General features: G+C 47.0%; 1 protein-coding gene and 1 long non-coding RNA gene across 2 annotated transcripts; both read right to left on the bottom strand.

Annotated features, from left to right (window-relative positions):
* Nucleotides 1-15197: 15197 nt before the first annotated feature.
* LOC119376794 (uncharacterized) lies at nt 15198-50967 on the bottom strand. Its single transcript, XR_007414621.1, has 3 exons — nt 50862-50967; nt 44234-44313; nt 15198-15207 (listed from the first exon to the last, which is right to left on the bottom strand). It is a non-coding gene; the product is annotated as an uncharacterized LOC119376794 (long non-coding RNA).
* Nucleotides 50968-66080: 15113 nt separating this feature from the next.
* Nucleotides 66081-66908, bottom strand: LOC125756168 (uncharacterized). The gene is made up of 2 exons (XM_037646502.2): nt 66639-66908; nt 66081-66464 (listed from the first exon to the last, which is right to left on the bottom strand). Exons 1-2 carry the CDS (start codon nt 66819-66821, stop codon nt 66081-66083), a joined length of 567 nt encoding a protein of 188 aa, XP_037502430.2. The 5' UTR covers nt 66822-66908.
* Between the last annotated feature and the right edge of the window lie 5181 nt (nt 66909-72089).

The raw sequence follows: 72089 nt of genomic DNA, 5'->3' as shown, positions 1-72089 counted from the left end.
ATATATATATATATATATATATATATATATATATATATATATATATATATATAGGGAGAGTGAGGGAAAGAGAGTGAGAGAGGAGTCCAACTTCCAAATTAAAGAATTTAATTAACTTTATAGTCTCTTAGGTGCCCGCGATATCATAATGAAGATATGTAAGTGGAAGACCCTAGATTTATTTTTCAGTTTACACAAAGACATCGATCCACCTCGTAACTCTTGGCTCGAAGCGAAAAAGGTCGCGTAGGTGACCTTTTTCGTTGACTGCGTCGCGTAAAATCGATTCACGCAATGCGTGGGGTTAGGCTTTACTTTGTTAAAACATGCGCCACACAGGAGATAGTAGGCTAACGCTATCACGGGAAGCTTTAATTATATGCCAGTGAGTTCAATTCAAGATGGCCGAAAGTAATTCTGAGATGGTAGCAAATACCATTTGCTACCACTACACCTTGTGCGAAGCTGCGGTTATGAATCTGGACGAGTAATGGAGTTGCTCACTGGTGGCCGAACTTTTAGTAAAACCCTTTACTGATAAATCAAAACTGCGTACTATCTTTTCTCGGCACTTTTATAAGCAGGCATGTCGAAGGGTACCAATATGTAGGCAACCAAGAAATTACCCGTTTTTTTATTGGCGAGTAAGTTTGTGCGAAAGCGTTCACTGACTGACTGTGTCGGGATTGCTTTGTATTCTCAGTATCATTTTTGTGTTCTCAAAACCATTCACTACGGGGTTCAAGACAATTAGAGCGCAGCTCTTAGGCGTCCGTTCCTGCGTTGAGCGGCATATCGCCGTTGGCGTCGGCAGCGTAACCCATAGCGCAAACGAGGACGAAAGAGAGCGAACGCGGAGTCTGTCGATATCACGAGATACTGGCCTCTAACCTCGCTTTCTTCATCTGTCGCTCGTGCGCATGCAGGGCTCACGTGCACTGCGGCTGGCCTCGCTTGTCGTAACGGGGCTGTGGGCGTTTCACTTGGTTCGCGACAGCTGCAGTGCACAGAGTATATAGTGTGCGTAGCACTCGAGCGCTGGCAGTTTCTGTGGCAATATGTAACGAATGTTACATTGCTATAACTGCGGATAGTCAAAACTTCAAACACAGCTGGCGTTGCCCGAACACGAGTTTGCACTCAGCGAATTAGGCAGTATCGTAATCGCCGGTGAATTTTTTTAATTTGTTATAGCTTAGGTCGTCCCTTCAGTTGTTCATCAGCACAACATTTTCTGCACGTAAAAATCCGTCTGAGGGGCATTTCTCCATTGAATGTTTGACTTGTCACTGGCCCATGTGCCGAACTTTAAATGGCTGAAATGAAAAAAAAAAAAACAGCCTCCTGTGAAATAGCTGCCAGACAGGACGACCCGGGGAGCCAAGCCAAGCTCTTACAAAATACCCTGTGCCGGCGCCAGTGGGGGCTCTGCCCCCCTATGAGGCAGTCCGGGGGTGGGGGGGGGGGGGCAAGCCCCCCAGCCCCCCCGTACTCTCCGCCTATGGAACTACAATAGGTATGACGTTGTGAGAGGGATTTGGAAAGGGGTAATGGTCCCAGGTTTGACGTTCGGCAATGCGGTCTTGTGCATGAGATCAGAGGTTCAAGCAAGATTGGAAATTAAACAACGTGGCATAGGTAGGCTTGCTTTGGGAGCACACGGGAATACCCCAAATCAGGGGGTACAGGGTGACATGGGATGGACATCGTTCGAGGGCAGGGAAACTAGCAGCAAGATAGAATTTGAGGAGCGATTGAGAAAAATGGGAGAGGAGCGTTGGGCTAGCAAAGTTTTCAGCTACTTTTACATGAAGAATGTTGATACTAAATGGAGGAAGCGAACTCGAAAATTGTCAAGCAAGTATTTAGACAACAGCAGAATACCAAGCCAAAAGGAAACATCGGTTAAGAAGAAGGTGAAGGAAACAGAGAGGGACATGTGGACAATGGGGATGCTTACGAAATCATCACTGGAGACCTACCGAACTATCAAGCAGGAAATTGCAAAAGAAAAGGTCTACGATAATTCTCGGGGTAGTTCTCTGCTGTTTGAGGCCAGGACGAGAGTATTGCGGACCAAGACGTACCGAGCCAAATACGAAGGCACAAACACGTTATGTAGTGCGTGTGGAGAGGAGGAGGAAACGGCTGAACATTTGATAGTGTTCTGTAAAGGGCTTCACCCTACAGTCCAAGATAATGGCGCGGAATTTTTCAAAGCATTGGGGTTTAGGGACAGTGAAGGCAAAATAGACTTTAAACGAGTAGAAATAACCAGGAGGAGGCTAACCGATTGGTGGATACAATCAAGGCACGAGTGAAATGCAATCCTTCAATACATCATGATAGTGCTTAACTTTATGGCTAGGTGGCGCGAGCCGCCGCCCGATCTAAAGGGCACAGCCGTATACATCCATCCATCCATCCATCCATCCATCCGTGGGCTTTCCGCGCTCGGGAAGCGCGCGGAAAGCGAGGGGCGTCTGCTACGCGCTGTAGTTTTTTGCGCCGCGGTTCCACACAGGGCACTTGAAGTCTACTTAACTTTTATAATGCAGTGCGGAATGGAGCTTATCCATCTTTAAGCGTTGTGTTAGTGCTGGGGCAGCAACAGAATGCAAAAAATCATGTGTCAAGCGGCATCAGCGTGGCCTAGTTCCGGTCACAGAGTTCGAGAACGTTGGTGCGTGTGTAAAAACGCGCAAAACGGACACGCACAAGCAAAGAACGAAAAAAAAAAACCTTATTCGCACGAGTAATCGGGCAATAGCCTCACGCATGCACGAATTAAGAGTAATAAAAAAAGTAGATTGCACGCGCAGTCAGCTGAAATACTTGCGCGCAGTGACCATGGGCGTCCGGAGGGGGGTGCAAGGGGGGCAGCTGCCCCCCCTTGGAATTTTGGATATTAATTTTCTATGCAGTAGCAGTAAGCTACACAGCTTGATTAGCACACTCCAGTCCCGCATATCCGCGTGAAACATCATTCAGGATTACCAGCCAACTTTGCACGTTGCATACTGCTATGGACTAATCTTGCTGGTCATGTCATGGCAATGAAACAAAGCTACCTATGCTGTATGCCCCCCCTCCCCCTCCCTCTGCTGATGCACCCCCCTGGAAAAAGTTCTGCGGACGCCCTTGGCAGTGACCGCTTCACACTACGAGCTTTTTACTCATGGTTGACATTGGAGCGAAGGCTACGGAGGCGGGGCTTCCGCACATTCGTGTTGCTCCGCAAGTAGTACGGCAGCTTGCGGCTGATTTCGGTTTTGCTCGCTCGCATCGTTAACGCGTTTAGAAAACATATTCACGAAAAATGTGAAGGGAATGTGAACGGGAGAGACATTTCGATTGTTCAGAGTACATTTTGGTGTCATATTACGAGTACATTTTTTTTGGAGAACTAAACGGTGCGTTTGCGGCCGCACACTGACCCACTACGTCACGGACGCCATGTTTACTTTGGAAAACGGGCATGCTGAAAAGGTGGTGCTGTCTAAGAAATGGAAAGAAAAGGAAGGCATTCTTGCGAGGTGAACAATAACTGTATTTTACCTACGACTTCCCGCAACTGTTTCAGTCTCATAATAAATAAAGCAACATTTATTTCAGCAAGAAAAACGAGAAAATTATCAGTAAACGTAAGTACTATTTCTTGGTGCGGTAGCAGGCATGCACTTCGGTTCTGTAGCTTCCACAGTGCTGTCAAGGAAAGTTGTCGCCGAGTATAGCCGTATGCACACCGCTTTGTTTGACAATTCATTAGCCTCCACTAGCTCTTATTATGGACGGAGCACACCGGAAAGACGCAAGGGAAGCAAAAAAAAAAAAAAAAAGAGTAGAGACGGCCATACGACCGCAATGCTGTTGGCTTATCTTTGCTTCTGAGGTAGCGTACAACAAGGCTCACCGTACGCAAACATTTGAAAGAAAAGCAATGCCAGGTAGACTAACCTTATTCCACAAGTTTTGCATAACAGGCGTAATATAGAAAATGCTTTACAAATATCCAGGTATCATGAAACAAAGTTACAAATGCGCCCATTCTTGCTGTATACAAGCTGCCTGAACCGAAAATACGGTAAGAAATTGACAAATAGAAGTGTAATATCTCAATCACTTCAGAAAATTTTTCATATGCAGAGATCCCTTATGTGCCTAGCCTGAAAAAATGCAACATGCGATAATATACATATATGCACTGGATCGCTGAACGTTAGTATGGAACGGTCGCGCGAGATGCATGCATTGCTTCAAGCCTTCACCATACGAAATGAAAACAGTTTCGAACAACTCATTCTCAACTTCAGATGTTTTCACGGTTCTCGGAGGTTAGCGTTCGCCCGGTTCAGAGACTTTACAAAAAGATGTGGACGAGTAAAATACAATTGTTTCCGCGGCAGTTGAGTGCGCGCCAACAGGGCACCCGACCGCAATTTCCCGCTTTTTCCTGATGACCTCAATATAGGTCCGAAGTATTGCTGTGTCGTGGCCTGCCACAACAGTGCAGACAACACCAAGGCACGCGATTCACGTGTGAAACTGTATCGGTTCTCGGGCATGTCGCACGAGAAATAAAGGCGGCAAGCGTGGATCACCGCAGTAAGGAGAATCAAGTATATCCTAGCTGACAGCGCTGTCTCAGTTCGTCGCTTCCGTTCGTTTCGACTACCTGAATCGGTACGTAAGCGGCGCATGTACGCAACGACTACAGTAATGATTACTCGCTGTCTTCTCGCATTGCGAAAGTCCAATTACGGTTGCAGGTGAAACAACTTTTTGTTTTGATTCCCCGTGTTAGTGAGACTTACCCGTCGTTATTGAACGTTCACACTCGCGTTATACTGCGGTTAGCGTTGCGCGGTTGGTTGAATTCAACTGAACTCGGCATATTGTCAAAAATTCGGCCCCTCCAATTTACGCGTCGGAACGGACGTCAGTGCATTTTCAGCGAACTTTGACATCACTCTGCTGGTTTGCTTTGTTTTTGTGACTTTATTATGGTGTTATATATTTAAGCCGCTAAATATAACTGGTACTTAATTCATACTTTGCAATTGCCACCTTGCAGTAGCCATCTTCTGACTTTGTGCGATTTTCTAGCCGCGTTCGCGCAGCTGGTTTTATACGCCTGTACAGTCGATATCATTATAAAAAGAAAGTGCAAGCATAAAACGAGAGCCGAAAAAACGAGGCGAACAGTTCAACTTGCTTCACAGTGGTTAAAGGCCAACTCCGGCGATTTTTCGAGGTCCATGGACCTCAATAAAATTCGCTGGGTACGTTCCTTTTCACGTTCCCGTTATATATGCCAAATTACAAGCTGGAGAGATGCGCAGATTCATTGCAAATGAATTTTATTGATTGCCCCGACTCTCCCCGCCTCTCTTCCCAAAATTATTGGCAACATTGGGTGCGTGATGTCATTTTTGTTAAGCGGAAGTGACGGAACCGAGGGGCCCCTAGAGCGTCTGCTATCCGCAAGGCAACAATCGCGAGTGTTTGGCGAGCGCTTCGTTGGCTGGGCGTGTGAATTTCACTTCCTTGTGGTAATGCTTGCGACGAGTGGCAAGTGGTGTCGCGTTGTGGGTGTTGTGGGCTGCACGCGATTCCCCGTTGGCAGTCACGAAACACTCGCTCCTAACGATTACCCTGCGTCTCTATATTAGTGTTTTAGCTAGCAATGCCGCTTACCGCGCGGAAAGTACGGTAATACCGTACCGGCTAAAGAATGCACGTGCGTGAACACCACGGAAACACTTCCCGTAGCATAACAACGTAACCTAATGGTGCGAAAGGTGGCTCATACTTGGCTTATATTACATTCCTTCGGCCGTACCAACGCGATGTTGAACGCCGCTATTGCCAAACTTATGCACTCTTCCCATAGCAATATTAAGAAGCTTTAGTTAGTCCGCGAACTTCTCAGCGATAGCATTTTACCCGATCACGGCCCCACAAACTTGAGCTCCCTGGACAGGTGGTGCCATCTGGCGGTGGAATGTGCAACCAGGCAAGCAAAGAGCTAAACAGGTGAGTTCCACTTCATCGAAGAGGAATGGCCATTACAGTTGGCCTCCAAATGCGTCGGAATCGCAGCTGTCATTTTCCGACAGCTCAGCTTGTGCACGTGACACGGTCAGTCACACAAGATTTCCGACGGAGTCACCTTTCAAATGAGCGTCTGCTCTTCGCCGCTTTCGCAGCTTTCATACTACGCGTTGGCGGGACCGGCATGCTTTGCATGATTTCCGATTTTGTAACCACTTATACGTCACGCGAAGACAGTATGCTCGGTTGGGTTTCGGTGTTGCGTTTTTTTGCTTATTTAAAATTATTCTCCAATTTGCCGAGTGTTTCTGCTATCGGACCCGTGACAGGAGCGTCTCAGGAATATAAAAGCACCATTACTTTGACATGGCCAAAAATTTTTTTTTTCGCACGCCGCAAACGTTTGTTCACGAAGGTATACACCAATTTCACAAGGAGGCTGCCATTTTTAAAGCACTTCACCGCCGCAGCGCCGTCTATCGTCTGCGACGTTTCGCCGCCCTTCCGGTGTGTGGGGTTCCGCAGCGGAGTATGCAGCGTATGCGCTCGGTTCACAAGGTATTGCTGTTCTTCGCGGTACACGGGCAAAACAGGGCAACACTTTTCGAGTGTAAAGGCGCTGATAAATAATCACTAAGCTGTCAGCTTCAAAATGACTGAAACAGCAAGCAGCGGCGGCCCACGAGACGTTCCCGCAGCAGCGCCGACGATGAGAATAATGCCAATGCAGTTCTTAAGCAGCATGTATAAATTGGTAATTGCTTTGCATGTTTTGTTATAGCTGGCCGGGTGAGGTTCTCGGAATAATCGCTATAAAAGAGCGTTAACATTTAGGACAACTGTCAAAGTATAGTCGGAGAAACGTAAATGGAGACGAGCGAATACGTAGGCCATTGTCCGGCTGCGCGCTAGGTGCGCGCATTAGTGTTTAAGATGGCTCCCGGGTTTCCGTGCCGTGATTATTCAAGTTCAACATAACTCTAATCCCTAACAGACCATTCTGGTTCCGCTTGGCACGTTGCAATACAATGTTCACGGAATGACAGGAGCACAAACACCGATGCCTGTGTTTATTCGTGTCGCCGTCGTAGCTTGTGGCCTCTGATCCTTGCACAGGATAAGGAACAGAAGTACGACGTGTGAGCTCAAATTGGGCGTAGAAACAACACCGATGATAAAATAAAAATAAGCCTTTGCACATCTGGAAGCGTGGCATGGCATAAGTTCGTTTCGGCGCGAGCCGTCGCCACTAGCGATACGCCGAAAGGGTGCTCGTTTTTGGTAACATTATTGTCAATTTGTTTTCTGGCTAGTATTTCAGAAGCATTACGACGAGCGCACGTGTCCAGGTAACGACCTGGCTTTAGCAAACGTGGGCCGATTATTCACGACACCCAGGCTGCCGCGCGAAAAAAAAAAGTGCAGTTGTCATAACCGCTACCCCAGTTATTGTCACAAAATTGACAAGTCGAGAAAGAAAGTGCTCTCGACGAAACGTTAGAAACGCGTACCTACGCCAAAGAACACATGTCATGCGGGCCTTTCTGTCATGTAGATTGAAAGTGCTCATTCAGTAATCTCGAAATTGCACGCACTAAGATGGAACATTTTCTAGCCGCAGGCATTGTAAATCATGTGCTGTAGCATAGAAATCAGAGAGGTTCATGAGAACAACTCTTGGTCAAACATTTTGTGCATTAATCGTCAGCCTTGACATTGGTTCTCTTTGGTGCAGATGATAAAGTGTACCAGCACCCAAGCACAATCACAAGCTGGTGTGGTGACTTGGAGAAATGTCCATAAGTGCAGACACCACATATAATAATATACTATTTGTCGGAGAAGAAGGCATGCGACCTGAGAAAAGCGAAAGTCATTTAAAAACATTGTGCACTTCGCATGCCTTGCTGCAGTCTTTCAGGCTCCGTAGCTGTTGCCGCAGCCAAACACAGCGCAGTGGTAGCTTGTCGACCTGTTCTCGTCCGACATTTCGATTTGCGGCCAGTAGAATTGTTTCAGGAGCGTCGAAAAATGGAAACACGCTGACCTCTCACGCACCACGCAGTGCAAAATTCGGGAATCCGCACACACCAGCGGCAGCGGTCGGCCGACGTGGAGAGAGAGAAAGCGGTGAAAATACACCGGTTCGAGGCTACGCTCCTCCTCTCCGTGAAAACGGTCTATACGGCTGCTACTGCAAGCAGGCCATATCAAAACAACAAATATGATTCATAGTCCACAACGCAGAACATCGATAGCGTGCACGACTTCAGAGTGCATATGGATCATTACGTATCTAACATGACAGAATGAGACTTACCTCGAGGTACACGTCCTATACGGTGTTATCGCGACTTGGGAAATGCATTTCTCGTTGAGTCGGGCGTCGTTGTCGTCTGCTCTACACCGTAAACGTGATTGACGAGCCTTTCTCCTTTTATCAAGTTCGCTTTTCGGAAGTGCCTGTCCAGCTGGAAGCTCTTTTCGAAGCCGCACTGCAGGCGGTACATTGTGAGGCCCGCAAGTGCACCGCGAGAGCCCTGCACGTGCACGTAAGCGAGCGGAAGCGCATTGGAGACAAAGTAAAACGCGCGTTGTTTGCCCCCAGTTTCTTTTTAGATGCGAAGTATCTCTTGCTCGGGGGTATGTAAGGCGGCGTGGTAATCCGCACGTAGCGTCGTGGTCCGCACTCACACTATGCATGCGCGACTCTCCTCCTTCCCTCTCTCCAACAGCTGCGCGTTACTCTCTTACTTCTCTACCAGCACCTGCTTGCGCTTCTCCTGCGTTCTCGCTCCTGCTCTCACGGCGCATACGCTACTCTCCTCCTCTCCTTCATGTGGTAGAGCGCGGCGCGCGTTCAGTCCAGCGCTTGCCTAGGTTGGCTCCTCTGAAATGCGGGCTCGACATGCCGAAATTCTCTCCTGCGCAGCGCCGCGATGAGGGCCAGCGCATGCGCGTCCCCCCCCCCCTCTCTCCCCTCTCCTACGCTGTCTCTCTCTCTCGCGCCTGTCGACGTTCCCCGCACGCCCTGTGAGAATTAACGGCCAGGCTAGAGGGAAGACACGACGCGCGTAGTGTTCCTCTTCGCGTTCCACGACGCGAGGTCGGTAGCAAGCCCAGCGAACGGCAACGGAACGCGATCGTGCAAGTGCTCCGACTTCGCATCGCCTCATGGTCCCTTTAGCGGGAAATGGTGTAATTTTTTTTCGGCCAGAGATGGCGCTGCCTGTCAAGAGTAGCAGCGCTACTAAGCGATGCTTGGGGAGCCTACAGCGCGTTATAATCAAAACGCTTACTACTTATCAGATGACGCGCGAGTGCCGCTTACCGGCTTTACTTAGGGACGATCTGCCGACGCTTGCTCTCGCGCCGCTCCACAAAGACCCGAGCTTCGTGCGCGCGCGTTCCTGGTCCCGTTTCGATAAAACGGGCGTCTAATGTCCCCACTAGCGGAAGAGCGTTCTCGTTTCACTTAGAAAAGTTAAATGTGAGAAAATGCGTCTGCGGTATAGTTCGGTGCGAAGTCGCCGTCACCTTCGGACTGCCGAGAAAGCGTCGGCTCTGCGGCGCGGGTGCCGTTTATCGTAATAGAAAATGAATCTTTAGGCGTTAGTAGTTGACAGTGGTGTTCGCAAAGCTTCATCAAGCTAACACACCACTATTAAGGCCGCCTGACCAGACGTTCAGCGGCCGCAAAAGTAGCGATACAGCCCAACATGCCCAATGTTTACATGCAGCCTGGTGCACTTGCGTTCCAGGGAGCTGCACAAAAGCGTCTACGGTAAATGATAGAGGGCAATAAACTTCCTAAATCAGGCCCAAATTAAGAAGTCGAGGCCCAAAGATTGCCTCCTGCCAAGGACACTAATTATTACTGTCCTGGCACATTGACAGCATAATGTCACGTGGTCGTGACGTCGACGAAGGCAGCAGTCAGCATGTCAGAGATGGAACTCTTTATTTGGCCGGGAAACTGAAAGTCAAACTACAGCAATACACTGATAGCAGCGAACAGAGCGTCGACCGTCGGTCAACTGAGAAGCGGTGAAGCGCGTCGGCATTTATACATGTGACGTCGAATATTCCAGCGGTATCGCTGGTTGTCGCGCAAGGTCTGGAATAAGCTCGAGTGTTCGTGTCTTGCGCGAAATCTTAACAAAACGATCTACAATAATCGCGAAGCTTCTCGAACAATGATGTGCGGTTTGCGCTGAGCGGTGCTGAGTCTTTGCTGGTCAAACCCGAATACATCAAAATAAAACATGAGGCGGGCCTGGCAATAAGGTCAACTGCAACCAAAACTTTGTTGTCCATTTTCTCAAAAGTGTTTTGTGCCTGCCACTTCGCTTGTGGAAAGCATAGCACGACTATGGCTAGGCCGATTTTTATGCGTTTGTTTTGTTATAATCTATAGACTGTGTGGTACTTCAACACAGCCTTGGAAATTTTGTTTAGGCTTTGATTCTTTTCTTATTTCGTAATACTGCGTGGCACGATTAGCTGAGACACAGGCATTTGCACGTAATGTTCAGCTGTGAAATTATTATCGCTGTGAAAAAAAAAAATCTAAAAGTGTCTATAAGTACAAACGGTATGTAAGCAAAGATACAAAGTAGTTCCAGCCTCCTAGCGTGTTTCATCATTATGCCAGGCTTTCCACGAGCAAGGAACATGTGTTTTTTATAAAATAAAAACTAGTAAAGATATCTTTATGAAAATTGCAATTTGCCTTTTTAAGTAGGGTTGCCACCTGCCCGGTTTTGGACCGGCCGGGCCGGTTAAAGGCCAACTCCGGCGATTTTTCGAGGTCCATGGACCTCAATAAAATTCGCTGGGTACGTTCCTTTTCACGTTCCCGTTATATATGCCAAATTACAAGCTGGAGAGATGCGCAGATTCATTGCAAATGAATTTTATTGATTGCCCCGACTCTCCCGCCTCTCTTCCCAAAATTATTGGCAACATTGGGTGCGTGATGTCATTTTTGTTAAGCGGAAGTGACGGAACCGAGGGGCCCCTAGAGCGTCTGCTATCCGCAAGGCAACAATCGCGAGTCCGATTTTCCATGCGATCCGGCGGCCGACGCGGCGGTGGGGGAGAGGGAATGGTGGCTGTACGATGCTATGAAAGGTCACCATACCGGTTTCCCCTCCGCCGTGTCGGACGTCGAATCGCATGAAAAATCGTACCGTCTGTCGCCCTTAAGACCGGCCGTCATTGGCCGGTTTTTGCTCATCGTATCCCGAGATTTTTTTTTACTCTTCTCCGTGTTGACCGCACGTGTGACTGAGGAATTCCACCTGCGCGGTCGGGGACTGACCGCGCAGGTGGAAAGAATAGACGGGGGAAGAGAAAAGACGGGGGAATCGTGACACCTGCGTCGCCGCAACGACACCGCGTGTCGATCCCCTACATCGCCGGTGCCAGAGCACGGCCACCTGGATCGCACGGCCACCTGGACCTGGACCGCCGCGCGCCCCGATCCAGGTGGCCGTGGCCAGAGAAAGGCAGGGTCGACGTCGCCCACAAGCCGTCCACCACCATCGGCAGCTTCATACCTCGGCCCAAAGATCGCACACTACGGAAAAGCTCAGGGCGTCGTGTACCGGATCGCGTGAGCCGACTGCCCCGCTTCCATATTGGGGAAACCAAGAACTTCCACGAAAGAATGCGGCAGCACAAGAATAACCTCCGTCAACTGACCGAGAACGGAGCGCAGTAGCAGAACACTGCGAGCGGTTTGACCAATATCCGTACCGACGACGTGGTGATTTTGGCAAAAGAAAGGAACCCTCGCCGGCGGCTCCTCCTCGAATCCTGGACATTCAGCAGACAATAGGAAACACCAACCGCTCTACGGGGACATTGCCCTCCCTCTCCTGCCCCGATCGTTGGAACATGGCGAAAATCAGTATCAGTATAGTTAGTTACGTGCTTCCTTTGCTTGCATCATGAGCACAGATTTTCCGCCTTTGAAAAAGCGAAAAATACGTCAATGCACGTTCCGGAAAGAGTGGAGATCTCAACCAGAGTACAAGAGCTGGCTCCTGCCCACTGTGTGCTGCTTTTGTTTGTGCATTGGGTTTATTTGGCGCAATGAAAGCAATGTTACAATAAATGTCACTGCATGCCGAAGAATTGACATAGCGTCTATTGTTCAACATTATTTTGATCTCCTGTTAACCCTCACCCCCCCCCCCCCCCCCCCCGTCGAAGGGCCGGTTTTTTTTCCGGTAAAAGGTGGCAACCCTATTTTTAAGATAATTTGTGGTGTGTGCCAAATTTCATCAACCTAAGCTAAGAAACTAAAAAGTTACAAACGATTCCCACGTCCCCCCTTAAAGTCCCTAGATTTTTCCAAGAGAAAAAAAAAAAAATCTAGGGACTAGCCTTCCTGCCTGGGAGGTGATAAGAGGCCGACGAATAAACTTTTATTTTTCTGAAATGAGGGTGTGAATTAAAACGATGACAAAAAAACTAAGGAGACGTTTTCTGAAATGAGGGGTGTGAATTAAAACGATGACAAAAAAACTAAGGAGACGTTTTCTTGTGCATGTCTTAATTTGCAACTCATGTTACAGTGCGAAAAATGGAGATGACGACGACAGAGACAGTGTAAACAGCGCTCCTAATTTGCAACAAGAGCTTGATTTGGGCGAGTAGGTTCATGCTGAATATCGTAGATGCAGCGCGACAACAGTAGGAAGGAAAGAGCCCTCACTTTCGACTGAATTTATTGAAGGTACTTCGGCCGCTTTTATACAAGGTGCAAAGATTGGTGCGCATGGGCGACAACACGTGTGTGATTAAACATAACACTGTCAACCAAGAAACGAATACTCTCTATCAGATAGGTGAAGTGATGGTTGCTGATGCATCGATCCGCAGTCTTCCTGATAACAAACGCTAAATAGGAAGAGAGATTACAGAAGCGTTGTTTATTAGGAAGGCTGAGGATCGATGCATCAGCACACCATCACTTCACCTATCTGATAGAGAGTATTCGTTTCTTGGTTGACAGTTTAATCACGCACGTGTTGTCGCCCATGCGCATCGATCTTTGTAGCGAAGTACCTTCAGAAGATTCAGTTGAAAGTCTGCGCTCTTTCCTTCCTGCTGTCGCGCTGCACCTGCGATATTCTTAATCTGCACTCCTACCATAGAGCTCCACAAGAAGTTCTCAAGATTTATTTCTCTCTCTATTTATCTATAATTACAAGCGGTGCCTCAAGGGGTTCATTTGTTGGTCTAACATTCGTATGAGACATAGCCGTATGCAGCAACAAACGAATTCGGACAAGAAAGGGAAAATAGACAACCACCCGATTGTAGCACGAAGCCACAAGGAAATGTGGCTGAGAAATCTGTATGGATTTCCTTGTGGCTTCGTGCTACAATCGGGTGGTTGTCTATTTTCCCTTTCTTAACCCTTCCGCCACCTTGCGGGTTTCCGCAGAACTGATTTGCAATTTGCGAATTCGGACACTCTAAGTACCTCGTACTTGTTTCGCAAGCACCGCCGTTCGCCCCAATGGCACAGAAAACTGCTCTAGTGCAGCTCGTACAGAAAAGCCGGCCACAGAACAGAGAAACTTTGTTTTTAATACGTACTTATCTCAAGTCTCAAGTCTCAAATAAAAACGGCGAAAAAAAAAGGCTGAGATGTCGTTTCGAGAGTGGCGACTCCTCACGGCGCGGCCGCGAAGCTCGCACCATGTCACAGGCTTGGCTGCGGTTTCTGCCCTGAAGGGCACATTACAAGCCTTGCCCAAGTTGCGGTTGATCTCGTAATCCTCTGCACGAAAGTGCAGCGAGCACACACGCACATTTCTTGGTTGTTCAGCACACTGTAGCAGAGGCACGGCACGACTCGGCCACTTCGGCGTAGGGGTTTATATGCGGCACCCACTGGAAAGTCGCGTTGGTTTCTTTGCTGCAGATGCTGTTGCTCAAGCGGCGCACACCATTCAGGCACCCGGCAACATAACAGGGACGCGGCATTTTGTCGAACTTTCCGTTATTGCGACTTTCATGAGAGCGCAAAGCACACGCAACAGTACGCGATAACGAAACTGCCACTGAGACGCGACCGCGCGAGCGGAGAGCAGCGCGGCGAAAACGGAACTTTTGAACCACCCGCGCTGTTCTCCTTGGTAACGCCAAGTTCTTTTTTCCATGAATGAAACAGAAACACACAAGCCGCATTTTATTAAGTCTTTTTTGTACGGAATGTTATTTTTATTATAGTAGTTTGAGTACTAGCGATTAATTGTACTCGGGACTGTTGACGTCATCGGGCTCATCCCGAAATGTCTCACCCATTTTTCTCTGCCGCAGGCCGCAACAAGTAAATAAGTGTTTTCTTGCCGAATTCGTATTTCGGGCATTCGGCAGTTCGGACTGCTTCGTGATCCCCCATGAAGTACGAGAGATCGGTCGGCAGCCGTGCTACGAAGCAACTTCAGTGGCGTGTGTTCTATGCAAGCTACACACTCAAGCAAGCTGCATTTTCTCAGCATGTATCTTGGAGGAGGCCTATTTCCCACATTCAACTCGCTGAGGCATCGCACCATGTTCATACAGCAAAACTGTGCAAAGGATTAGTGGAGAAGCTCCTTTTCTGAGGGTTATTTTATAAAACACGCACAAAACAAGCCAGAAGTAACTTAAATTGTTGCCCAATAGCGACACAGGCAGCTCAGCACTTGTGTCTGACTTGGCTCTACAAAGTAGACCGTCCTCGTGGCAATAAGTATTGCGAGACTCTCGTGCAGCTAGGATAGCAATTGTCAGAGCAGCCACTTACGAACCTTCTCGGCGGGAAAAAAAGCTTTCTTTTCGTAGACCTGCACGCTGCACCCACGGCGGATGCAGTTCGTTTCCCTAAATGTACGAGAAGGAAACGAACTGCTCAGCCCACATCAAAAGAACGCGCCTCTGAGATTTTCTCACAGGATGCCAAGCTCTAGGACACACTCGGCAAGAGTTGATCGTCATCCCTCGCAGAGCCCATGGCACGAAGTCTGTCATCGAGGTAGTCCGTCTGCAGTGATAGGCGCCGAAGACGGCGCCTTGCACGATCTAGCGGAAGGCTGGAGACGCTGCTCACGCTGGAGTTTCTGGTCCTCTGGCTCTGTGTGCCTCGAACTGCTGCAAAAGTCCAAGGGAAAGACTCGAGGCACACGCGCATGTTTGACTGCCCCGTTAAGTGATACGACACAGTATGAGCTCGCTCTTTCCACTGTGGCTTTTAGTTTTCTCACGAAAGAGTTACATTCAATTGTACACAGGCACGAAGAGGGAATGGCAGCAACTGCCTTTATGTGTGCCTTGCTCACTCAAGGAGAAGGGAAAGGACAGCTGCCTCCATTTGACAAGGTCCAGGCTGGGCACAGCCTTTCAGGCACACCTCTAAACCATGCCACTGCTAATGACACGCTCACTAGGTGGCTGACATATTTATTTCTAGCCAATGCGATAGGGGGTGGCGACCACACTCTTCTGAAGGCCTACGACAGTGTAATGACGATGGCAATGCACTTTGTTTCGGTTGGACGCGAACGCCGCTTTCGCAGTTTTGCACTGCGGTGCACACTTGCGGCTCTTCCTCATGAGAACAGCTTCGTGCCCATGGAGCTCGCTCATAGAATTGTCCGAATGAACGGTGTCGCGGCCACCATGCTCCGGGTACCCCCCTAATCATCTAGACGAGAGTGTCAATTCTGCCCCATGACTCGTTATTTATTAATGTGCTACGCATGTTTCTTCAGAATAATGGTGACCAAGGATGTTGCGTTCAGAGATCCGTTCACCCTAAGCTGGAGACTAATGGCAGGCCTCTGTCTTGGTTTTTCATCTGAGCATACTAAGAGAGAACGCTGCGCATCCTTTGGTGGCCACGTATAACTGAATTAATGAGAGCTTGATGCCATCAAACGACGCATCTTCTCGCTTGGACGAGAAGCAAGTCAGAATTAAAGAGCCTTTACTGGAGGTGGCAAATAAACATGGCGGCCTAGCTGTGTTTCCTGTTAGGCACTTCCAGCACATGCAACGATGGCCTTTGCAGTGATGCTACCGAGGACTTCTGATTTGGAGCAATTTTTGGAGCAGCAAATTTTCCGTTTTGGAGCACTTTGGAGCAGCAAAATTTTCATCTTGGAGCACTTTGGAGCGGATAATTTTGCATCTGGGAGCACTTTGGAGCAGCGAATTTTATCCTGGCGTGCAATACAGAAGCATATTGCATTAACATTCAAGCACCTGAGTATTATTATGGGGCTCTTATGAAGGTAGAAATATTTCGATTCATTGCAAATCTCATGGAAAAAATCATCTCAGGAGCATAGGCGTGCGCACAGGGGGGGCAGGGGGGCGGCCGCCCCCCCCACCTAATCACCTAAGAGGGGGGGGGGCGCAAAATCTGCCCCGTACATTGACCCTTGCGATAGCAATTATATGGACACTCTCGGCGGATTTTTGCCGTCGCCGTGATTTTCCGTATAAAGTCTAAATTAATAACATCACCGCGCGCATTCTAGCCGCGGGTAAAAGCTCGCGAGCGCTGGCGACGAACGCGGCTGAAGCGGAGATTAAACTAGCCGGCCGTCTGTCTCCGCTGCACGGACAGCGCATGAGATAACATCTTCCCGCGTGCGGGCCTGCCGTCGATTGCTCATCAGAGAGGAACGCCCCGCCCGTCTTTCGTAAGGAGCATGAAGGGACGCCAGGGGAGCGGAAGGGGGGGGGGGCGCATCGTTCGAAGGGCGCAGTCGCTTGCGCGCGCGCTATCTCGAGGCATCAGGAGACGGTTCGTAAACTTGCTGTGCTCTCAACGCTTACTTCGCGTTTAGAAAACTCAGAGCAAGAAAACGCTTCGGTTCCTGGAGGGGCCATATTCCCTTAAACTAGCGTTTTGTTGAGTTACGCGAAATCGGATCCAAAAGAGTTAGCTGCTAGTCTTACTTCGTTTCACAATACAATTTTTTGGTATCGCATTCATTTCTTCGGTCTTAAGCGAAACTGAGTTTTTTTAACCGTTAGCTATTGACCCCCGAAAGCGAGGGACGGACGTGTAACATGGCGTAGCCGCTTCACTGTGGGCCGTCAGCGACGGGCCCGCTACTGACAGCTGTGCATTTGCCGCTGCTCCGACTAGGAGATATGATTTTACTAATGAGATGACATTTTTTAAAAAAGCAAGCAAAACATTCGAATTGGAACCCTAGCACGTGAGCTCGAAACGGCAGGGCCTTTTAGGGGGTATTTACCGCAGAGTGATTACAAACTCGGACGTGCTGGCGGAAGGAATTACGAAAAAGCTGTTCTGGATGAAGATCCATGGATAAAGTATATCTGAGGAAAAGTGTCAACGCGTTTCCACCGTTCGCGTGCTCCCATAAACGCGAAGCAAAGGAAAATTCGATATTGTCCCATATGTCTACTGCGAGCGATCCCAGATTTCATTCCGCGATGTCCGGAAACAGAAGTGACAGACATTTTAGCGGCACTCATGTAGTTATTACTGAACATTGCTTTCCTTACGTGCCGTGCGACGCTTGAAACGAGCTATCAGCAGCGTTTCTGGAACAGATGACGTCCGCCGATGAATCGCCGTCGCACTTTCTCGCTACCGATAGGCCTAGACGTCACAAGCCTCTGCGGAGAGCGCGTTTTGCTGTCGAGCCGACTTGCAGAACAGAAGCTGCGTCGGCACCGTGCATGGCATCGTGGCTTACTCGGAACGCACGCGCGAGCGCTATTTATTCAGCGGAATAATTCTTGGTCCACGATTGCGACTTTATTGGCAGCCCCAAGATCGAGCTGCACATGTTCTGACGCGCCGGCGGTGCGATTGCCGGTGAAAGACGCCCCCAAACCCGAGACTTTGGCGCAGTTTGGCGCAAATTTCGTCGATATTATCAGGATGGCGCAGTAAATACAATTTGGCGCACTTTGGCGCAGTTGGCGCAGGAGTGGAATCACTGCCTTTGAGATCGGCACACGCTACTAGAGACACGGTCGCTGGCGTTCCGATTTGGACACCTCGTAGTGCCACCGAATCTCCGCACGTTAAAGAACCCCAGGTGGTCGAAATTTCCGGAGCCCTCCACTACGGCGTCTCTCATAATCACATCGTGGTTTTGCAACGTTAAACCCCAGATATTATTATTATGCCACCTAATATAGCATGCATCACGGGCCTCTGAGCTTCGGAACTGTCCGAATTAACCCTGTGCGACAACATACATCCAAATTAACGAGTGTCGTGCCATAGACTTATGTACAGTCGTGAGCACGCTTAGCATAAATACGGGAGCGCGTGCTGCACGGTGCTATCAGTGACGCCTACCTACACCAACACGAGGATCGGAACATGCACAGCGTGTTAGCGGCGTGGTTATTGGGGGCGAAGCACCTTAGGGTCTCGGCGTGTCGGTGTGCATCGTCATCTGCTTTCGTGACGGTCCATTTGCTTGAGCGCAAGAGCGGGGCGCCACCGCCACAGCGCACGTGAAGCGAGAGCGAACGGCGCGCGTTGACTATGGAAACGCTCTTTCTGAGATGAACGCTGAACTACCAGCTCGCAAGAAACGAGAACGCGCCCTCGCCAGCGAGAGACAACGCCGACGCAGGCGGCGTCTGCTACCGAGCTTCTTGATTGAAAAAAAAACCGACTGCTCGCGCTGCACAATCGTTCACCGGCCGCCCCGTGCTGGATCTTGACCTGCAATGTAGTGCCGGTGGGAGATTTCTCTTGTGCGTAATTGAACAATACACCGGAGATTTCTCTAGTGCGTAATTGAACAATAAAGATTCGCAGCGCGCACGTTAACTGAAAGCGGACTGCGGGTCTCTGTGTCTAATCTTTCTTCTGTCCCTCATTGCTCATTGGCAGTGATTTTGCTGAGGGAAACACCGGCACACACTGCATGCTTCGCCCCTCCACAGGTTTCACGTTAGTGGAGCTGAAACACCCTTCCCTACATGCTTCGCCCCTCCCCAATTTTCGCGCACATCGTGTCATCGGCGAGTACTTTCGAGAGCGGTGCGTCGAGATGACGTAGTGAGCGCGATGCAGAAATTGTCTCAACGCTTACGCACTGCGCACGTGCCGAGACTCGCGTAGGTGTAAGTACGCGTCGCTGGTGGCACCGTGTGGCGCGCTTCCGTGTTTACGCTAAGCGTGCTCACGACTGTACATTTTTGACAGATTGTCTGACTTATCGCAGCACCGCACCGTGGCAGAGCTTTGTTCCATACAACCTAGAGCAGCGCATACTATATACTGTAAAGTAGATTGCGCTATCAGTATGCGTGCATAGCTACCTACTATTCAAGATAACGTTTATGTTTGCACTCAGTTGCAGCTGATTGTACTGACACTGTACTTAATCACACGGTTTGGCGGATGGCTATAAAAACGATAGCCACCACAAAAAAAGAGGTTCTTGTTCTGGCAGCTTCCGTCTGGCATGCGTCTCGGATGCTACGTGCTCCACCCCTCAGACACGATGTAGAACTATCTAAAAGCGGTTACCCACTCACTGTTTTACTGTCCGCTTGCTCCACCAGCGTGATGCAATGGTGCTCGTGTGTGCAAAATCTGGTCGTTTAGCTATGTTGTGACAGTACTATAGAGCACGCTGCAGCATGGCTATAGTCTGCATACTTGCTTATGTAAACAAATGTACTGCAGTCGGTGGCCTGGGCTTTATACACCTGCACTCTCTGGGGAAAATGTGCAAATATCGCTCCACCACATCCCACAACAAGTATGCTCTGCACTTCCTTGAACATGGGTAAACCACCTAAAAGGGCACGATCAAACCAGTGGTCAGGGCTATCCTCGTTCTTAATTTTACAAAACCAGGATGTACTGCTCTGGGCAGCACTCTCGGCAAGTGGCTCAAGTGGTGACTGGTCAAATGCGAACAGTGATTAACAGCCATCGAATCTGTCAACATCGCAGATGCGACCGTTTGACAGCTCTGAAGGCATGGTTGCACAACCCGTGGTGGTCATAAATCATAACAAGACTCAAACTTGGGCTAGTTGGTTGTACTTCGTCATGGATTGGCAGCACAACCACACACAGATAGAGAAAAGAAGGAACACGAAAACAGCGCTGACTCACAACTAATTTTTTTATATTCCAGAAACAACACTTATGAGATACAACCCCCACAAGTTTCCCGCATGCGCAAACTGAAGGAAAGCAATAATCAGTGCGTACCAACAAAAACCAAACAAACACAAAATGAGCGATCTAGATCAAAGCCTCATGTACTTGTCTAAAATTTTGTACTCGCAATCATGCAACGTCATGAATGATTACTGACACATGAACCAGATTGCTTCCCGACGTAGTACGCCTCATATCACTCTGACAAATTGGTTCTGATGTTTCTTCAAAATGATTACCTCATTGAATTTCGGTGTGCACCCAAACACGCGAAGCCAAACGAGCCTGGTGTTCAGTGAGTGGTGCTCGTGTTCTCTCAACCTAATGTCCGATCTAACGGTCAACGTCCGTTTTTTGGACTGCCTAGGGACCGCGAAATCGTCCAAAAATTTGGGCAGTCTGAAAAAACGACTTCCACACTTTTTTATTTTGCTCAAGTGGTCAAATCGCCACAGCCACGTCCGAAACAGCTTCAGTGCCTGCCAGTACACTTATCAGGCATTTTGGTGTGCGCCCATGCTCTCGTGATCACATTCAGTACAATTCAATGAAAAACAGCGCTTATACGACGAGGACAGAGAAGGAACGACACACGATGCACTGACTAACAACAACTTATTGCAGCAAGGCAATACATGGAAAAGCACAGCCTGCAAGCACATGCGCAGTTCACATCGTCACGTCAACTTGAGTGAAAAAGTTAATAAACATTCAGAACAAAATTCTTCACAGCTGTGAATATCTTCAGCAAAAAGATAAAAGTGACAGGTACACGTGACCTTAAAGGGCCCTGCAACACCTTTCTTAGTTATATTGGAATAGTCTCATTATAGACGTATGACTCTTCACGAGTCATATGCCGCAAAAATTTTTCGAATCCGTCAAGTCTAAGTGGTGTTACCAAATTATAGAGATCACATTCCGCAGCTTTCTCCCTCAACTCAATGCCGCGAGCGCGCGGAAAGCTAGGCAGCGAGTCGAGGGAGGCAGCGCAGAGGAGCGAGGCTCCGCCCAAGAGCGCCGGCGGAGTTTTTTTCTTCATTTTTTTCTCTCTGACGTCTGGGCGTAACCACGTGGTCTGTGCCGCCACTTCCGGTAGGCTTGCGTCGTTCTCGTCGAGCGGAGCCAATCGCATTGTGTATCGCGCGTGCTTGAAAACTGCGCGTCGGTTTGGTAATGTTGGGTGTGCACCTCGAACGCCGTAGTGTTTTCATCGCTCTGCCAACCATGGAAGCAAACCTGCGCGCTCGTTTGGAACGAATGACAGCTGAGATCGGTTTCGGCCCATACTCCGATACACCGCCTCGTAAGACGGCACTGGCAGACGACCCCGAAGCACCGCCATTACCGGACGCCAGCATTGTTATCGGGGACACGCTACGACACGCTGCGCCCGTGCCTCGGTCGTTCGTGAGAACGTGCCGACGATGCAGTTCTCAGCTGACGAGGCAACACTCAAACGGCTGCCACTCTCAACGGCAACCGGCGATGGTCAAAAGCACAGAAATATTCACGTTTTCGGCACTGCGCATGGCGAAGAAAACGGAACCACGTAACTACGAGCAGACGAGCTGTCGGTGAGACCGGAAGTGCTAATATTAATGTTGTTCGGTGTTTTTAACGCGATAACAGAATATAAACATACATATTATCTACTTATTGAACTCAAAATTAACAACGAAAGTAATAATGAGGGTGTTATCGTGATTATAACATCAGCCAATGGTGGAACTGCCGACAATCGCGTCATATTTTGCGGACTAATACATCATTTGTCGAGAGAAGAGTGAGCGATTTTCAGCTGACTTGGAGAATTTATTGTAAATTCCAGGCCGTGCGCATCGCTGTAATATTTGGCTCGCGTGTTCTCGGGAGCCTCGACTACCGATCGGCAGCGCTTTTTGAGCATGCTCGAAAAGTGTTGCAGGGCCCCTTTAAGGTCCACTGTCTAGGAAACTAATTTCTTTCCTGCTAAGGGATAACGATGCCGCGCTAACACACGAGTCCCCATTCCTAACAACTGCGTGAGCTTCCACCACCAGCAGCACGAAATTTTGGCGACCTTGAGCATTATAGTGACGACGTTTTCACGAACAGTGACGCAAAGAAGCAGCGATGATATATGATGGCCAGCTGACGCAAACGGTACATCCCAGCCAGACCTGCACGGTTTGAATTCTCCGGCAGTGTGGATCACAGCAAGCCACTTGAACTTTGATGATGAACTGCTTGATCTTATCGTAGTGGAGACAAACCACCTCTCAGCTACTGAATTCGAGTAAGTTGGGCCAACATTCTCTGTGCAGTGCCGTGTTTTTACCACACGGATGGTAGCCTCATCTAGTTTGAATGGAACTATCAAGGAATAGTGCATTTTGTAGTGCACAGCAACTAAAATCGAACCCTTACTTTCTGGAGTTGCAGAAATTCATTCCAGAATACACCTCAAATGAGGGACGAATAAAGCATCCGCTGTAAAATGTTTTCGCACGTATGTTCATACCGCTGAAACGGCTACATAAGGGAAGACGAAAGCACACGAGAAAGATTACACGAAACACAGGCACTTGTGTTTCGTGTAACCTTTCTCGTATGCTTTCGTCTTCCCTTGTGGAGCCGTTTCAGCAGTATGAATCCGTACCAACTTGCCCAAATGTCAGTCCTTCTACGCACTTATGTTACTCAAGCATTTCACGTCATAAAAAAATTGAACCATTATTTTGGTTTAATGGGCACTTAAGGTGTTGACTATGTGCCAACCGCCAATTGCAAACTTGCGTCTCGAGATGAGCGCCGCCGATGTCGGCAGAGCACGGAAAAAAAACATGGTTGATCCCTCCGTCATAGGAATCGGCATAACATGAAAGTAAAGCGTGCCCTTACAGAAGTAACTGAATGTTTGCTGTACATTGATATAAGAGAGTTTGCACAATGTATATTGATGTCTGGCAGCTATAGCACCATTTAACGTGGATGTGCCCACTTTGATGATTGGTGGTACATCTCCATCCCAGACTAACGTCCTTCTAAATGAATAAACAACCCTTGTGGAAGCTGTAGTTACGTGAAAGCGTAATCAGAGAACTAGTTGATAGCCAGAAGAGCGTCGCATATTGAACGCAGAACTTGGTCGCCATGACGCGGCATGTTAAAGTCATTGAACACCATGGCCGGACTAGAGGGAAACGCAAAGCGCGTCGCGCCGCCCCGGAGCCGGCGATTTCTCTAGGGGCGAGCGCGTGAGCGGGAACGCGGTGTTACAGCCAGGTGAGGCAGGCGCGCGTCGCAGAACTATGAGCGAGTTCGACGCTTTTACGACGCTTGGCTAAGCTCGCCACCTCGCGGTGTGTTAAGGCATTGACGAAATTGAACTTTTATTCAAAACGCGCCGAATGGGACGAACGTGTAAGGCGTTACAGGTACTAATCGCGGAGGCCACAGCAAGGAAGAATTTACCTCTCCCAGAGGGCAACTCCACCCCGCCGACCGGGAGATTGGTAGATATAAAAGGCGCGTTTGTAAAGCCTCAGGTCTGTGACTGTGGCGCAGTGGATAGCGTGCCCGGCTTGTGTTGTTGCGGACCGAGCGGTCGTGGGTTCGATGCTTGTTGACGGAACTTTTTCTTTGCCATCTGATCGTGTATATTTTTTCGACGTCATTTCCGTGACGGAAATATGTCACTGAAGTCTTGGTGGACCCCGGCATAAAACACTTTCGTGTTAAAAAAAAAAAATTACGGCGCTCTCTCTCGTGGAGCGTTTCCAAACGACGACGCGGAACACAAAGGCTGTGGCGGAAGAGCGACGACTCGTCCGGCCAGGCCCGTAGCCAGAAATTTTTTTCAAGAGAGGGGGGGGGGGCACTTGCTGAAAACCTTTACTATTTGAGAAAAACACCCCTTTTCATTATTTATTTTTGGTAAAAACACCTACTTCACCAAAATTTCGGGGGGGTGGGGGGGGCTTCTGGCTACGGGCCTGCGTCCGGTTCTCCCCGATGTGTTACTGCGCGAAAATCTCCACTGATACGCCGCATGTGCTGCCACGTGAAGCCGATTGTTCCTAGTTGTGTGCGGCCCGCGGCCTACAAAGGTCATGCCGTCACTGCCGAGGCGCTTGCTGTATCCTATGCACGCGTTTACCGTGAAACAGTAGCGCACCCAGGAATTCTCTCAGGGGGGGGTTGAAATTCTGAGAAGCCTACAGGAGTGTGGGATGGGGGGGGGGGGGGGGCACATTGCATAATACGCCATTTCGTTGCTTAGGCTGGAGGATTGCAACGACAAAGAAAATATGAGATACCAAATAGTAATAACAATACTACTACTACTGCTAATAATAATAATAATATAATATAATAATAATAATATAATAATAATAATATAATATCAAATGTGATGATGATGATGATCTTTCAGCATTTTACAGCAAGATCTTGAAAAACTTGAGAGGGCCAAGAAACTGTTCAGTGAAGCAGAGCACGGAGAAAATAAATGGCAAATTGAATAAACCAACGCGTAATATAGTTCCAACAAAGATGCCTGGCAAATACTTATTTTTGCTAGTTTTTCAGCTCCAGGTAGTGATAAGGGTGCTGACGTGCCGGCCTGCTGGCGGTCGCGCATTGCTGTTAAAAAAATTATTACTATGTTAGCGCAAACAAATGGGACGCAAGAAAGGCACACGAGGACACCCAGCGCCGTGTGCCTTTCTTGTGTCTCATTTATTGTGTCTTGTGCCTGATTACCACAGTAATCAGGAATGTCATACAACAAGCCCCATTGGCAACTTTAGCAGTTAAAAACTCTGCAACTGAGAATTTTGTGCACAATGTGAGCAGAACATCCTATATTATACTTCCTTCAGGCCTCGCCAAACTACAAATCTGGAAGTACATCGTAAATATTTACTATAAGCTTTGTGACATTGATTATAAACATTATATACGTACAGCTCAATGCAGCACACGTACAGTACAATTCTCAGCTCACGGATAAACTGCACTGCCACGCTTACCGATTTGCCATGTCATTCGGGTGCACAGGTTCGGCGACTGAAGTCCTCAGTGATAAGTGACTGATCGATTGACGCATCTGAAGGCGATAAGTGCTGAGTCATCGCTTCCTTTTTGGCCGCAATCGGGCATTCCGGTGCTGTCGCTGCATCTCTTGAATCTGAACACGGAATCTTTTTCGGGAAGTAGTTGAGGATCGTGTTCGACTGGCGCTTCAGCGAAATCCCTGTGATGTGGTAGCTCATTCGACGCAGATTCGCGCAGCAGACACAGAAGCAAGTACTAGCGAGCGAACTGAACGTGTGCATGGGGGCACATCAAACTTCGTAGCTTCCATCCGATGTAGAACATACAAAAAAGAAGTGGTGAAAAGAGAGAGAACGAGAGTTGTCTGAAAAAAAGAAAAGAAAACGTGGCACCCCAATATAACTCTCGCACTTTCCAAAGCCCTTTTTTCTTGTCACGCGTCCTTGAAAACAATTCCGTCGTCTTACTCCTCCCATCTTCGCAACGTATGGATTTTCGCATAGCATTCGTGCTTGCTTGGTGTCCCTGCGTGCGCGCGGTACTGCGGCATGGCTGTCGACGCACACACTAGTTGCGCCAAGGCTTGCTCATAAATGCAGGAACCACAGTGTATGTGCTTAAACTATCGCCATGTGCTCGAGCTGTACGGCCTCCGGGTTTGCTGTCGCTTTGACGAACGAGCCGCGTACGAGGTCGCCTTTCTTCTCGCCGCTCCAATACAGCTCGTCCGTCCTCTGTCAACAAAGTTAAAAAAAAAAGTGCGCGGCCACCCCGCTGGCGACACCATTTGCCTGTAGAAAACGCAAGCCCCGAAAAAAACAAAAAACTATTTTCGAAGCGCCGCCGACGCCCTCTTATCTTTGGAACTTTGAGTGAACATTTTTCCCTACTTTTCGGAATACATACGGTTCCTTCTTGAGCGGTCGAGCAGGGGCGTAGCCAGGGGGGGGGCTTATGGGGCTTCAGCCCCCCCCCCGAAATTTTTCGTGCTCTCATACACCACCACCCGGCGTCACCCGGCTGGTGGGATTTATTGGGCTTCAGCCTGATTATCATTTATTTAATTATTTATCTTTTTCTGACCCTCAAAATGTTAGCAGAAGCAAGTTTGATATCGGGCTCTAGACAGATGGCTCAAAAGTGGATGATGGCACAAAACATCAACTGTTAGCTTCTCCTTGCATTTCCTCCGCCATGCTATATGTTGAAGTCTATGAACGATTTTAAGCAGAAACGAAGGTTTACGTGGCTTGGCTGGACAGGTACCGATGGCTTAGCTACTCAGCGCTTCAAGAGGGTGCGTTTTGCCGAGTGTGTCCTTTTTAGCAGAAGTGAGATTGGCAAGGGCCAACATGCGCGCACTAAGGCCCTCGTATCCAAGCCATTTCAAAAGTGGAAGCACGCGCTCGAAGTCTTCGGTGCACACGAAGTCACTAAATATCACACTGACCTAGTTTTCTTCAAACCTTCTCAGGATGTGTGCCCAGTGTTGTTGATCAACTGGACCATGGCAGGCAAATTCAAATAAGAGAGACCCGAAGGAAGTTACAGCCTATTGTTGAGACAGTTCTCTTTTGCGGGCGGCAAGGTGTGGCTCTCCGTGGACATAGTGACAGTGGTCCCATGGATTCAAGCACAGCCTCCTCTACAGATACAGGCAACTTCAGAGCGCTGCTTCGCATGCGCGCGGATTGTGGCGACACAGATCTAAAAAAGCATTTGGAAAGTTGCCCAAATAAGGCCTCATATTTTAGTCCAGATGTACAAAACCACATTATAGAAATCTCTGCTGCAATCATCAAGGGCCTAGTCGCAAAAGTAAACGCTGCAGGCTGCTTCTCCGTACTTGCTGATGAAACGACGGATGTTGCTGGTATCGAGCAGCTTACTGTTTGTGCAAGGTACCTTAATAAGGATGCGAACGGAATCGAAGAAGTGTTCTTATAGGCTTTGTGCCAATTCACGACCAAATGGCCGGCCTCGCCGACACCATCATAAGGCTCCTTATAGAAATGGGAATTAACATGCAGCATCTCTGTGGTCAAGGCTACGATGATGCAAGTTCGATGGCCGGCAAAACGAATGGTTCATGCTGTTCGTGAGAAATATCCAGCCGCACTCTATGTACTCACTGCGCATTGTGTGTGCGGCATGCGGCATGCGTTGTGTGTGCGGCATTGTGTGTGCGGCACACACATCTAGTTGTGTGTGTGGCATGCTCCATCACAGACATCCGAAACTGTTTTGGGACTCTGAAGGCGACGTCAGTCTTTTCCCGTAAATCTTCTAGCCGCTCACACGTTTTGCGTAAAATGATGAGTTTGAGCTGTCCTGGAGTCTGCAAGGCAGCGCCTTTTGGGACTATGCGAAACGCGCTGGGCCGAGAAGCACGATGCTGTGCTTTCATTTGTGAGCCTCTTTGAGCCGTTGATTGCAACACTAGAGGAGATTATGTTTAACGGAAATGGCGAAAGTCCAGTGCAGGCAAAGAGTCTAATGTTGGCACTCTTGTCACCAGCATTCCTTGTAAGCCTGTATGTGCGGAGCACGTGTTAGCACTGACTTTGCCACTGTCAAAGAAGCTGCAGACTAGGAGTATCGACATGAGCGCTGCCATTGACGACATAGAAGCGGTACAGCAGACAAATGAAAATGACCGCGACAACGCGAATGCTTCTTTCTCAAAAATATTTGCACAAGTGCAGGCATTATCAGAAAACTGAATGTGGAGATCACCAGCCGTCGAGCCGGTGTCCGGAAGCAAAACCTTGTGAGCAATGCATTCGAAAGCGCGGAAGAATATTTTCGCAGAACCCTATTCATTCCGTTCATGGACCACGTACTAGCCCAGTTAAACAACGGTTCGAAAAACACAGGGCACTTCTAAAACTTTTCAATAATTGTACCATCCGCAATACCACCAATGCAAGATGATCGGGAGAAAGGAGCAGAAAATCTCCTGACCGTTTTTGCGCATGACGTCGAAACGAGGGCTGGTTTTGGAGAACTGCGACTATGGTGGACAAAGTGGGCGAACAAAGCAGCAAACCAGCGCCCCCGTACTGGAACCGATGCCCTCTCTCATTGCGACAGCAGGTTCTATCCGACTGTGTACAAGCTACTCCAGATTCTAGTCACCCTTCCAGTGACCACTGCCAGCTCAGAGAGAACGTTTTCAAGCATGAGGTTACTTAAGAACTACTTACGCTCCACGATGTCTGAGGAACGCATGGTTGGCCAGGCACTTCTGTAAGCCCACAGAAATGTCGACATCAGCGTGTCTGAAGTCACTGACCGTTTCGCTAAGCTTCCTCGCCGTGTCAACTTTGTCTTTTGATACCGAGCAGGACAAAAATCAGCGCAAACGAAAGGAAAGACACTGCTGTTTCATAGTTCAGGTCAATGAGCCCGTAATTTTGACGCAATATTATTGTTCACCACCTTTTAAAGCCGTGAGGATTTTGTACCTTTTAGCAGTTAACACTGTGACCTAATATAAACATAAGAATACGGGCATCAGGTGGACATTACCAGCCAATCGACAGCTTCACCTTGTTCACTGAGAGGTCGGCATACGCGGCGTTACCAAACAAATTCAACTATTGGGAAGCCGTACTAGCAGCATTGTTTGTTACTTTCATTTGTCGTTTTTGTTCTTCATTGCTTTTTGAACTAGAAGCGGCAACCCTCCTTTTATATTGAGTGCACAATAGTGGTTCGCACTTTTAAAACAGTTTTGAAATAGTTTCTTTCGTTATTTCTGCACTCTTCCTTTATAGTTCTGTCTACATGGTGCGTCCGAGACAGCAGCTTGGCCCAGGACATATCAGTTGGGCATTATGTATAGTGATCATTGCTTAGTTCCGTTTATTGATTGCATATTTAAATGTACATTTGTGTAGTTTTGCGTAAGCATACTGCGCACTGTTTCCGGTGACTTATGTTTTGCCCGTATTCGAGGTGTACTTTCCCATTCTTGCTTTTCCCTGGCCGCATCATTTGTGCAAAAAGATGAGCATTTTGCGTAAACAATCTACATTAAAATATTTGATCTCGTCCTGGTTACTTGTGGACTTCATTTTTTTTGTTATCAGGCGCTTCTTCAGTTCAAAACTGATGCAGTTCCGAAGTTTACGTGATATTTGCCGTACCTGTTACACACACAAAAAAAATATTGAAACGGTTGAAGACAGCTATTCCTGGAAAGATTTTGCGGGCATGCCAACATAATCTTTTTACGAAAGAAACACATTTCTTACTCGTTCTTAACAGAGGACAGCATTCAAGAAGTGATTTGCAACATCTAATACAAATTGTCACTGGTAATACATGTTAATGGTAATTCCAGTGACAATGTATGTACATGGTAATCCATGTACATACCCACGCCTTTTTTGGAAAATTATGAAACCGGACGAAAAACCACAGTCTCTCTTTGTGACACTTCTGGATCCCCCGTTGCCGATTGCGACGTTCCATCCGTCAACTCTGCATTTTGTCCCGTCTTTACTAACGAACCTAACAACGAACTTCCTGATTTTCCGCATTTTGCTTTTCCGCCAATGCCAAAGATTGAATTCAATTCAGAGGGAATTGTAAAAGTTATTAACCAATTAAAGAACTCTTCGTCATGCGGTATAGATGGCATAAACGCCAATATTCTGAAAAATACAAAACATGTATGCAGTTCCATACTGTCAATCATTTTTCAGCAGTCACTCGACACAGGTGAAGTCCCATTAGACTGGAGAGTTGGGAAGGTCTTTCCGTTCTTCAAGAAAGGTGACCGCTCATTTGCAGGTTACTACCGACCAATCTCGCTCACTAGTGTTTGTTCAAAGATCATGGAACACGTCATCTTTTCTCATGTTGCTACATTTTTATCATCCGTAAACTTCTTTCACCAAAACCAACATGGCTTTCGTAAAGATCAGTCATGAGAGACCCAACTAACATTATTCCTGCACGACATTCACCTTCATATGGACCGTAACATCCCAATTGACACACTGTTCTTAGATTTTGAAAAAGCCTTCGATAAGGTACCCCACTCCCCTCCTTCTAAAAACCTCGCGTCTAAACCTTCATCGGCATGTTTTTAACTGGATTAAAGCATTCCTAACAAACCGTAAACAATTCGTGCATGTTAATGATCACTCCTCCGACCTCTCCATGTCTTGTCCAGCGTGCCCCAGGGTATCGTCCTAGGGCCTCTTTTATTCCTAATATACATTAACGATATTCCGCTTTCCGTTGAATCTAACATCCGTCTTTTTGCTGATGATTGTGTCCTCTACCGCCCTATAAATAACCCCACCGATGTCTCCTCTCTACAGCATGACCTCTCACGCATTCAGCAGTGGTGTACCACCTGGTTGATGTCCTTAATGCGAAAAAAACTTACTAATTTCTTTCCATCGTCGCCGAAACCACACGCCGGCTACTTACACAATCAACAACTGTCGTATAGCTGCTACTGACTCGATTAAATACCTGGGTGTCCATCTTCGAGTGACCTACCTGGGGCGACCATATAAATCACATAATTCACTCCGCTAACCGCGCTCTCGGTACACACGCCGTAACATTCCATGGCACCACCTTCCGTTAACTACTCGCTTATAAAACCATTGTCAGATCAAACTTGAGTATGCATCTGCTGTCTTTGACCCATTTGCCCACCAAACTAATCATATCAAAATTCTTGAGTCAGTAGAGAACCGAGCAACCAGATTCATGTTTCAGATTATTCCCGCGACTCGAGCATCTCCGCCCTCAAATCCCAGCTAAAACTTTCTACCCTCACTCTTCGTCGTCGTATTGCACGTCTCTGCCTTTTTCACAGATTCTTTATTCAACCCCGGGAAAAACCACTTCATCCAGCCGGTCCATCGAGGTCATCGCACAAGTCATCCAAACGCTTTGATTCCGCCACGTGCCCACACCACCTCATTTCAGCAGTCCTTCTTTTTGCGCGCCGCCCGAGACTGGAATGCCACCAGGAAGTAGACTCAGCACACCACCTTCATCGATACCGCAATTTTCATGTCACCCACCCCTCATGTAAAGTCCCATACGGGACCTTTGAGATTTAATAAATAATAAATAAATAAATAAATAAATAAATAATAAATAAATAAATAAATAAATAAATAAATGTTATTCATATACTTAGTCGTTCTAAAAATTCTATGAGGACGTCGCGCTGCAACGTGAGCCCCCCCCGAACAAAATTCCTGGCTACGCCACTGCGGTCGAGGGAGGGATGAACAGGGCTTCTTTCTTGTTTGGTGGGTATGAAAGGGTGAGGTAGGCGGCGGCAGTGCTCTTCGGTCAAAGAACAGAGGAGTGCGAGGGATTGACCGGTGGGAATGAGTTGAAGAGTAAAAAGTGGTGGGGAGCACCTTTGCCGTGTGGATGTGTCGAGGTGCACTGTTAGATGAGAGACAGGGAAAGGGGGATACTTGGAGTGCCGGACTGTGAGGCTGTACGCGTACATCTTTTTTCCTTTTCTTTTTCTTGCGCTTTGCTCGGGGAAAAGCGAAGTCCTGCCAGCATTCATTTCCGGTAATTGGCTTCAGCTGTGATGGATTGGGGACGTCTTTTCCGTCTCTCTCAGTTCCGCTGATGCAGCTCGCGTCGCAGCCAGTACAATCAGTTTTGTTGAAGATGGCTTGGGTACGCTCTTCCGGTGGCCGGTTTTTGGGAGAAGGCATAGAACGCGCTATTGTGTTCGTAATGCTGCAAACATTTTCACGAACCGCGGGTCCCCATCGTCGGCTATGGGCCACGCGCTCGGAGGAGTGGGGTGTCAACAAGACCGGTTTTTTTTCTTCTTTTTTCGGCAGCCTAGTACGCCGGCGGCTTTCGAACATGTGGTTTCGCTTTGAAGTCGCGCGCGCCACCGTTAGCGGTTTCGAACTGGCTTCGGTCAGGTCTTTATCCCTCCCGTTTCGGACTGCACGTGTGTATGGCACAAAGGCGGCAAAGCGCAAGAGCCGACGGGCCATTCGCGTTCTACTGTCACGTTACTCAGCGGCCGCGGAAACGGGCGATGGTTTTGCTGGCGCCACGGATAGCGGAGATATGTATTTCTGTCGTGATGTTGATTGGGAGACACCTGTTACTGGATTTCTCAGCTTGCGTTGTTGTTTTTGGAAGCGAAATGCTTCCTGAATAAAAGATTTTGGGTAGCCGTTCCTGGCGCGTTTCCTGAATATATCGCGTTTTTCTTGTTTTTCTTTCTAAAGTTGTGTGCTGCAGTGCGTTCCGGCTCTTCTTTACTACTGATGTATTGCGGATTTTTGTGGGGTTCTAAAGTGAACTGAAAATATCGACTTGTGTAGGTGTGCTTGCACAGTTTCATTTGCAAGTTACAAGGGCATCTAAAGACGACAGGGAGTCTTCTGTTTCAAGGGTGAACTGAATACTCGTTGGAAATTTAGATGAGAGAATAATTGTGACTTATGACCTCTTGACGCTCGAATGACAGTCGTTGAGACGTATCTGTGAAAGATTTTGACTGCGGCTGCAATGAATTAAGAGCTTGTTCCTCGATGTGTTTCATTGTTATTTGCTATGGCGACAGACATGGGCACAGGGTTCCAAATAGTGAAACGTTTATGAGAAAGTTTGCATATTTAGCAAAATTAATGCATTGTGATAAGGCAGAAAAAGAAGATTCGCACCATATGTCTCTGGAAGGGCCCAAGTGCTTCAAATGCTTTTCTCCTTTTTTTTTCGTTTTGGAGGATCGATAGTTACCTTGGTTCGGTTCTGCCAATTAGAATTACGTTAGAGCTCGTCTGCACGTAAAAAGTGGCGCTAATTGGTAACACCGTGAATATAAAGGGCATTTTAGCGGTGACACGTGGCTATATACTTTAGAGCTTGCCGTTGAATGAGTGCCTTCATTTTCATTTTGTGTTTTGTCACGGCCGCTAGATGAAAAAGCTTCATCCAGAGGGCGTGGTTTTGTAGAGCCCATCTATATGATGAAAAAAGAATGTTTGTCGGGAAGGAGAGCGTACATTATTGACTATTTAAAGGAAAACAAAGGTGCTCCGTGACGGACACAATTCGTGTTCACTATAATATCAAGGATTTAAGAAAAAGTAACGAGAATGCCACCGGCATCGCAACAGGAAATGTTCATCACGCTTAAGCGAGTTTCGTTTCCATGGCGAGTAAGGCATTGAATGTACATGAAAGCGCTTGTTATTTCTATAAAATGAGTTTTATGACGTAGAATTTGAAAGAAGTTGCACATTAGACAAAACCAGCATATATTCATTGCGCAATTTCGTCGTCGCGCCATTAGTGCCAATAAATCAAGCCATGTGACACCGACAATTTAATGGTATTTAGGCACTTGATATCTTAATCTCTAATTACATTAGAAGCGTCCCAGTGAACCAGGTATAATTTGCATGTGCGCAGGTAAGTGCATTAGATTTGCCCGTGTGAACCGGATAATAACGTTACAAACGGTAAACAACACTGCGAACTCTTGTTCTGGACAAACATGTATGTAGCACTGCGTACACAGCTGGATGAGCTGCTATACGTAATATTTTTCATGTCACATGCACTGTGCACCGACGTCTGTGGTCAAGTCACGCGGCGCATTGTCATTGTACACAGCCCCTTTTAGACTTCCCCCGAGAATCAAACAAATAAAAAAAAACAATAGCTTGTTTTGAAGATTCCGAAATATCTCCTTGCTCTATATTGCAATAATCAGAGGGGGCAAGAAAAGAAGAGGGGTCAAACTGACGACCCGTGAAAGCACTTTTCTTTCGTCCAAAGCCGCTTCACTGGAAGTGAACGCAGAGCCACAGAGCACGCGGTTTGCGCTCTTTCAATTTAGGAGTAGATGGGTGAATACCACGTATTTCTGGAGTAAATGAGAGAAAATCGACCTCAGACCACCTCTTGAATTGAAATAACAACGTCTGAAAGGCCCGTGAACGTGTACGCTGGATTCTCGGCGACAATGACCGTGAAGCAGTTACGGGGGGGGGGGTCAGGTCGGCCTCAGGGGGGGGTTACAACCCCCAAAACCCCCCCCCGTCGGTGCGCCACTGCCGTGAAAGCGTTCGTTACGGTATCACGGCATGCCCACTCCGTTCCTGACCGCACATGGGCGCGGCGATGGCGAGCTGCTCTCGTTCGTGAAGGCAACGCGTCTGTGCGGCGCACTCAGCGGTCTCGCACGAAGAGGCAGCATGAACGGCATCCCGGCGCATTTGGGTTATCGCCCATTAAATGCGTGCAGCACGCATACAACTGCGCTAGAGCAAATTCACTACCGAGCAGTTAGCTGAAGTTGCTTTTTGTAAAGGCATGTCAGCGCTTAAGCCGTACTGGCATGTTTGCCGCCTGCCGCCATCACGCCTCCGTGCATTTCCAGTGCTTATCCGTAAAGACATTGCCGCACTAGGCCGTGACAGTGTCCCCTTCAGATTTTCAATATGCGTCACCCCATCACACTTTGGCATTGCGGTAAAGCTGCCTTTCTGACTCTGCTACAGCCACAAACGAATCAACTCGCGAAAGCGCTGGTTCAAATCTGCGTGATGATAGACGCAGCAGAGGTGGGGGGGGGGGGGCTCAGTTACTGTCGTTTCGGACCTGCAGTTTGGGCAGAAAGTCCGAAAAATCGGACGCCGAAGAGTTTTGCCGTCCGAATTTTCAAGCATGTCCGAAAAATCGGCAGTTGACCACTCCTATATTGCATGGCAAGTGTTGTTTTCCATGCCTCACTTTACAAGCGTTGTCATCATCTTTTCCAGAGATTTTATCTTGCAAACTCTAGCCAGCTTGTTGGGGGCGGACAAGGCAACATTGATGCCTGCATTCTCCATGCAACGTGATAAATGTTATTGCACTTGGCAAGTGCAAGTTTCCGGCTTTCTACAATTGCATATGTTTTCGTTGAAGCTTGTGGACCCTTTTTGTTTAGTCAACTTGGGCAAGCAAGTGTCGTACTTCGAGACTGAAAAGCCAAGTTCCTGTAACGTACTCGAGGAGCGGGTGTTGTGGGGCTGGTTGGTAGGACATATTATGTAAACTTAAACTGCGCTTGGGACGAGACACCAGAGTAGAAGCAGCTGCGTTCGTCCTGTCTCGTCCCAATCGCAGTTTAAGTTTACATAATATTCCTGTAACCTGTTTAGCGTAGACATAAAAGACTTGTTTTAATCTATTCCACACGACAAACTTTCGGGATGTGTGAAATGGTGCACTGCAGAAGATAATGATGAGACCATGCTCATTGAAAAGAGTACCTTTGTTAGTTGGAATGGGCAGTCTTTCGTGCATAGGTTGGGAATCTGCATAGGTTCCAGAGTGGTGCCTATTCTAAGCAGCATTTTTCTTGCGAAACTCGACCGAAACTTGCACCTTAGTAGGATTTATTTGGGGATTACCAAAATATTTCGGTATGTTGATGACTTCTTGGTTATTATGAAAAGAGGTGATTTGTGCCGGCAAATGACTGATGTCTTGAAATTGCTCCGGGAATGTGGTTCGGGATTACGTTTTACTAGCGAAGCGCCAGAAAAAGGTGAACTTGAGTTTTTGCATATCAAGTTGGTTTATGACGCAGCATGTTTGTTGGATATACAGTGGAACTCCAGTTACACGAATCTGATGGGATCATGCAAAATTTTCGATAATCTGGGCATCGTATAATGAAAGAAACTAAGAATAGAGGCAGTGACACTCAGCACTGCCCAAAAAAACGGGTTACAAACCCCCTCAATAGGCCTACGGCACAACTCTGCACTTCTCCAAAGAGAGTAGATTGAGTTATTTTTAATATGGCAGAGTATATAAGGAGGTGTGAGCCAATCTTTATTCTCAACTTTAAAAAAAATCAAATTCAACGCGCATCTTTTTTCCGATAAGTCAAGTCCGAAAATTCCCTGCGTGTAAAACGGAAACTGCGTTGGCAGCAGCCTCCCGTCAGATGCGGTGTCATCATAATGGCGATGACACTGCATGACCACAGTGGCCAGAATAGCGTATACCAGGGGCGCAGCCAGGGGGGGGGGTCAACCCCCCCCCCCCCTTAAATTTTTCATTTCACGGACTACATGCAGCAGCACAGTAAAAAAGTGTGTGCTTCGGTTCCATAGCCTTCGCGGTGCTGCCACAGAAAGTTGTCGCCAGCTATAGGTGTTTTTGTGTGTTCAGGCTACGTCGCGTATTGATCGCACACAACCCGATGCAAAGGTCTACCCATGAAACACAAAACCTCTATGAAACGTCTATAAAACGTTTAAAACCTCTATAAAACGTTTCATAGAGGTTTCGTGGGTAGCGGCCCTGTAGCCTGCCGGATGTCACTTGCCCGCCTGTGCGTTTAGAGCAGTATATATTGTTTTCCATTCAAGTTGTAAGTAGTGCCTGTGCTGTGTGTTTTCGCGTCTTGTTATGTGTCTTTGCACTGCACCATGATTATTAGCAAGCCAGTGATGCTAATGAGGACTCCTTATTTCTGGAGCACTTTGGAGCAGCAAAAGCTTCCATCTCGGAGCACTTTGGAGCAGGTAATTTTGCATAATCGTGAAGTACACTGGAGAAGCAAGCTGCATGTACGTTCAAGCACCTGCCTAATTATTATGGGACTCTTATGAAGAGCTAGAAATATTTCAATTCGTTGTAAATCTCTTGGAGAAAACCATCTCAGGAGCACTCCGTATCTCACTTGATAACGCAAAAATAAGGGCGTCATGCAGTCAAGTGTTCTGGAATAAACCCAGCAGTGGCGGGGGGGGGGCACACCGAGCCTGTGCCCCCCCCCCCCCCCCCCCATTTTTTTTTGCCATGGCATAGAGAGCACAAAATGACACTCAATCCACATCTGCCTGCCCAACTCCCATTTCAGATCAAGGAGGTGCCCCCACAAAAAAAATTTCTGGCTACGCCCCTGCTCTTCAGCTATTATTTTCAACACTAGCAAAAAACAGAGTACTAGATCAATCAAGTTACACTTTATGAAATAACACTCTAAATACATATATGTAATTATCAGCAGAAGTGGCAGAAGTGGCAGGCTCTCTTTGTACTACCCAGTTAACACCAGCGCTGCGATGAGGGTGCTGGTGGCGGTGTTTTTCGCAGCGCTGCCTGGGTTGAGTCCGACGTCTATGTCGACCTCGGCGATGACCGGGCGAGGCTACCACGGACTTGCAGCATCCTCCTCACAACGGGTCCCGGAGCGGAGAGAAATTCACAGCTCTCGTTATGAGTGTTGAATGCGCAAACACACGCAATATTAAGCTCAATCGTTGTTTCGCACTCGCTAGTTGCACCTGGTCCCACCTATGTTGGCTGAATGGCTCGGACCCACAGGGTAGTCCCCAGGGTCATAGTTTCCTAAAATTAACTAGAGGGGACTCTGGTGCTGCGATCGTTCAGCCACCATGGAAATGATGGGTAGTACACGGATTTGCCTAGTCTTCGTACTTGCGGGCTTCGAACACACTTGTGGCTTTGTTTATTGGTCTGTTTGGTTTTCTTTCGGATAAAAGAATGGATCGTTGTGAACTTCCTAACCAGATTTGAATTGGTGAGCCTAAAAAGGATAAAGTAGTGAAGTGGAACTGCTGACTTTTGCTGAACTTCGTTTTGCGCCGAAGCGAATGCAGGTGACGCGGAGCCAAACGGAGCCGAAACAACGAAGTTTAGACAAATCCGTGCACTACCCGTCATTCCCATGCTGGCTGAAGTGCCACGCGTTGCAGCTCCCGTAGAGACACTAGCGCCAGAGTTCCTTCTAGTCGAGTAAGTATTGTAGGAAACTCTATGCCCGGGCTACCCGGGGTGCCACGTCGTCTCCTAAGCCGCAGACTCATGTGGAAGAAGGGACTGAGGAGGCAGCTAGGCCTAACCCATCCGCTTCCACTGATGGCCACGATGACGACCGGGAAACAGTCAAGAAGTGGATCGTCAAGTTGCTGCTGAGCAACGGCGACCGCGGGACCGGAGCAAAAGCGTCAACGGCGAGCATGATGCAACACGGACGACTAGGGAGTTGACTTCGACGCCACGCCGACCGTACGAAAAGTAAGGCGGCTCCATTTTGGACGCCACCGAGAAGCCAGTGTAGCGAGACTGTTAGTGCAGCCAGAAACTCAGTTTAGCAGATGAGCATTGTGGTAGTTAGTTTATATGTATTTTTGAGTGTGTGAATTTTCTGATGTTTGGCCGTGTTGTTCAAGGTAAAGAGTGATTGTCGTGCCACCTCAGGCTCCAGTCTTCTCTCTCAATTTCCACCCCTCGCAAGCGCTCCCAAGATAACATGACAAAAGAACAATTCGATTTACCCGAGTCCGATACAGTCGGGTTCCACTGTAATAGTTCATGAATGAACATCATGAATCTCGTGATAATGATAGTGGACTGAGGCATAGGTTGGCAAAAAATGTGGAGCTGACTCAGACTCACTCATGAAATATATTTTGCCCTTAGAGCTCACTGGAACTCAGACTCAGCAAAGTTTTCCTCAAGCAGACTCACTCGGACTCAGAGTCACTAAAGTTTTTCTCAGCCGGACTCACTCGGACTCAAACTCACCAAAATACTACTCACTCGAACTCACTCAGACGCAGACTCACGGCTCTATCTGAGTCTGAGTGAGTCGACTTATGAGTCCGTTGGCACATAATTAGCTTTTTGAACCATGGTGTCAACGCCAATATCTCGCATAAATGGTGCTCTACTTGGCGCCTTTTAATCTCGTACGTTGAAACATAAGTTATGAGTGGTTGCAATCCAGTAAGGACATTTTTATTGAAGGAGATTACTCAAACAAGATATTTTTATCAAGAACTACCTGTGGAAGAGCTTGCGAAAAGTGTCACCTGCCCCCCCTCCCCGCCTTTCTGTAACTCACGCCGCTGATCAATAAATATTGAGCTTGCGTATGAACATTAGTGTTGAAGTATGTGTGAGTCGACGGAAGTATAAACGCGAGCCAACATAAGGCTGACATTAATGCTGAAGGTAGCAGAGAGGTACTCTGTCAGGGGTACGCCATATATCTGTCTTCCTTGGTCTCCTATCCGGTGGCGGGAGCGTGCTCGATGGTGCAGTGCTGTACACCGAAGTGGCTGCGATGTCCATACGGACGGGAAGCCCTTGCAGTAGAGCGTCGGCATATGAGGATCTCTGCGGTCGCTGCGGTGGCGCTTCTGTCTGGGCATAGTGCTGAGGTCCCCGAATGGATTGGGGATCCCGAACAGCCATTCAGACTTCTTCGCGCACCCCGTCCGCCAGTGACGACACAGCAGAAGCGCTATGGTTGAGCTGCTGCCTCTGGAGCTCCTCTCGCACTACAGATCGCACCAGTTCACGTAAGAACTCCACACTGTTTCCGAATATCGCCGGCACTGAGTCTATGGGGGCAATCCCCGTTGTACATCCTCGCTCGTTGCTGAAACGTTCTTTCCATTGTGGCCGCCTCAGAGCGGAACTCGGCGACGGTAGACGGTGGACTCCGAACCAAACCGGCAAACAGTTTCTGTTTCACACCTCGCATTAGGACGAAGCCTTTTGTCCTCGCTCATGTTCGGATCTGCTCGGCGGAAGAGATGGGACATGTCCTCTACATACATGGCCACACTTTCATTACTCCGCTGGTTTCTTGCTTGTAGAGCGGCTTGGGCTCTCTCCCTGCGACCAGTACTCGGGTGGGTGGCAAGCAGCTCCCGTCAAAAGTCATCCCAGGACAAGATGGCAGCCTTGTGGGTTTCAAACCACGTTCATGCTGAGTCTTCCAGCGCAAAGTAAACGCACCGTAGCTTGCGATTCACATCCCAGCCACTGACCTTCGCAACACGCTCAAAGTGTTCGAGCCAGTCCTCTGCGTCTTCGTAGGCGTCGCCGTGGAAAGGTTTGGGAGTCATCGGCTGATCCACTATAATTTGTGCTGGCGTGACCTGAGAAGTCATTTCGGTAGCGTCTTCGCTGAGAGCTGCTGCTGTTCTTGTGCAACACAAAGGTGAAAACTCTGGGACCTCACTGCGTAGGCGACGACTGCTGCGCTGGTGAACAGGAGTCAGCTCGACGGGTCCAAGTGTTCTTGGCTCCGGGCTGCTTCCTCCAACTTCAGAAGAGCTTGGGTTCATACCCCGCACCTCCACCAGAGTTGTCACGCAATGTCAAGAAGCACACTTTAATTATTAGCTTAAACTGGGCGAACTTGTGCCCTATAAACAAACAAGTCAGAGAAAAATGGTTATGTATATCCTGCAGGAACGCCTTTCTCTTCTTTACCAGAATTCGGCACCTCTTCTTCTTTTCTTGTCCCGTGCAGTTCGCACGTGCCTAGGCTGTCAGCGGTGATCCTGGCGTGCTACATCGACTCTTTGCTTCCTCTGTTTCGCATGCACGCCGTAGACAACGTGGAGGGCATAGCAACTGCTGGGGCGAGTAATTTGAATGTATCTTGCGTCAGTTCAGTCAAGCCCGACTATATCGAACTCGTTTATATCAAATTATCCCGTATATCGAACAATTTCTAAACACGGTAAATTTACATTGAGAATATATAGCAAAAGTTACCGTTACATCGAACGAAAATAGCAACGACAACCGATATATCAAACTCCATGTGCCTCAAAAGTGCCCCAGCAAGTTGGCTTGCCCTCCGGTGGCGGGAAAAACTGCCGGCGCCACCCTAGAAAAAGTGGTTTAGACCCGGTTGTGCACGGGCGAACACCCCCCTGCAAGAAATGATCCTGGCCCGCTCGTAGCGCTTACAGCCAATAAGAGGCTGTCGTGCTTCTCCGAGGCGCGGAGCAGGCGCGGAGGCGGTAGAAGTGAGCGCCATTTTTTCTTTCTTTATGCTTGTGTGCTGCTGCCTGTTTTCCTCGAGTCCTCATTCAGCGTGGTCCGTGCTGGTGGTGTTGCCTGTTGCTGCTCTGTGAACTTTATTGGCGCGCTGTCGTCATGGCTTGTGCAAAGAGGCAGAATTTGCCGTTCGCCGCGAAACTCGAAATCGTAAATCGGGTCGACGCGGTGAAAAGAAGTCCGTGTTTCCGCCGAAGTTTGGAGCGAGCTGGCAGAGTTCCCGGGAGCTATCGACGGATCGACATTCGACGAGTTCGTCGTGTGGACGATGATGTCGCCATCATGGGTGAGCTACAAGATGAGGACTACGTTGCAGACGTCGTGTCGACCACGAGCCAAAGCGACAGCAATAAGGAAATTGACGATGGCCATTGCCTACATCCTTCGAAGTGATTAGTGCACTTGCGTTGGTCCGGCGCTATTGCGTGAATGTGGAAGGTTGCGGCCTCAGTTGCTCCGACTCATTGGACAACGTGGAGGCGTGCGTGCTGTCGCAGGCAGCGAAGTCGTTGACACAGAAGAAAATCCAGGACTATTTTGTTCCAAAGTAGGGCACGCAAGTAAGCCACCATATTAATAAAGTACTTTTCTTATTGTTATGTGCCTTTGTGTCAAAATGCTATAGCGGGCCTATATCGAATTATGCCATATATCGAACTAATAAACGTTTTTTGGAGAGTTCAATATACCCGGGTTCGACTGTATAGATAGAACCATAGGTCGGCAAAAAACGACGGAGCTCACTCAGACTCACTCAAGAAATATATTTTGCGCTTGGGGCTCATTCGGACTCAGACTCACTGAAATTTTCCTCAAGCAGACTCACTCGGACTCAGACTCACTGAAATTTTTCACCACCGGACTCACTCGGACTCAAACTCACCAAAATATTACTCACCCGGCTCACTCAGACTCAGACTTACGGCTTGACCTGAGTCTGAGTGAGTCTGAGTGAGCCAACTCATGAGTGAGTTTGCCGACCTATAGACTGAGGACACATTCGCTTTGGCCACACAAGGAGCTAAAGAAAAACTCCTTCATCCGGTGACGAGTAAAGCTTCGACATTCCTGTAAAAGCTTGACCTGCATGCATCTTGGTAATTCGGTAACTGAAATAACAAAAATGATACATTGCTCTTCCGACGTGTTGTCCCTTTCGGGTTTTTCTGCTGGTGCTGATTATTCGAAAAACATCTGCCAGTTCAAATATGCGCTATTCGATTCGACTAACGAATTGAATAGATCTTGAATTCGAGTATCGAACTGAAAATTTCGAATAACGAATCGCATAGTGTGCTATCCGATTCGCTATTCGAAATTGTCGAATATTCGCACACCCCTACTTGTCCACCCCAACAAGCTGGCTAGAGTTTGCAAGAAAATTGAACATAAAATATCCAGAAAAGAAGACAACGTTTGTAATATCAGACATAGAAAACAACACATGCTATGTAATATGGGAGTGGTATACGTTCAATTCTTCTAAGGTGCGGGGCGAGTTACATGGAACAAACGGGCAGGTGCCTGAACATTAAGTTGAAAGAACACGAGCACTCACTTAACACTAAGAGGTATGGTCATTTGGCTTTGCATATTAACAGATGTGGGTGCGCACCGAAATTCAATGAGGTAATCATTTGAAGAAGCATGAGAACCAGTTTGTCAGAGAGTTAAATGATGAGGCATACTACATCAGGAAGCAATCTGGTTCATTAGTCAGTAAACCATCGGTGATGTTGCGTGATTGCGAGTGCAAATTTTTAGAGAGTACATGTGACTTTGATCTAGATCGGCTTTTTTTTTGTTCGTATGGTTTTTTTGTTGGTACACAGTGATTGTTGCCTTCCTTCAGTCTGCGCATGCTGGAAACATACGGGGTCTGTCTCCTATAATTGTTGTTTCTGAAATAAAAAAAATTTAGCTGTGAGTCAGCGCTGTGTTCCTTGTTTTCTCTGTGTGGTTGCACTGCCGGTCCATGATGAAGGCCATAAATCAGCAGCAACTGGTGGCTTTGTTCCCTGCACTGCTTAGAATGTTGTGTTTTGTGCAGCTTCTCTGAGATACGTCTTAGGAAGGTTAATTTTGCTTTCTAGTTTATTTAAAATCATTTTATCAATTTCTTGGCATCTCTGCTATTGAACGTGCAACAAGAGCACCATTGGGACATAAAATTGCCATTTCCTTGACAGTGCAAAAAATATTGCTGTAGTTAAGAATGACTGTTAAAACCAAATAATTAGCAGTACTTGTGCTCTTGTCGCAGAAAGCATATATACATTGCTTAATGGCATCAAACTCTCATCAATTTTGGAATATCTGGCTATTCAATTCAGGTGACCCTAGGAGTGGGCACAGTATCGTACTAAATGTGCAATGCAAAATAAGAACAGTGCTGTTTTCCAAGCGAAACCAACAGCAGAACAGTCATCAGCGGAACTGTGTGAGAATCACAGGAGTGACCATGCCTGTTTTTGCATTTTCTTTCACCTACCAGTTACCATCATGCGTGACACTGTGTTGGCTGTACGTTTTCTGAATTGTGTAGTCACCATCCATGATTATGTTATCCGTGATAGCTAAGCACTTTTGTCCTATGCAGCTTCGTTTTGACTCAGCAAATTACACATGCAACGTCACCAACACTGTGCAAACTGTCACTGATAAAAAGCAATACTAGTGTATTCCAAAAGGACTTCTTTTTGGGCGAGTTGGTGCTTACATTGCTTAGGTATGTTCGACCAGCACAAAATACCTGTTGTGAAATAAGCGGGGGGGGGGGGGGGGGGGGGGGGGGAGAAGAAAAGCTTATTTCACGAAAGGTATTATGAGCCACAGTCGAACATACCTAAGCAATACTAGTGTAACCCACACCCTGGCATCAAACGCACTTTCTACATCATGAGGCTGGGCAATCAATTGCCAGCAATTTTGTCACTAGGTGATACAACTATTTTGCACTACGTCACGCGCTTCGTATCACCGAGGTTTTATTGCAGTGTGAAAAACTTGCTCTAACGTACAGCACAGCCTTGTTGTAAATTGAAGCCCTATAAGCAGCCTGCACAGCAATACACCAGTGGAACAGCCTACCTAGACGAAGTGTTGCCTGCGAGGATGCAGTTGCTCCCCACGCTGCTCAATTCGGTCAACACGGACATGTGGCGGACGGTCTGAAAAATGCATTATTACAGGGCCAGTGGATTAGGTTTAATCATCCTTAAGGGCTATACTAGTTTAACATAGCTTAGAAATGGGCTACCACTGCTGTCAACAAGGGCATCACAAAAGGCTAACACAAGCAGCTGAAAACATCTACAAACCATCACTATTGAATTGCAAACACATTAAGCAATTTGACTGACTGACTGAAGTTAACATCTGAAAACAGCAGAGTGACTAAGCAAATCTTTACAGTGCAGACAAAAAAAAACAGATCACTAACCCAACTGACCACCCTGCTAAGACTATGGAGACACCAATCGTAGAGGGCTTTAGGGAACGAATGGCTCCAACAAAAATACCAGTCTATTATTTTTCCCAATCAGGAGTTGTTTTATTGCCCAGCCAAATCTTGATATACAATGTAGGAGAGGTCTCACTGACCACTATGTCACTTCACCTGTTGAAACTGAAAACCTGAAACTGGCTAGAGACCAATGACTGCGGGCAGCGAGTGAGTGGCCAGTAGTGACTACAGACCTGCACAGGCAGATTTTTCCAGCTCAGGCCCGAGCTCAAAAGTCCCATGCGTTAGCCTGGACTGGCTGGGTTCGGCCAGTGAGCATACACAAAACATTGCACAATTCTCTGCACTGGTGGCACCTTCTTCTGGTGATACCGCGAAAATAATGACAACGACTGCCGGAAAGGGCACAGGCACTAGCTAGAGAGTCACAACGCGGCTACATTTTCTGCTCGACCGCATTTCTTCATCTCTTGTATTCTGAGGAACCCAGCAGGCATGTGGCGTTGTAGGGCGCACAAACGGCTATTCAAACATATTGCAAATCCTTGTGGCTTCGTGCTACAAACGGGTGGTTGTCTATTTTCCCTTTCTTAGCTATTCAAACAGTAATGGCCTCACCAGCCTTGCAACGTTTGGCCTTAAAATTCATAGAGGCAGACGCCATTGAGCATGCAGCTGTCTGCCGGAATGCTGTCTCCCCCCTGTATTGGTGCTTGGATGGAGGCACGGAACGCCACGTCTTCCTGGAGGGGGCTTATGCCGAGCGAGCGGACATGTTGCTGCGGATAGTTTCCCAGCAAAAGGACGTTGGAATTCGGAGACCCCTTTCTGGCTCGGTGTTTCAGTGCGAGATGGTACCTCTGGAGGGATTCTCACCAAACCGCTGCATTCTTCTACCCAAGCACAGACATGATGGTTTGCACGTGCTGGAGTGGACTGTCTCCCTGTCCTCCGAATTCGACACCTCTCCTTTGTCGTGCGGTACTATTTGTCAGCGTGGGACAGCACCGCTGTAGACGCTCTCATCAAACCAGTTGGGGCCTTCCAGCCGTCACTGCTTCTTACGAGTGTTCCCGGCAGCGGCTGCAGAGGTCATCGAGCTTTCACTCCAACCCTCCTTCGGACTCAACCTCCTTGCCGACATTCCAGCAGTGGAGTCATCGGGGCGTGGTGCGTGATTATCATTGTATGGTGCACGGGTGTTCCCCAATTGGACTTCTCGCCCTACAAGTGTATTGTGTGACTCTTTACCTCTTTCTAGAGGCCGGATGCCAGGACGGCATGCCAGTCACAGGATTTGCGGGAGTTGCGGACACCTATTTCAAAGCCCTCAGTGTTACAGACTTGGGGCTTTAAAAGCCGGAGACTCCTGTAGCAAACGAGTTCATTCGAGCGAGTTGATTCACTCGTATTCGCTCTCACTTGTAGAAATGTAAATAAACTTACGTTCCTTCTTGAAAGAACGTGCCTCCTCACTGGAAAAAAACATCGGCTATGGGGATGGACGGCGGGAGCCAGCTACTGTACGAGACCCGCCGAACCCCACTCCTTACAGCCTGAACCACTGAAAGCCTTCCTTTCACTACTCTGCTGCTTTTGTCTAGCTGCATCAACAAAGGCAGGCAACAAAGGCATCGAGCATGGTCCATGTTCAAAGTAAAATTCACCTCCACATGTGTGACAGCTATGGCACCGGAGGTGAACATGTGGATTCGCAGTCATTGAATCGGAAGGGGCTGAAGTTACCACCCTTCCATTTTACGATCAGCCTACAGAAAGCGGATGCCTTGCAAGATCGCTATGAGAAATATGCACTTCTTGAATTTGCCTGAACAGTACATTTAGAATGTGCACATTTGTTAGCACAAGATGACCAATTTGTGAGACTGTCTGAACATCACTACATTGTCAAAGCGAAAGTCTTAATTAGTGTGTTCAAGCAGAAGTATGCATTCTTTGAATTTGTTCCAAACCGTTTAGACTGTGACAATGGCAAAGAGATTTGGAATCCCGCATCAGCAAGATGCACTGATTTTTAATCTGATTGCTTGGCTTCTGGTGCGATGCCCGTAGCACAGTGCAGTTTTAATATAATATAAGTGCAGTTTAAATATAAGTTTTAATATAAATGTTGTATGTAATACAACATTTTTTCTTCGTTCTTGTATGAAAATGCTTAAAACCTACTATACAGTTATAACTGGCTCTGTCAGATACGCTTTACCAGCAGTCATCTATGAGAAGAAAAGAAGTGCACCCCTCACACGATAACTACACTTACAGTTCATGGATTCAAAACACTTTTGCAGAAGGAGTATGGTAGATTAAAGTTGCTACATCAGTGAGTCAGTACAGTTTTATGATTTAATGTGGTTTTTGTGTGAATAAAACCTTCAGTCGTGAGTCAATACAGTTGTGTTGCACCATTCATTTTCAGGTGTCCTTGTTGTTTTGTTTGCACTGTTATTGAACTTGCAGGAGGAGACTTGCAAGGCAATGGAATCCAACAGGATTACTGAGAAAGGTGTTGCAGAGCCCCTTTAACAAAATTTCTTTGGTTCTGCTCTTGCATTACAATGAAAACAAACGAGGCATCGCAAGTCGGCACATGTTTGCTGGTGGTAGAAGGGTTATACAGTACACGCTTTTGTGCAAGAACAAAGGACTGTCCGAGGACTCTGTCTTCAAGTGCATTCCGGCATTCTTGGAAAATGCAGCCGGATGTGGTGAAATTCCCTGCTTGCTTATTCTTGGTCAAAAGGTGCAGTCAGCAATGTAATAAGTGGATTGTTGAAGCCATATAAGATACGTTGAGCCAATGTCTTGGCACACTAGGCTATTCTGAGGTTGTTCTTGAGGATATTTTGAAGTCGCAGCAACACTACACATGACCTGAAGTTGTCTGCATTGCGTGCCTCAAGCCATTCTATGCAGAATTTCATTTCCTTCACTAGATGCACTCTTTCGCTTTCATGTTCTGCACGATGATGCTTCTTCAAAGGCGGGCACTGATACACGTACTGTATTTACACAACTGTAGGTCAACCCCATGAAACGCAGATCAGAAGAAAAAAAGAAGAATGCACAAGTGCATTTCATAAAGGAAATTTATTTATGTACCCGCATTCACTACACGTCTTCAGTCGTCATCGTCAAGTCAGCCCTTCATGAACTCTAATGCCCAGGCCCCTCTGGCCTTGGCATTCCAGTTTCCGAGGCAAAGACGTCGGTTTCTTGCGTGTCGTGACATTAAGAGACCAGTTGCGCAGTCAGTTCACATGGCACCCCGCAAGCTACAGAAGGTGTCCATAATTATGCCTGTGGCAACCCTGGCATCACAAGTGAAAATTTGGTCACACTGCAATTTGCTGCTGCCACACCACCCGTTGAAAACCTTGCTACTACTTGCCACTCACTGTTTGTTTTTTCGGCATGCAGAATGCAGTGGCAGCCCTCTTGAACACTGCTGTGAACAAGCGCTGAAAGTTTTTTCGGCCCGGGGCAGTCATGACGATAAAGCATGAGCTTTGCGGCAATACGCGGAGATCAGTTTTAGAAAATTTTCCTCAAATAGTTGCTGAAAGTGAGGATTATACGCGAGAAAATACGGTATACGGTACAGGTAGAGCCAGAACACAAGCATAATGTTGCACCAATGCCACAGCGCCCCCGATTTCTCGTTGGTCCCTTTGTAACTGGCAGTACTAGTTCGGCTTCGATTGTAAGTGAACCCCTCCAACTGCTGACTTGAAAGTTAGACAAAATGGGTTGACGTACAATCGTGTAAATACTGTACTTGTTGCTTCTTTACATTGTGACTGGGCTTCAATGGCTAAAAGCGTTACACCCATTATCACTCAGTGCAGGCATTTATTGGAACCTGTAGTGTCGAGAGTCATCACAGTGCTTTGGCATGCTTACAAGCGCCATCTCTGATGCTTGGCAGAAACAGCAGACGGCCTCGAAGATGCCCTACGGTTGCTATGCGCCGGATGGTATGTGGAGAGAGCGACGCTTAAAGGGGCACCGACATAAAATTTCAAGCTCGAGGTGTGTCCTTCCTTCGATTGCTCGGTATGCATAGGTATTTTGGACCAAATTTGAATAGCACCGTCACCATTTTATTTTGAGGACAAACAGCCTACGAAACCTCAACGGGGCGTTCAGCACCCTGCGACATCGACATTACCGTGACCGTTCAGTGTGACATGTACCATCCTGAGTGACGATGCACTAGAAGCGATGACGTCGATGATTCAAGTGTTGCTATCATGGCGACACCTGGAAACGCTCTCACTCCCAGCACAGCCGGCCAGGCTCAGTGACTCTCCCCACTGTCGCGCTGCTTTGAATAATTTGTCGTGTGCTCATCAGCCAGCATGTCAGGGAATCGTTGTGCGCTGCCTTCGTGTTGTTCAAAGTGCAGACACAGTGTGTCGTTTCATTATGTGTACACTACACGACAACACAACCACAAGCTACCAAATTGGAGTGGGGTATAGATAAATATGTATCATCGATGACACGCAGGTAGCGTTAACAGAGAATTTTACTTCTTTGCATAAGGGCAATACCGGATTACTGCAGCCGTAAGAGGCTGGACTGGTGGGGCCATCTGGCAGCGCAATGAAGAACCTGACAAGCACAGAATTGTTATGTAGAAACCTAACATGTTCTACTTCTCTGCTGGTGTGCATTTCGTAAGCCCCCTTGCGTATACCGTAACGCCGCGCATGCTAAAATTCTCTTTGCTAAAGCGTGCGTCTCCAGGCGCCTCCTCGTCACTGTTTGGAATGGCATGCATTTCTGAATCACTGTTTTGCAAAGGTTCGAAGCGAAAAGGATTTGCAAAGTTGCGATTCACGCCAATTCCCAGTTCCAGAATGCTGTTTTCATTATTTGTCGACACTGCTGACACGACGACGGTGGTACTGGTGACGACATGACTGCACGTGTGCGCCGAGCAGACGAAATGTCAGCTGAATCTCATGTCACTTCTTTCTGTGGCCACTTGATCAGTGGGGGTTCAGTCTGGAGGTGACCGCGAGGAAGCACTGCTGGCGCTACAAATTGGCAGGCTTGCCACCCGTTTTGAATTGTGCTAGATGCTGGTCATATTAACCTAAAAACAGGTAGTTATTCGTCCCTCAGTTGCATTTTGAGTCGCAAATCATTACTAGGTGGTCGATAACTACTCGTGGATACAAAAATTTTGAGATGCGCAAATTTGATGTCAGTGCTCCTTTAAGCGCTCAGGTCTCAGGTGACATGAGCTTAAGTATCCAAGAGGCGCGTGATCTACTCAAGGGCATTGGACGCTCAACTAGCATCGCGGTACGACGCATATAGGGCGTCGCCCAGTCATGTAGCGTTAGAGCTTATAATAAATTAGTTTTATGATTCAACTCTGCAGCACATCACTATAGAACATGGTGTCAGAAGTTTGAGCAGCGATCCCTCACGTCGCCAAGTGAGTGCTCATCAACACCTTCAGCCATGAGTGAATCAGGAACTCAAAGCGATCAGCACATCCAACTCCAACCACCTCAAGTCTTCAGCTTCATCACCGAGCCTGGAAGCGAAGGTGGGAGCGTTTCCGAACCGCCAGTGGTCTTCATCACCAATCAGACAATGATCAAATCAACTCACTAATCTACATCATGGGTGACAAAGCCGAAGACATCCTCACGGCACTTTGCTTGACAATCGCCAACATGATGAAGTATGCCAAAGTCACCGAAGCCTTCGAAGTCACTTCGTCGTCGAGAAAAACATCATCTATGAAAGAGCGCTCTTCAATCGCCGCATACAAGACGAAGGTGAACCAATGACAGACCATCACGGCTCTGCATTCCTTAGCCGAGCGGCGCGACTACGGCGACTTAAAGGACAAATTAATCCGTGACAGGATTGTTGTCGACGTGCGTGACCAGAAGTTGTTGAGGAAACTTGAGCTTGAACAAGACTTCACAGGAGAAAGCAGTACTTTGCGCCAAGCATTTCGAAGAATTCCACAAGCAGCCACCGCATATTCGTGCTACCGGCTCCACAAAAGCAACAGCTGCCATTGATCTGCATACCGCTAGCGAACCACGATGTGTCAACAGCAAGCGCAAACCAGTTGGACGATTGCAGACTCAGCGTTCCTGCAACTGGTGTGGTAAAGAAGAAACTCCCTGGTGAAAAGAATGTCCCCACCTAGGTGCCTCGATTTGGCCCAGTAGTATTGCAGGAGAATGCTCGTTGGCTCACCTGCAGGTGTGTCTCCTCGCCCTGTGCGCTCTGCAGCTGCTGCTGCAGAGCCAGCAGCCTCTGCTCTGCTTCAGCCACTGACTGCTGGAGCTTCTCCAGCTCAGCATGCACCGTCTTTCCTCAGCCACTGCACACAACAGTCATCCTGGCACTCGAATCATTTGGCCAAGCAGCAGCTCGACAAAGGATGACAGCATGCTGTTACAATTGTTAAACTGCACTGAAATTAGGGAAGACATATGGGATGAAGAAGATGCAAATGGATTTACTGAAAAGAGAGGAAGGAATAAGGAAAAATAATAAGAAGTGGGGGCCCTCGTGTAGCAGAAGAGCCTTCATTATCCCTTCCCGTCTCTTCCATAGATCCAGTTAACAGTCTGCACTTGTGTCTTCTTTGTCTTTACATCTGCCCTAGCTTTGTGTACCCTGTAACTTCAGCACAGCCTAACAATCATGCAGAACCAGCTAGCCCAATACTTTGCCTTGCTGACAATTACAACGAATGTTTAGCAGGACCACATACGTGTTCTGTTCTTTAGCACTGTTATTGTTATTATCATTATTACTGACAGGATCTCCCGGAGCCAAAAAACAAATACTGAGGTTAGGTGATGGGGATAGTGTATTATCACAAGCAGTACAATGCAAGCACATACGTTATGGACTCTTTCTGAAACTGAACGCTCATTTCCAAACACCAAGTTGAATAACAGTTCCACACAGATTACCAACTGAAAAGCCGGCAGATCCCATGCATTGTGGGGATCGATGTAATGCGAAGCAGCCAGCAAGGAGCTGCAACATCGTCTTGTATGTCACTAAGAAAAATGCATGTCATAGTTTCATGTTAACTCGTGTTATTTATGTTCGTCACACAGTCACGTCGCAAGATACCAATTTGGTGTATATCAAGCTAGTGAAACGGCCGCCAGCGCACCATGAGCGTGGCACATAAGTCATGCTGTACATGACATGTGTGTCATGATTTCATGTTAAATCCTGTTATTTATGTTCGTCACACAGTCACGTCGCGTAATACCAATTGCGGGGTAGATCAAGCTAGCGAAACGGCCGCCAGCGCCCATGAGCGTGCCACGTAAGTCATGCTGTACATGACAAGCGTGTCATGATTTTCATGTTAACTCCTGTTATTTATGTTCATCACACAGTCACGTCGCGCAATACCAATTTCGGGATAGATCAAGCTAGCGAAACGGCCGCCAGCCCCATGAGCGTGGCACGTAAGTCATGCTGTACATGACAAGCGTGTCATGATTTCATGTTAACTCCTGTCATTTATGTTCGTCACACAGTCACGTCACGCAATACCAATTTCGGATAGATCAAGCTAGCGAAACGGCCGCCAGCGCACCATGAGCGTGGCATGTAAATCATGCTGTACATGACATGCGTGTCATGATTTTCATGTTATGACTTGTCATTTGTGTTCGTCATACAGTCATGTTACACCATACCAATTTTGGTGTACATTCGATTAACCAAGTGACCAGGAGAGCACAAAGTCGTAGGCGGCTAGATAGATAGATTGATAGATAGATAGATAGATACGCTCAAAGTCGCAGAAGTTCGCTAAGAAATGCTTCGCATTTAAAAAGGTCGGCTACATTTCAATGAGAAAGACAACCATTAGTCTGTGGGCAGCTTGACTCCAGAATCATGCCAACCAGCACTGCAGGGAAGAGACCATGTAAACTCAGAATGAAATGCATGATGTGTACTAGTTGTCTCAATCAGTCACTGTTTATTTACTCTTTCAGGCAATAATAATATAACAATTTCTGGGTTTTACGGGCCAAAATTACGATATGATTATGAGGCCCACCGTAGTGGAGGCCTGTGGAAATTTGGCCAGCTGGGTTCCTTAATGTACCCTGACATCGCACCGTACGTTGGCCTCCATCGAAATGTGACTGGTGCAGCCGAGCACCGCAACCCCTGTACCACCACAAAAGCTGTTTCTGTCAGGCAAAGAATGCCTCTTACGGTTACTGGAAAATCTCCATAACGCTCTCTTTTTTTTGTCCCCATTGGTATGGTAATTTGATGACTGCAGGACAGCTTTCTTTAATAGGCAAGCTACTGTTCAAGCCCAGAGTTACCACTGGGCCAGTTTTCCAAACAACAGCTGGTTTTCTTTCCTCGTGGAGCCAACTGCCACTTTTTAACATGAGTGAAATGGACAATAATGTGCATTTTGCGGTCCCCAAATGCTGTGCTGTGAAAAAGTGGGCAATCAACTTTACTACTAATCTAAAAAACTATATGTATGCAAAATTTTATAATGCCTTTAACCCTTCGCAGTCCCAAACCTTTTCTTATCTCCCGTCCATTCTGATCTGTAATTAAAAAACTCAAAGCTCAAGTGTAGTGAGAAAACGCACACGTGAATCCACCGCAAAAGAACTCGTCCAGCATTGCCTGACCACGGACCGCTTCGGCCGTGTTGCGTTGTTGGGAAGGGGCCGACAATGGACCGCAAGGGGTTAAATAAATCTGCGCAAAGTTTATTTTGTTTGGTTATTTGTACATTCTCCCACAGCACTTATTGCAAGAATAGAAGCTTGGATTCAAGGGTGCTGATGCCACACTTCCATATTTTAGAATCGTAATCGTGTGTCCCTCATTTGCATCACGCATGCCTCACATCAGTCTCATTATTTTATTAAATACGCATTTTTATGCGTTAATGTATTCCTCAGGGGTCGAGCAATGCTTCAACATAGCTTGCTGAATCATAGGAATACAAATTTAATGTTTATTAGACTGCTGTAAAAGCTAAGCCAACGTTGGAACCAGAGACGTTAGTCTATGTCACCTGTATCGTAGGAGTACATTGCAATGTTTATTGCTATCTTGTAAAATTAGATAGCCAGCACCACAACCACAATTGACATTTCACCGACATTATGTCTGCATAGGCTGTTTTTCCAAACGAGTTTATAGACCTGGTGTGGCTGTGTGGTAGAACACCTGATAGCCATGCAGAATGCTTGCGTTCAATTCCTGATGGGATCCTAATTTTCATCTTTCCATTCGTTGGGTCAACACTGCCGATGTCAGTTTTCCTTAATGCTCTCGAATTTAAGTTACCAATGTGTGTTCTCACCGTTACTGGGTAGATGTCAACTGTCTATCACCTGTTATGCATGCGCACTTCTCTCCCGCAACTGTGCTGCCTACGTAGGCTCATTACATACGCCCAACTTTATAGAGGTGTCTTGTGGAATGGCCGGCAGCTGCATCCGCCGAGCTGTTGCGGACACCCAACTAAAACAGTCAATCAATGAGTTGAGACCATTATGTGCGTCTTTGTACAGGCTCCCGTTATATGAGCGATGAAATAAATTATCAAGGGCGATTGTTTGGTGACTGCACATTGTGTCTGCACTGCTGAAGGCACAATATGTTGCTTTGGGATGCGAATTCGTGTAAGCCCTAATAGCATTTGCAGTGATATTCAATGTGCAGCGTGCGTCCACTCGCGGAAACGTGAAAAAAAAAAAGTCAATCCGTGTGGAGAACACTTCGGTGTACTAAATAAATATAATGGATTTTCTTTATGATTTTCTAGATGATAGTTTAAGGTGCAAATTCAGCACAGCCCTTCCAGCGCGTACGCGGCATTTGGTTAAATTGGACATGCCTCGTCGGGAAGGTGAACAGCTCTAGATATTACAATGCCGACAGCACGCGTTGCCAGGGCCACCTCGTTTCTCGGAGCTGTTTTTGGGGTTTGCCTGCATCTGCGGTGACATTTTGCATTACAATAAAACAGAATGAGCGTACGTGACTCTGTGGGTGCTATGTGGTGATCTATATCATATGATATGTTTGATCTCAACGCAAACGGCGTCCGCGCGTGGTGTCGTTCGGGTGTTCGTACGCGCATGTTTATCCGAGTCTTTAAGGACAGATTATGTTTGTAAAACGCGCGGTAATAACCTCTCAGGCGTGCCCATGACTCCCGATTAAATGCTTAGGCACGGATATGCCGCGCAAAGCCGAGCTTACTCAGGGAGCAATTTGTGATTTTTCACGAGTGCCTTCATTTACGCATAGCCTGCCACTATTACAAAACGAGGTTCCCGCCTTCGTTTTCGTTAAAATTTGTTTTTGACAAGAAATTGTTAAAAGCAAAACACTCATGTCATAGGTGTAAAAGTTACGGTGCGTTGCATAAAGAGCGGCTCTAAATCCAATTCACTCACTTTGATATTCACATTCATCAGGGCTCACGCACATTCATTCTTATTCCCACTCGCAGTCGTTAATACTCGCATTCAGCGGCACTCACTCAAGTTCATACTCATGCCCACTCACACTTATCGGCACTCACTGAAATCATGCTCACGTGCTACATACTCACCCTTGTACTTCTTCGGGTGGCTTACCGAACAATCCGCGAAACAACTTCGTGCAGTCCCAGTATGCTAGGGGCAACCGTGCTTCACCGCCTCTGTCGTTCCCCAAGTTCCCTTCTCCAAATGAGAGGAGGGAGTGACCGTCTTTGTAAAGAACGGTGGATAAAGTCTCGCTTCAAAGCAGTAGCACCCACTCAAATTCTGACAAGTCAGGGTAGCTCATTTATAACAGCCTTACTGCGTAAGGTCGATTCCACGAAAGATCGAAAAAGGGTGTATATTTGATGTTTCCGATTTTCCTGATAATTTTGTATGTTTGCACATATGATTTCACAGCACGAAATCGCAGTTCGTTTTCAAATAAAATATTTTTCAACACAGCAAAATTCGACAAGTGTCCGGTTGACGACGACCATTTTACGAAGAATGCGTTTTCGTAACTTCGGAACCATGCTGGCAGCTACTCAAGCTATATATTACAAATATCTTTCTTTTTGGCGGAAGTAGAAGTAAAGAGGAAAAGCTCTTATCATTTGATGGAATTCTGAGTAAATTATGTATTTTTAAAAATTCACGAAAAACGCTGCGTTTTTGAAAATCAGTCAAATTTGGGACGCTATGGCTACTTCTGTGAACATCTTAGCTTGTTCATATTTGCAGTATGAATAGGCCTTTATGTGAATAATGAACCTCTGCATTTGTATTTCTCTAATAATTTTCGAAGTAGTAAATTTTCATGCTCGAAACACCAAAAAGAGAAAAGTGCTCCTCCATTCAAAAATCTAATAAAAAAAACCCAATCTCAATTTTGTTCAAAGTCCCCCAAAATGTTCTCAAAGGACTGCAGAATGATATTATGAAAAAATATGTTGCATCATTTTATTAACAAAAGCAGAAAATGTCAAACATTGTGTTTCCAGAGCGTGGTGGCTACTGCGCAAAGGACATCTCTAGTAACAAGAAAATACAGTAACACGTCTTTTTCTTTTCTGAGCTTCGCTAAACAACAGTAATGATCTATGGTCGGAAATTGGGAACTGTTTTGTAAAGAAAAAGACCGTTCCAATTAAATGCATTCGCGTGGTTTGCGACTTCACGCCAGTGTTAGACATCCCTCAGTCCACACTATGCACTTTCAGTTGTAGCCTCCTTTTCTTTCATCTATTTCAGTTGAGTATAATTCATATCTTGAGTGCTAAAGAACGCATTCCCTCCATGCGTCTCTTACGATGATGTGATGTGCCAGAATTGAGAGATTGGTATAAAAGCCAAGGTCTCTTCATGAATGGAAATGAATTTCTGGAGAGCGGTCGCCAAGAGGTGTGGTTTTTGTTGGCCCAAATGTGTACGTTGTCAAACCTTATGTGATCAATGCAGAGTTTAAAAAGAATCGATTACGTGAAGATTGGTGGCAGCAGTTCTCGACACGGACAAAACACGTTTTGTTTGCATTGCATCTGCTTTGTTTTGCATATCCTTCTTTCTCTTGAAGGATTGCTGGCAGATCTGGTTTCCCTCTTGAATTGAGCGCGCATCCTGCTTCATGACCCTCCGCAAAAGAGTCTCGATCCGATATCTTCTACGTAACGAAAATTCTGCTGCAGCGGAATTTTCTTTTTGTGCACCATGAGGCAGTCCGTACAAAATCTCGGCCATGGCTATAACGCCTACCCATAGCCACCTTCAGAGCGTAGGATAGTGATCGCATCAAAGTGAAGCACAATTTGGATGCTTAACTTCTATCTCAGGTGGTGTTTGGCTGACTGGCACAGCCGTACTCGTTGCTGTCGTCTGCTCAGGCGGGCGTCCATCGCGCCGCCCTTTGCACCTGTCCGCCTAACGCATGCTACTCCGTTTACACGAGTGCTTGTAGCGCGGGCCACACGATCCGCACGGTGCGGATCCAGAGACCGGCGGGAGAGCGACGAGGGTGAAAAATGTATCGTCTAATCAACGCAATCGACACCCCAGCTTTTTCTCGTGCATAGCGACAAAGCCTGGCAAACAATGTGTGGCTGCTGTGCTTAGGTTGCACTGCGGTACTCGCCGTTCACCACTGCCGCCATTTGCGATTTCTCACATTCTTACAACATGATCGACTCAGCTACACATATTTCGCGTTTAGCTTCGTTACTTTTATATAAGCGCATTTACTAAAAAAAAAAATTATCCAGAGGAATGAAAATGTCCGTGTGCCCGTCGACGAGGAATGTAAGTGGTGTCGCAAATGCATTTAATTGGAACGATCTTTTTTTCTTTACAAAACAGTTCCCACTTTCCAATAGATCATTACTGCTGTTTAGCGAAGCTCAGAGAAGAAAAAGACGTGTTACTGTATTTTCTTGTTACTAGAGATGTCCTTTACGCAGTGGCCACCACGCTCTGGAAACACAATGTTGACATTTTCTGCTTTTGTTCTAATAAAAATGATGCAACATTTTTTTTCATAATATCATTCTGCAGTCCTTTGAGAACTTTTGGGGACTTTGAACAAAATTGAGATTGGTTTTTTTTATTATAGATTTTGAATGGAGCACTTTTCTCTTTTGGTGTTTCGAGCATGAAAATTTACTTTGAAAATTATTAGAGAAATACAAATGCAGAGGTTCATTATTCACATAAAGGCCTATTCATACTGCAAATATGAACGAGCTAAGATGTTCACAGAAGTAGCCATAACGTCCCAAATTTGACTGATTTTCAAAAACGCAGCGTTTTTCGTGAATTTTAAAAATACATAATTTACTCAGAATTCCATCAAATGATAAGAGCTATTTCCTCTTTACTTCTACTTCCGCCAAAAAGAAGATATTTGTAATATATAGCTTGAGTAGCTGCCAGCATGGTCCGAGTTACGAAAACGCATTCTTCGTAAAATGGTCGTCGTCAACCGCGACACTTGTCGAATTTTGCTGTGTTGAAAAAAATTTTTATTGAAAACGAACTGCGATTTCGTGCTGTGCAATCATATGTGCACAACATACAAAATTATCAGGAAAAGGAAACATCAAATATACACCCTTTTTCGATCTTTCGTGGAATCGACCGTAAGGAAATGATGTGGTCAGGCACCACGTGGTTTGTTACTATGGCAACGGCGTCATCAATACATTCGACGAACAGGCAACAATGGTGTGAGAGCTTCCCCTACGTAGGAGCTTTCAGCTCATTTCATTGGCCGTGCGCTTTATCGTCACAGGCGAGTGAAATGTGTCATATGACCAACGAATCAGGTTGAGGGTAGGCATTTTTTTTTCTTGTATTTTGAATTTTCTACACTGAATGACTTTGGACTGCGTGCCCCTGTCGCTGCCGTTCTTGCTGCACTAATCTGTCCATACTTCAGTCTACGCAACCAACGAGTAAAAAATGGGTGCTTTAAATGTTGGAAGGCCCCTTCAACGCAATCACGTAATATTTCTGTAAGTATATTATGTTAAGGAGAGGGGGCATGGAATCTATAGCGACACCCTGTCTATCTTTACAATAGCAAGTCAAAATTTTTTATCTATTGCTAGGTCAGTGACGCTGCCACTGCATGTGCGCCCTGTGTGTAGGGTTGCCACTGTCCGGTTTTAGACCGACCCGGCCGGTTGCTTAGATAGCGGCCAGTTGCCGGTCCACACCTAAGACCGGCTGACACTGGCCGGTCTTTTGTCATAATATTGCGCTATTTATTTTCTGGGCATTTTATAAGCGTCAGTTTAACAACTACGACGGTAATATTTATACGTCAATCACCAAAACTTTTATGTTATTAGTCAACCCCCTTTTAAGATCCCTTCAAGTGTAATGATCATCGGAATAGAGCATATTATTACACGTATATGTATCTATGAACATCCTATATTTTGTGGCTATGCACTGCATACATTTTAATGTTCGTTAGTGTCTACAGTGTCACTGGCCTGGTATACCGACACAAAGAAGCGTTATTTATGGACTAAGTATGTGCAGTCCCTTTTCAGTGCAGCACATTTAGAGCATAACAAAACCTCACTTTAACAGTCGTTAGTAGAGACCTGATTTTAGGCAAATGCCTCTTTGCTCCTTGCTTTCCAATCGCCTCACTTTGATATATGAGCATGCATTAGAGGTTAAGGGGGGGTTTTATAGTGTTTTTATAGTGCGTATAAATGCCTATTTTGGCGTTCGTGCCTATAAATGCCTATATTCAAAATCGGCGCTTATATGAACACTATCCAACCTCAAATTTCGCTTTTGCATGCAGTTTGAGACTGTTATTCATGTTAAAGGGCAACAATGACTGTTCAGAACTCTGTGGGGTTCAACCTTGTCCTCTGCAATTGGCTACTCTGTTGTTGAAAGGTAACGACAACTACACACGAGCCCTCTCAAGGGTTACGTGGGGCAGCGCTACCAGACCACTCGCTCCCATATACCTTGCAGGCGCCTGAAACCAAATTGAGTGTGCGCTTGAACCGCTTAATTATTAGGGCCTCAGATGCTCAGCAAATATCAAACAATACCGTATATTGCCAATTATAAGTCGACGTTTTTTTCGTAAAATGACCTTCCAAAGTTCGGGGTCGACCTATAATCGGAGTCGAGCTATAGTGGAACCGTTAAGTCGACTTATCTGTGGGGCCCGACGAAAGGTCGTCGTCCTCAGATTTCCTGCTATTCAACGCATCGAAACATCAGCCGCAGAGGCAGCGGAGTCACGGCAACAGCTATCTCCCAACACGCGCGCGCCGCTTCCGGAGCCGGACATTTTTGCGATCTGCCACGACGATCGCGAAACTATAGCAAAACCACGTGAGGCGAAACTACGGAGCGCGTTTAAAAATAACCGCCATGCGGCATTAATGCGAACTGCTTGGGAAACACGGTCTCGAAAGCAGCATTTCATACCTTTGATAGAGGGCAAACGATGCTCTATGAATAAAGAGGAATTTATCTTGCGATGCGCCCTGCAGTTTTGTTTTCATACAATAGAAACGATTCATTGACAAACCATAGGCGTTCCACAGAAATGCTGGCAACACTTCGCAGGGAACTAAACCACATGACCAGTCACATGCGCCCACAAGCGTCTTCGCGTCTTTTTGCATTCACGCCTGTTCGCCATTTTTGCATTTCGCTTCGCTTGCGAGCAGTGGTGTGCACGATTTGCGACGCTGCCAACGGACGCCAAGATGCCACCGCTACTCCGGCAACAGTACAGCGCTGCTTACAAGAGGCAAGCGATCCTCTACGCAGAGTCGGAAAGCAACGTTGAAGCAGGGCGCAAGTTTGATGTGTCGGAAAAGTGCGTGAGGGAATGGACAAAACAAAGGACCAAGATCTTCGCGTGCGCTGCTACACGCCGTTCCTTTCGCGGACCGAAGTCTGGACAGTACCTTGCCATTGAGGAGGTGGTTTGAGATTGGGTTCACGACCAGAGAAGCAAGAGCCTGAGTGTTTGCTACGATGAGATTGAAGCAAAAGCACGTACTACTGTCAATGATGCCTGGTATGGACCGCCAACCAACATGGTCCGCGCGGCGTTTTCGACGTGCGGCATCTCAGTACCACCGGCACCCGTTCCGACGGCGAGCAGCAGCAGTGGCTCACACGGTGGCAATGACCGTGACTGCGTCCTTCTCTCAAGCGACGACAAGTCGTAAGCAATGTTTCACGGGCAAATAAATGTTTCTTGCATCACTCCCTCTTCTGAAAAACTTACTGGTGAGCTATGGCCCCAGCATGAGGCTGTGTTCGGGGTCAACTTTTTTTTTTCCCCTAGAAGGGGTTGCAAGTTGGAGGGTCGACTTATAATCGAAGTCGACTTATAATCGGCAATATACGGTAACTTAAATGAGCCCGGAGCACGTTAAACGTTGAAATAAAACGCGTGCGTTTCCGAAGCAGCTTCCGAGAAGTTTCCCACGGCAGCTGTCATGCAGGGCATTTATTTTTGTGAGACAGCGCTCGTCCGTGTCCCTTCTGTTCTTACTGTCTTCGTCGTTCCTCGCGCTGTACACAAACATGCTGCCGTACCAACTAGCCCAACTGTTGCACTTACTTATATACTGTTGCATTTATTTTTTGTTCACTGCACGTTTTGAAATTCATCTTAACTTGAAGTACAGGTGATATTTCGGTGAGCTAATAGTTTTTGTTTTCTAGTTCGAAAAAAATACGCATGTTGTGAGCTTACTCTTATTGGCACATTATGAGCTTACTCCTTCCGCGAGGACAAAAAAGAAAAGAAGCTTTTTTCTGTCCTCCGCACGGTGAGGCAACCGAAGCCCCGCATACTAGCACATCATGCTCCAAGCATTAAATATGTCTGATAGAGGTGTGTGAATATTCGAGTTTGAATTCGAATCGAATAACACTTAATCAAATAATTCGATTAGACTTTCAAATAGATAGTATTCGAAGTTTCAAATAATTCGACATGACGAATATCTAAAAGGCGACAAATTGGGGTGGCTAAAACTAATGCTAACGCCTTTACAGTACGCTTTTCGTTAAAACTTTCACCGATGTCCTGGTTAAAAGTGACCACATGTTTATTTGAAAGGAGATTATGCCATTTCCGTAAGCAAAAAGAACACACGAGAGAACTATCAAGCCCTTCATAACTTCACTTCCGAAACGAAGGCACGAACTTCTTGCTTATAGTTCGGTCACGTATGCCGCAAGCGCCTTAAAACGTCCCGAATTTGGCCCGAGACAAAAATTCAGTGATTGGCTTGACATATGAAATCTGTTCACACTGTGCTGTCACCACTGCCTCACCGCACCACTCGTTGAGAAACTGCCATCGTTCCTGCGCGCGGTTAAAACGCTGCTGTGAATGAGCGGTCGAAGATTATGGGCCCAGAGCGCTCTTGATGATGAAGCACAGCATTACCGTTCTTCTTCTTTGAATTTTCAATCAAATCCTTGTATTCAATATTCGATTCGATATCCGACATTTTTGGGCACTATTGGCACTATTCGATTCGAGATGAAATTTCATTATTCGCACACCCCCAAGGTCTGATTAATTATGTGATTAATATGTCTGAGCGCTTTGTAATGGGTGGACCTTTAAAACACCCACTCGTTGCGCAATTCACATGCCGCGCAATTCACTCGTTCTGTAATTCATGCCTGGCGCAATTCTACGCTTTTGCCATGCAATATTACATGCGCTAAGGAGACTCCTTCCACTACAAGGCATTTATATGGTGTTTTTCCTAAGCAGTTTCAAGCAATTGCGTGGCTTTGTGGTAGAACACCTGCTTGCCACGCAGATGGCCTGGGTTCGATTCTCACTCGAACCGAAGATTTTTATAATTTATTTTATTTGCATCTTTTTCGATTTTTCGGTCGCGGACGAGATGATTTTTCGCTCACAACCAACAATGCCGACACCGGAAGTTTTGCGAAACGAGCTCTTTAACGCTATCGCATTACAGATGATACAACTCTACGCTTGAAAACACAGACATCAATGCCTAACACCGGCACAGCGCTGCCACCGCTGGACCCTTAGGGCGGGGTGCGAAGTTAGAATGGTCAGGTGTCGCTAATTGGCCTATCGCAGGGCGCGGCATCTGGATCAAAAGTTTCACTACTTTTGAAAGATAGAGGGGCTTTAGTTCAACCAACTTCCAGAAAACAACTGCTAGCAGCGGTAATGGGACGTGCCAGCCACCATACGCTGCCGCGCTGACATGGCGCGGGCGGTTGGCGAATGCGAAACCGTAGAGAGCCGTCAGGGGAAAGGAGAGTAAAGATCAAAAGAAACAAAAATGTGATGATCATGCGGCTTTTGTTTGGTTTGTAACTTACTTCTTAACCACATGGAAGAAATTAACCCCGTGCAATTAGAACCGGCCAATACGAGGCATCCCTCCCGTCTACTTTTAGTGGCCTGGATATATTTGCACCTGTGCTGCCCCTCTCAGCCATGCCGAAAAGAAAGTGATTCAGGAGTGTGTTTACTCGACAGTGTACACTAGATTCACCATGCCAGAGAATAAAGAAGACCGCTATCTGCGAACTGTGCGAGACAGAGGACAATAGCATGGCTATGTTCAACTGCGGGCGCCTTTGTGGTATCATACAATAATATTTTTTAAGTACGAAGCATTTCTTAGCGAACCCAAGGCACTTTGAGCGTTCCTATCCACGTATCTACGTATCTATCTATCTAGCTGCCTACGTCTGGGTGCTCTTGTGATCGCCTCCTTAATAAGGCATAGACCAAAATTGGCATGGGAAGGTAAGAGTTTTTGACAAATATGACTGTCTGGTCATGGCACAAATAACATTAAAATCCGTTCGCGCATGTCGCCAAACCCTTTCCTCCAGACACGTGTGGCACATACCCGTATACCACAGGCCGTGGTATACGCGTATGCGCACACAGGTGATGGACAGTTTATATCTACCCAGGAACGGCGAGAACAGACATTGGTAATTTAATGCGAGAGCGTTAAGAAAAACTGACATCGGCAGCATTGACCCGACGAATGCAAAGAATAAAGATTAGGATCCGGGCGGGAATCGAACCCAAGCATTCTGCGTGGCAGTCAGGTATTCTACTACAGAGCCACGCCATGTCTAGAAACTGCTTTGTAAAAAGACCCTATGCTGGCATAATGTCGGTATAACAATTGTGTTGTAGTGCTGGCTATCTAATTTTGTAACAAAACAGTAAACACTACATATGTACTCCTATGATACAGGCGTCATGTCGGCTTAACGTTAATTGTGGTTCCAGTGTTGACTCCGCTTTTACAGCAGTCTAATAAACATCGCACTTGTATTCCTATGATTCAGCAAGCTATATTCAAGCAGAAGGGTACGACGTTGGGCTAGTTGGTGTTGCATAGTTTGAAGTGAACGGGAGCACGTAAAACAAGGACGAAGGGAGGACGAATGACACCAGTGCTGACTGGTGCTGTTCGTTCTCTCTTTGTCCTTGCTTTACGCGCTGTCATTCACTTAAAACTATATTCAAGTGCTGCTCGACCCCGGAGGAATGTGCTAATGAAAGTTACGTATGATATTCATACCATCGCACTGTAGTGTCTACTTTGCTTCGATAACACAGATGTCTGCGCTCTAACATGAGTGCTGATACTGCGTCATGCCATAAGTTACCATTGAAACATCAGTGTAGTCGGCAAGCCCACGATGGGCGCACAACTCCTCCATTTACAAAAACCTGTTGATACACCTCGTAACGCTTGGCTCAAAGCCAAAAAATGCAGCATAACACTCCTGGCTGACTGCTTCGCATGAAGCCGATTCCCACAAGACGTGGGATCTGCTGAATTTTTTTTCCTTTGCTGTCATAGGTACAGATCGCACACGCCTTTGTTTTTTGCATTTTTGCATTTATGTAACAATTTTTTTGCATTTATGTAACAATTTATTGAGCCTAGAATTATGACGTTGGAGGCCTAAAACGTTTTACCTGCCTATTTTTGGCACCTAAAACGTTGTTTTGCCTGCCTCTTTTTGGCGCCTAAAATGCACTTTTTAAGTGTCTAAAAATCCGGCCTTAGTCATCAGTACAACCGCCCTTCCAACCACAGGTATTTTTATGCTAGGTTAGAGTACTTGGTTAGCTCAGTGCTGTGTTTGTGTGGACATGTACAGTACGGTTCACTCTTAGAGGGAACACGCCAGCGCGTGGCTGACAGCCTGCGCGGCACTGACTAGCGGCGAGATTTGTAAATGCGGCGCATGCGCATACACTTGTAAGGGCGGCGTGCGCCCGGCGTCGTCTGCTACTTTTGCGCCCATGCGCCAGGCAATTCCTGGAAAGCGCCAGAAAGCGGTTCCGTTTTTTCGGGGTGCGATTTATCTAGCCGTCGTCACTCTGCATTCAACAGCCAGAAAAACAAATATCCGCATTTGGTTATTGCTGCGCTCTTTCGCAAGGTTTAACTGGACTGGTTTCTATGCTCGCTAAAGCATCATGCGCAGATGCTCCTAAGATCGACTATTTTTTACAACAAGATTATTCTGTTACAACAACACATGCACACAATGAAATAAAGCGTGCACGGAACTTTACCTGACGGTAAAATTGAAGGAGACATCTCGTTGATTATACTTTTGCGACAGAGGATATACGGGGCAAGAACTAGCCACAATACTTTTGAAGGATGCAAAGCTGGTGTGTTGGTGCACGTCCGTACTCTTTTAAATGAAAATAAAATTCAACTTCTGCAAGAAAAACAGCACCGAGAGCTTGCTCAAGCCAGTTATATGTATTTCACACACAGCTACAGCAACTGGCCACTTTCGATAACAGACAAGGCAATTGAAGCATGATGCAGCAAACATACATACTAAGCTTCCCCTTCCAACAATAAAATAAACGCTTATTCAACAAGCGGAAGGCAGAGTTGGTATCACTTGTTTCTAACTTCGAAAACAAAAGCGATAAGGGTCAGCGCACGCCGAGCGCTGCCGCATGGAAGGAGCAGATGACGCGGGGCACGAACCGCCGCAATGAATCTATACGCATGCGCAGCATTTACAAATCTCGCCAGCAGTTAGCGCTCCGCGGACAGCCGGTCACACGCTCGCGTGTTCCCTCTAAGAGTGGACCGTACTGTACATTGTTTTTGTCGCTCAGGCAAGGCTACATGAAATGGCACTGCATGCCAAAGACTTAAAATGGCATAAATTAATTTAATCTCCTGTAAACCCCCTCTCTGAAGAACCGGCTTTTTTTTTTTTTTTTTTCTGGGGAAAGGTGGCACCACTGCCTTTTTATCAAGTTTTCTTGATCTCTCCCGCTTAGCGCTAAAAATGTGTGTGAATCACCAACTCGCCCAACCGCATGTGTTTGTTTACAAGACAACGTAACCAATTTTTACCGATAAAGAATTGTGTTGGCCGTTAAACTCTGTGACGCCCCGGCGGGTTTGAGCGGGAATTTCAAGGCGCTACATGTGCTTTTGCCAAGTGCGGCGAAAGTGGTGCTTTTGACATTTGTGCAATAATTTTCTTTTTTCGCGTGCTCACCCTGCATAGCAGCTACGGAGGTCTGAGCCGAGGCGGTCTCCGGCCGACTCATCATGCGTGTCACGATGCGCTGAAGCACCGAGTGGCCGTCGCAGTGCGGCAGGCGAAGCAACTCCTCCACGTCGCGTACAGAGAACGGCTCCTGGTTCACGCCGGACTCGCAGGCGAGCGTGCACAGCGCGTATTCGTAGCCCTGGCTCGACAGGTAGTCCTGGATCAACCACAAGATCACCTGGCAAGAGCAAAAGAAACGCTTGAAGGTAAATGTATGACAGGGTTGGTTGTGGCGATCCAGACTAATCCGTGGACATTTATAGCGCCGCTCACTGTCAGCTGCCGTTGCTTTCGGGCCAATTTTGAGTGGAAAACCCTTCCTGCATTTGAAATATCCGAGTGATGCGCTCACCTGATGGAGAAGCGTGCGCGAAGAGCGCTGGGCGCTTTGCGTAGTGATCGTGAGCGCTTCGACAAACTTGTAGCGCAGGCGCGCGCGAAGATCATTAACGACGCCTTGCTCTTCGAGGAAGCGGCACATCTTGAACCTCATCTCTTTGAAGGTTAGACCATCAAGCTCTTTCCTAGCGTCCATTGTGCTATCTATGCTAATACAGAGCAGAAAGACAACAGCATTGAGAGATTCGAGACATTTAAATAACGAGCTTTACTGACACCGCCATGACACGCAGCGTTGCTAATGCACTAAAAGAGGAGCGCTAAGTTTGACGCAAAGAATGTATCAAGTCAAATTTCAATGCATAATTTTCATGTCATCCAGAATATCAGCAATTCCATTAAAAATTATTTTCTTGCCATTCACAATAGGCGAACATCTTGAATTGGTAAAATAAGCTAGGGTTATTATAGACCAATAGAACCTCTGGAGTGGCAGTCCCGGCCGCCGCCAACGGGAGCAAGTGAAGCCGCCGGCGGCCATGTAGCTAGAGGAAAAACAGGGCGCGACCGCCATAGACGGCAATGGAATACGCGCGGCGCGCGCGTTGGTTTGCAGTCCCACAATCAAAAAATGAGATGGAAACTGCTTTAAAGTTACACCACGAACAGTTGCCTCTTCTCGTTTATGAGACAAATTATGTCATACACCCATTGTCAGCTGCAGACTTTCAGAATAATCTGTTGTCGAAGAGGTGCTTCGTATATCGAGCGCGCGCGTGTTTCCGTAGCCTAAACGGTACACAAGCGGAAGTTCCGGTTTAATATTAAGAAAAGTGGTAAAGGGCGAACACGCTAACTACTGCTACGTCTGAATACAATAAAAGAAATCATTGCTTTTTGTACAACAAGAAAAGCCTTACGATAAACTCCTGTTTATTAATGTTTCGGCTATAGCGTTTGGGTGGCCCTCTCGTGACGGCTGTCGGGGAATCCTTTTGTTGCCGTCAGCTAGGTACCTAGGTGACCTAGGGACAAAATCTCTCTTTATTTTTGGCGGTGCTTTTTGGAACGGTCGCTCCACCGGCTGATGCACGCTTGAACTACTTGAACGGGCTTGGGCTTTCGTCTCCTGTCTCTACACCGACGACGATGACCGCGAGTCGGGCAGCTTTCGTTTCGACAACGTAGTACGCGAACCGGTGCTCCGTAGCGACTTCGTCGTGGCTGCCTCGAACAACATGGACGTCGAAGGCGAGGATGCTGCATTGCGCTGCCTTGCCACAATTGAGTAAGTAGTGATCTCCATTATTGCGAGCTTTGTCTCTGTCAGCTAGAAATGCCGAGTCTATCAATTGAATACCAGAAAGCGTGACAATATGCTGTCGTTCTTACGATGTGGATTCGGAGCGTGATAAACATTTCGAACTGGGGCACAAGAGGCTCACCAACGATCGCTGCGCGAGCAGGAAATGTTTGCTGCGCGAGTGAGTACCGATCGTGAGTTTTCATGCACTACAGTTCGACATGGTTAACTTGAACGAACTCGTCCAATTTTCCTCTTGGCCTAAGTGATTACTACTACGGATATTATCTGATCAACTAGTAGGAACAGCTTCCTTGCGCATTACAGAAGCTGGATTAAAGGCTCTCACTCGGTGGCAATTTCGCAAATGTTCAGGTTTGAATATCGCATTTGCCTACATTATGAAGTGGCATCACGCTCCATGTCTCAATGCAAATTGCGGCTGCTTGCGAGAGACGGCAGACGCATTCCATTCTCAAGTTTTGATACGAGTGCCGCAGTTTACCAGACAGCACTGCAACGTGTTTAGTGCGCTCTCAGTTGGTGACGGTTGGTAACAAATTTTGTAGGCATTGTAGATTGAAGTGTATTGATGAAAAAAAAGAAAATGGAACCCTTGAGAAGCATGCATTTTTCTTGTTTGTGCGGCGTATCTCATGTGCTTGCTTAGCTCTGTTTCACCATGCATATGCACCATGTAATACTGATCGAGATTGAGAGATTGAATTAGCAATAAAAAACAAACATAAGTGAAAAGAATAGGACCATATAGGCAGGATAAAAGCACGGTTATTGAAGGCATGTACAGAAATTAAGAAATGACCAAAGGTTAGCGCAAGCAATAGACGTGGCAGAAGGCCAATGTCGCACAGTCTAGGAGCCTTGGCTTCCTAGGTTGCCTTGTGTACACTGCTTGTCACTCGCACCTGTCAAACTTGCTTATAGAATGAATGGTGGAGCAGTGGCTATGGTGCTCGGCTGCTGACCCGAAGGTCGCGGGTTCAATCCCAGCAGCGGCGGTCGCATTTCGATGGAGGCGAAATGCTAGTGGCCCATGTACTGTGTGATGTCAGTGCACGTTAAAGAACACCATGGTTGAACTTCCAGAGCCCTCCACTACAGCGTCTCATAATCATATCGTGGTTTTGGGACGTGAAACCCCAATAGTTATTATCACACTGTTTTGGAAACAGTTATTCGAAAAAATTTCCACTGCCTTACATCTTTGAGAAACCTTCAATAGGCTTGAAAGTCCTTGAACACCCTTGAGTATGGGCTGTCAAAACCTGTACGAACCTTGTATCCTTTTCACCCTAGAGCTGAACTAATGAACACTCTTTGTAATTCTCATGTATGAGAATGTACTTTGATGTGCAAAAAGACAACCTTTATTGTGCAGGTGCCCATGCTGCAAGTTCAGTCGTAACCTCGTGGAGTGGGTGGGATCCAACTTCATGGAGAAAGTAGGGCTGAAGAGCTGTGTTTGAGTATGCTTTGCTGGTGCTCATTCTGTTTTTAGCCATTTCAAAAGATGTAAAAGTGGCAGTAGTGACCTGATATCACTTGGCCCTAGGCTGCTCTTCCGTATCTTAATAAGAACAGCTCTTGCAACACTGGCTCTGCCCAAACTAGGCACCAAGTTCAAGGTATAGTTTTCAGACCATCTGTTTTTGGCTTCTCATGTGAGCCACTGTACACACATAGATGAGTCTTTGTTCCTGCTTGGAGGTAGACTCCACACTTCTCTCCTGGCAGTCTAGCTCTCTTCTCTTTCTGTTATGTATTAGTATTCTTTTATTATGAGAAGAACCTGAACACGAGGCATCGCTGAAGCCGACTTTTCGACAAGTGGACCTGTCTTCTTTAAGGTTGCAACTGCTTTCCTTAGCGTGGTGTGGATATGCTTTTTACCCTCTCCTCCAACCCAAAAATGAGGACGAAAGGGCAACTGCGAAAGTGGGGGTGGTTATGACGGAGAAAGAGGGGCCGGCAAGTCAAAAGGAAAAGGAAAAGGCAGTGAAAAAGAAAGGTGTGGGATGGGGTATTCATGTCCAAGGGTAGAAAGGAAAGTAACGGAATAGAATTACCTTATTAATGTCCTGCAATGTGTGCACAAACGCCTTTAGGGCCTCCTCGTTGGGACTGAAAGGCCTAGCCTGACAGCCGCATCGCGGGCTTGCTGGATGGCCCATTTCTGGTTGCCTAGGCTTGAGCTACGCAAGACAGCGTCCCATCTTCCTGAAGTAGCATCGGGGTTAGCATCGTTATACATAGTGGTGCACTCCCAGAGCACGTGTCTAAGAGTAGCCTTGGTGAGTTTGCAGTGGTTGCATATATCATAAGGGTAGATTTCTGGGTATATGACGTACAGTATGTGCGGATTTGGGTAAGACTCTGATTGTAATAGCCTTAAAGTAAGTGCTTGAGGCCTGCTTAGCTTTGGGCTAGGCGGTGGGAAGATGCAACGCGAGATGTAGAAGTGCTTGGTGATTTCATTATAGGTGGATGGCACGTCTCTGTTTTGCATGGCCTCGAATCGGCCAGTATCTTGCGCGATCAATCAGTGTGCACGCAGTACTGTGAACATATTCATCGTAGTTGACGGGCAGCCAGGGATCTGCCCAATGTGAACGGGAACCAGCTGAGCGTACGATGACTAAATTCTGTTTTGGAGAATGCGTAAGGCCTGTGGGGCAATTCTGCGATTAGTGAAGGACCTGATTGCAGATCTAAAGTCAATAAAAATCACTTCCACATTGGTGACTATAGTGAGCGAAATCGCAACCTGCTCGGCAACGAGCCGGTCCATGGTGTAAACCGAGGTACAGTTAGTCCATTCACCTTTGTGGTTAATAACAACTGCAATGAATTTGAGACCGCTTCGATACGAGGAGGCATCTATGAAACAGGCTTTGCTGTTGTGTCGGTAATCCCTGAGGATAGTGGCGTCCTGGGCCCTGCGTTTTGGGTAATTGTGTTCCAGATGAACATTTCTGGGCATTTGCATTGCCGTTATAAGCTCTCTCACACTTGGTGGAATTGCTACTTAGTCACTATAGTATGATTGTTCTGTGTAGCCAAGTTTCTTGAGGATACGTCTGCCCGTCTCAGTGGAGGATAGGCGTGTGATCTGAGAGTGCTCCTGTGCCTCTGCAATCAATCAATCAGTCAGTCAGTTTTTATTATGACACAATAGGGATTACGAAGCATAAAATACTGGCAATTTCTTCTGGGGTGTTGTGGATACCAAGCTGCAGTAGCCGATCCGTACTGGTGCTGCAGGGAATGCCAATGGCACTTGTGACTGCTTTTAATGAGTGCATTGTGTTTGTCTCTTTTATTCCTATACCAGTTGTGCATAGCAGCAATGTACAAGAAATGGCAGAAGACGAAGGAGTTTTTTTTTTTTTTTTTTCGTTGCAACTTTGGTGAGTGTTTGTTTACTTGCAAGAAAGGACGAAGGAGTGTGCCAGATGGATGTGGTTGTCTTGCTTTACTCCATTGTGTTTGTTGGGAGCTCTTTTGAGCATGTTGGCGTTGTTGGTTTTGCTAACCAGCTTCTTGACAGTTACATTATTGGTGCCATTTTTTCTCAATTGTCATACACAGACCGTCCCGTCGATAGCTCAGTTGGTAGAGCGTGGACTGTAGAAGTTTGATACTATGTCATACACAGGACTAAATGCTTGACCTTGGGTATTTCTGCACCACAGCTGGTACGCAGGTTAATGCTCTGATGGGATTCCTGCCAATCACTGTGCTTTCAACCCCACCTGACAGTGCGGTAAAGGAACAGTTCAGACTTAGCAGGCGAGCGTCTGAGCCCGGTGGGAAGGAGGTAGGACTCAATGGTATTGGCTGCAAGTTGCAACGCCTGTTCTATGTCCCCCACGACTGCTGGTCGCCCAGATGATGTCATCTGCGTATATGGTATGCTCAATGCAGTCTATTTTGTCCAGCTCCCTGGCCAGTCCATTCATAGCCATGTCTAACAGGGATATGGAAATGACTGAACCTTGGGGTGCCGCATGCACCTAGTTCTACCTCCTCGGAGGATAGGTCCCCTGCTTTCAGAATTGATAGGAAGCATTTCACATAGTTATAGAAGTTGGTGCCCAGGTTAAGGTTCGATATCGTTTCAAGTACGAATGAATGTGCAGT

The sequence above is a fragment of the Rhipicephalus sanguineus genome, unplaced genomic scaffold (assembly GCF_013339695.2).
Source record: "Rhipicephalus sanguineus isolate Rsan-2018 unplaced genomic scaffold, BIME_Rsan_1.4 Seq225, whole genome shotgun sequence".
NCBI classification, from domain to species: Eukaryota; Metazoa; Arthropoda; class Arachnida; order Ixodida; family Ixodidae; genus Rhipicephalus; species Rhipicephalus sanguineus.
This window is presented reverse-complemented; position numbering and strand designations above follow the sequence as displayed.

Coding starts and splice junctions, on each gene's coding strand:
- LOC125756168 (XM_037646502.2), bottom strand. CDS start 66,821: ATGGACGCTAGGAAAGAGCTTGATGGTCTAACCTTCAAAGAGATGAGG. Junction 66,465..66,638: donor CGCGCACGCTTCTCCATCAG/GTGAGCGCATCA, acceptor TGCTCTTGCCAG/GTGATCTTGTGGTTGATCCA.